This window comes from Bos indicus, chromosome 3, assembly GCF_029378745.1.
Source record: "Bos indicus isolate NIAB-ARS_2022 breed Sahiwal x Tharparkar chromosome 3, NIAB-ARS_B.indTharparkar_mat_pri_1.0, whole genome shotgun sequence".
In the NCBI taxonomy this organism is placed as follows: Eukaryota; Metazoa; Chordata; class Mammalia; order Artiodactyla; family Bovidae; genus Bos; species Bos indicus.
Genome location: NC_091762.1, coordinates 12,168,362 through 12,240,450, shown reverse-complemented (window position 1 = coordinate 12,240,450; position 72,089 = coordinate 12,168,362). Strand labels below are relative to the sequence as shown.

Here is a 72,089-nt window from a genome sequence, read left to right as displayed (position 1 = left end):
TAAAACATTGTGCTTTAATTTATATTTCATTTGCAAAGGAAGTTAATGTGTTCCAAATTCAGAAAAGATTCTTAAAAATCAAACAAAAGTATGGCTTTAGAATATGCTATTTTAAAAATTTGCCAACCCACAAAGTTGGAGGATGGGGAAGAAAAGAGATAAAGCACTTGGTGCTTCAAATTATTTTTTTTTGAGAGGAAATACTCTTTATTCCAAGAATTAGGTGAGGAGGAGGGAGAATTTTACCTAGAATTCAGGGTAGGTGAGCCTTTCAAGGATCTTCTGGAACTGAGCTTCCACTATGGCTTTATTGTAGAGTTTGAGATGCTATGAGTTTCCAATAATTTCAATATCCCAGAGTCAACACATATCCAATTTTAAAAATTTGGGCTTTGTAAGTGATTGTTAATCCTCCATTTTTCCTTTTCATCTGTTAATGCAAAAATCAAAAGCCATTTATAATTTCAGTCTGGAAAGATCCACGGAGAGAAGACATTTAAACTCAGGAGTTGGAGAAGACAAAGAGCAGCAGAATGAATGTGAATTATAGCAGAAGTGGGTCATAGAGGAGGCGGCCAAGGGGAGCATCTGGCAGGGGGGATGCAGTGCCCGAAGCAGTTCTTCTTTTCCATGCTCTACCTTTAAGACAGCTTCTAAGTGGTCCGCCTCTTGGCCTCCAGGTCTTCACCTCAATGGAGTCTCCACCAAGAACCATAGGTCTTCAAGCCAGCAGTGTCACCTCCTTTCTTTGGTCTGGTTCTCTGTTTTTGTTGCCTTTGTCTCTGGTTACCTTCCAGACTAGGATAAGTAATGTGACCAGAGTCATCAGGAGTGCAAAGAAGAAGAGGACTTTGACCAGGTAAGCAGGATCAGATAAGGTTGTGGTTAGTGTATGCTTGTCCCATAAGAAGGCTGGAAGCTGTGGGGAAGACATAGGTTTCTCAAAGACAGCTGAGATATGTGGTAGAAACAGACTGCCCACACGACCAAGAAAATATGGGGAGAATTGGTCTTGCCCTTTGTAAGAGCTTAGGAACGAGTGTCAAACGGTTGAACTTGTTGCTCACATGGGGCCATTTTCCTTCCGATGTAACTGAACAGGCAGATCAGTTTGCTCAGCAAGGTTGAACAACTGCTTTCAAAGCAAGCACAGACCTGACATGTAGTTCAGCTGGCAAGACTTCTGAGTGGTAGGCGGGGCTTCTGAGGCTTTGTGATGTCACTTGAGGATAAGGTGAGGGTCTGACTGAAGGTTCCTGTCCAGAACGCTTTGTTCTCTGGGCACCACCTCCCTTCATGTCTGGCCTCCAGAGTGAAATGGGAGCTCCCTAAGTGCCTGTGAAGTTGCCCCTTCAATCCTCTTTTATTTAAAAAGTTTTCATTTTGAAATTATTTTAGATACATAGGGATTTACGAAGATAATACAGAGAGGTTCCATGTGTCTTTCACCCAGTGTTCCCCAGGGTCCCCCAGTGGCTAATCTTGCGTAACTATTGTACAAAATCAAAACCAGTAAATGGACTTAGAAACCAATGTGTGCCTATAGTATATGTGTGCATATAGTATATGTATAGGCATTTTACCATGCAAGTAGATTCAACCCTGAAATCAAGATATAGAATGATTCTATCATCATGGAGATCCACTGGTGTTCATATTGTCAGTTGGAGATAAGTGTAGAAAAGTCACCTCCCTTTAAGTCCCTTTACCACCTCCATTTACAATATAATTTTATTAAATATTTCTTCTACATTCTTTGAAATTAACATTTAGATAGTGTTATACTTTTCACTTTAATTTTCAAACGTAATTTAGAAAACACAAGAGGAAAAGGAAATTATTATTTTTACCCAAATTACTCCTTTTGGATAATTGACTCAACTTGGGTAATTTATATTGTTTGGTCTTCAAGTTCATTTGTTCATTGATTCTTTTCCTCCTTCCCTTCCATTCTGCTGTTAAGCTTATCCATTGAGTTTTTAATTTTGGCGATTATATTTTCTAGTTCTAAAATCTCCATTTGGTTCTTCTTTATATCTTCAGTTATTTCACTGAGATTTTCTGTTTTAAAATTGTTTGTTGAGATATTTTTGTGATTCTTCAAAATCCTTGTCAGATTATTTCAATATCTGCATCATGTTGGTTTGGGCCTCTGCCAATTGTCTTTTAAAATTTAAGATGAGATTTTCTTGGTTCTTGGTATGATTTATGATCTTGGTTGCCTGCTGGACGTTTTTGGTGTAATGAGACTCCGGATTGTGTTTAAATCTTCTGTTTTAGCAGGATTCCTCTGACATCATGCTAGTTGTGGGTAAGGGGCATCACCTCATGACACCGGGCAGGAATGAATGTCCAGGTTCTCCACTCAGACCCGTTTGTTCACCCCAGGGGAGAGGGGAGAGGTCACTCCTTATTGCAGGGTGGATGTGGGATTTCACACTGGCCAGGCGGCCTCCTCTGACACCCTGGCAGAGAGTGGGAGGGGTGTCTTATTACTTCCTAAGGGGGAGCTCACTACCTCTGGGCAGGAATGAAAGCCCAGGCTCCCCACTCTGTTCTGATACTGCTCTGAGGAGGGATGGGGTGTGGGGAAGGGTACCTCATTATGGCCGGAGCCTAGGGTCTCCACCTCCCTGTAGGGTTGGAGATGGGACCATGATTTTTTTCCATGGTGTTTGGCTGGAGTAAGGCAGTGAGTGTCCAAAGGTTTTCTGTCTTGCTGAATTGCGTTTTTCCTTGTCCTTTGGCAAGCAGGCTTTGCTTGGGACTTCATTTTTACAGTGCCTGTTGACATTTCCAGGTTGTTTTCTAGCATCCAGTCCAGGATATATACGAGGCAAGAAAACCCAGGAACTCTTGTTATGTCAATCTTTGGGTTCCAAGAGCCCTCGCCAATCTGCCACCTTCTTCCCACCTTTCAGATCTTCCTATGTTGGTTTTATGTAAAGTGTCCAGGATTTCCAGCTGTGCTTAGCAGGAAGAATAGGGAGAACTGAATTTACTCCAAGTGCATCTACCCTATCCTGGTCTAGAACCTCTTGATGCTATACCAAGATTCAGGCAGGTGATGGTAGAATGGGTACCAAAGGATGTGGAGGGCAAAGACAAAGGCTGGAGTCCAACCCTGGCACCTTCCAGCGTGGGTGACCTTGGTTAGAGCACTTACTCTTTCTCACCCTCCATTTTCTCATTGGAAATGAAATTATAGTGATAATAACAAATTTACAGGTTTTTATGGGATTGCAATGAGCTGACAAATGCATAATAACTTTTCAAACCATAAAATTTCATACAGATGGAAGTTATTTTAAATATGAACTAGGAAGGAAGGGAAGTGAGGAAGGAGGTGTTTAGAGAATGTAAGGCAGTTAAAATTTTCTCAAGTTCATTATCTCAACTCCTATAAACTTTCAAAGATCTATATATGAATTATCCCCCTTCCCCCAAGATATCTATGTCGATCACTTGGAACATGTGAATGCTACTGTATATGGCAAAAGATGTGATTTAATTAAGGATACTGAGAGGAATTTATACTGGATTATCCAAGTGGAAAGACAGAGCAGAGAAAGAAGCAGACACAAGCCTAGGAACAAACCGAGAAAAGACAAGGGATGCATTCTCATCTAGGGCCTCTGGAGGGAGCACGGTATTGACAATACCTTGATTTCAGCCTTATAGCCTCCAGAACTGTGAGAGAATAAATTTCTGTTGTTTTAAGTTTGTGGTAATTTATTACAACAACTCCAGGAAACTAAGACAGGAACCTTACAGGTCATCTACTCCAATGCCTTCATCTAATAGGTGAGGAAAATGAGGCATGATAAAGGAAAGTGACCAAAGTCACACAGAATCTGCCTGCGGATGTAGGAGATGCAAGACAGTGGGTTGGATCCCTGGGTCAGAAAGATATCCTGGAGTAGAAAATAACACCCCACTCGTATTCTTGCCTGGAAAATTCCATAGACAGAGGAGCCTGGAGGCCAGTTTGAGCTCCTTTCAGTAACTCCAGAGGAAATAGTCCATGGGGCTGCAAAGAGTCGGACGGGATTGAGCAACTGAGCAACTATAAACAAGGTCACACAGTTATTGGCACAATAAGGACTGGAATTCTGGTTTCTCTTCTCCTAGTCCACCACAGCTAGTGGCTTGTGTCTTTTTTAAAAGAAGTTAATCTTCTTTATTGAGGTATAATTCACATACCATACAATTTACCCATTTAAAGTATATAGTTCATGGGTGTTCCCTGGTGGCCTAGTGGTTAGGATTCTGGGATTTCACTGCTCTGGCCTGGGTTCAACCCCTGGTTGGGGAACTGAGATACCACAAGTCGTGTGGCACAGCCAAAAAAAATAAACATATGGTTCAATTTTTTTTTTTTTTTGTAGATTCATGGGATTGTTCAAACATCATCACAATTTGATTTGAGAATATTTTCATCCCTCCTGAAAGAAATTCTGTATCCATTAGCATTCTTGCCCATGTCTGTTATCCTTCCTTGATTCAGGTATATTGGTCTTATCTCCCCAATCAGACTAGATTTCTCCGTCTCTTATCTTTTATACTCTTTTCTCCTTCTCTAGGCTGATGCTTTTTTGGGGTTGTGGTTTGATTGCTGACACTAACTCACTTCAGATGAGGTGCTGAGGAGTCTTTGGCGAAGCTCTGGACCTGGCAGTTTCTTTTATGTTCCCCGGTTATGTTGCTGACTTGTAGGAAATGACCGATCAATTCATCATTCTCTGAACCGACAGCCAAAGATAAGCAGGTTGAATTGTCCTTCATGTATTTTTGGAGAGGTAGGGCCCAGAAATGAGTCACAAAAGCCAGACAGTTTGAGCTCCTTCCAGGATTTCCAGGGGAAATTCCACTGTGTCACCCACTACAGTGTTGAGGAAGACTGGCCGGGCCACCATCTGATGACCTGAATGGTGACGTGTGGAAGCCTAAGGGGAAAAAAGAAGCAGAGTGTGGTATTGGGGAAACACTTTCTCCACATTCCTGATGTTTTCTCTCCTATGACAGAAGCCTTTTACTGACACTCCTGGCATCTCTCTACTCAGCTTTCATTCCGTTTCTCCAGGTGCAGGGAGCAGCCACCTGGATCTGCTCCTTTCCATACATTTCAGAGAGGCACACCCCCACAAGTCAGAAATCTACAGTTTTCCATGGATAATTATGATGGGGTGGTGAGTCATCTAATTTTTTTAATAAAGGAGTTTCCTGGAGGCCTGCTGGTTAGAACTCCATGTTTTCAATGCTGTTGCCCAGGTTCAGTCTCCCGTCAGGGAACTGAGATCTGAAAAGCCATGCAGCACAAGTAAAAAAAAAAAAAAAACAGCTTCATGTTAGGAAGCCCACGGTGGCTGCACATCTAAGCCATATCTTCCAGTATGGTCTTTATCCATTTTAAAGGTGAGCGTTGCCATCTGCCTCATTTTTCTGTCTCACTGATCCAGAACTTGGGTGGAGAAGAGAGACCCTTTTATGTATACAGGTGGGGAAAAGGGAGGTGTTATGCACTGACCACTTAGATCCTAACACATGTGTCTTCCATGAATTCTGGAGGTCCTGAGCTGTGATGGTGAATTTTCTGTGTCAGCTTGACTAGGCTAAGGGATGCCTGTATGTGTGTGTGCATCTCAGTGGCTCAGTCATGTTTAACTCTTGGAGGCCCCATGGACTGTAGCCCACCAGGCCTCTGTCCATGGAATTTTTCAGACAAGAATACTGGAACAAGTCGCCATTTTCTATTCCAAGGGATCTTCCCAACCCAGGGATGAAACCGTGTCCCCTGTGGCACTTGCAGTCGGCTGGAGGATTCTTTAGGATGCCTAAAACTGGAAGTCATTCAGTTGTGTCCGACTCTTTGTGACCCCATGGACTGGAATTTTCCAGGCTAGAATACTGGAGTGGGTAGCCTTTCCCTTCTCCAGGGGATCTTCCCAACTCAGGGATCAAACCCAGGTCTCTTGCATTGTGGGCAGATTTTTTATCAGCTGAGCCATCCTGGAAGCCCATGAACACTGAAGTGGGTAGCCTATCCCTTCTCCAGGGAATCTTCCCGACTCAGGAATCGAACTGGGGTCCCCTGCATTGCAGGCAGATTCTTTACCAACTGAGCTATCAGGGAAGCCTCTTAGGATGCCTAGATAAAAGTAAACAATTTTTCTGAGGAAGTCTGTGAGGGTGTTTCCAGAAAAGAGTAAGATTTGAATGGGTAGACTAAATAAAGAAGATTGCTGTCACCAATGCAGGTGGACGCATCCAAGCCACTGACGGTCTGGAAAGAACAAAAAGGTGAAGGGAGAGAGAATTTACTCAGTTTAAGTTGGGGCATCAATCTTCACCTGTCTGTGGTCATCAGTGCTTCTAGTTCTCAGGTTTTTGGACTTGGGCTGCATGAAACTGCCAGCTTCCCTGGATTAAACCCATCCAGCTTGCAGATGGCAGATCAACAGACTTCTTGGCTTCTGTCATCCAGTGAACCAATTCCTATAGCACATGCACTCACACACACACAGACACACACACTCCTGCTGGTTCTGTTTCTCTGGACACCCCTGACTACTATATGAATCTTTTCACCTAGATGACGGTAACAGAATCTCAAGAGCTTCCCAGCTTCCAGAGCCTCTCCTGCCCTGTTTACAGAGAGCATTTAGTTTAAATTTTTTATGCAGAGCATTTAGCTTAAATTTCTAATATGAAAGACAGGAAATTAAAGTTCACTGAGCCTCTGTTAAGACACTATCCTTGGTGCTTTGATGTGTTATTTTATTTAAAACAATAACTCTGAGAGACAGTAATAGCAATAATTTATTGTATTATTTCTTTACATAGCTTCTGGGCTAAGTGCTTTACCTGTATGAGCTGGCTTCATCCTCTCAGGCAACTGAAGCGCAAAGAGATTGTGTAATTTGCTCAAGGTCATGCAGAAATTAATTCCAGAACCAGGCATTTAAACAAAACAAAACAAAACAAAACAAAACCCCAACATAGTGTTTCTTTTTTAAAAATTCCAAGTCTCTTTCTATTGTAGTGCTGTTATTACATCTTTTAGAATCCTAGGGAAATTCTTACTTTATCTTGTATTGGTGCTAACTTGGGACTTGTAATATCCTCTGCTGATTACCTGCTCAATCAGCTCAGCCAGTATTTAAGGAGGGAAACTTGATCCCAACATGCCACCTTGCACTCCCATATTCTTTTCTACCTGTGAAGAATCCTTCTTTCCACCTGCAACACCTCCTATTCTGTTCTTTTTTTTTTTTTAGTTTTTTTTTTAATGTTTATTTTGGTTTATTTGGCTGCCCTGGGTCTTAGTTGTGGCGTGTGGATCCCCCCCGCTTCTGTTCTTTAAGCTCACTCCTTTCAGGCCTTTGTGCAGAAGTCTTCATTGTTGGGAGTTGCGAAGCCTTACCAACCATCTTGATCACCTTAAATCAATATTCTCCCGGTCCTTTAAGTTTGTTAATTTCTTTGTTCATCAGTTAATTTATTTTCTCATTCCCAAATATTTATTGAGCATCTGTTTTGCAAAAGAGGCTAAGCCAGAAGCTCTGGGAGAAACAATGATCAGTCAGAAGTGAAATTTTGGGGAGCTTACATGACTGCATGTCGGGGGGCTTGTCAGGCTGAAGCAGTGACAAAACAATGGTCCTTCACTGGTGTAGGCACACTTAAAGAAATAAAGGAGAAACACAAATATGAATTGAGTGATATATTAAAATTTTTTGTCATTATCTCACTTAATGTCCAGGACCCACAAGGTTCCTTCCTCTATCTGTGTTCTGGATACAACCCTTTAGGACTAGGGGTTCTTGCTTTCCCTCTCTCTCTCTCTCCTTCTCCTATGTTTGTAATGTCTTTCTGATAGCTCTATCTCTTCAACGTATACATTTAAATATTATTATCTGTAATAATATTTTGAGCAACTACTGTGTGCCAGAAGTGATGAGCTGTGAAATGTCTCTTCAAAGATATTCCATCCTAATCCTCAGGAACATGTTGATATGTTCTCATACATGGTAAAAGGGGGTTTTTGAAGATATGATTAAGTTAAAGATTTTGAAATGGAGAAATTATCCTGAATTATCTGAGCAGGCCAGATGTAGTCAGCAGTATCCTTTTAGGAGTCAGACAGAAAGGCAATGTGACAAGAGAGGCAGAGAGAGAAGCAGAGGCCGGGGGGAGAAAGAGACAGAGACAGAGATTGGAAGACGCTACTTTGCTGGCTTTGAATATGGAGGAAGGGGCCACAAACCAAAGAATACAGGCAGCCTCTAGAAGTTAGAAAAGGCAAAGGAATAGATTTTTTCCCTAGAACCTTCAAAAGTAAAACAGTCTTGCCAAACATTTTAAGACTGCTGATCTCCAGAAGTTAAGATACTAAATTTGGGTACTCCCCCCGCGACACCCTGCCTCACTGCAGTCTGCAATTTGTGTACTTTTAAGGCATGAAGTTTGTAGTAATTTGTTACAGCAGCAATAGGAAACTAATATACCAAGGTAAGTCTCTCTTATCTTAAAAAGAAAGAAAGGAAGGAAAAACCCATTCTGAAATGTTGTGTTCTCTCTCCTTTGCATCAGAATTTCTTGAAAAGTGCTTATCTCCACCTCCTTCCTCCCACACTTGCTTCTAACCCCACTTTGATCTGGTGTCCATCTCTATTACTGAATCATTTTTCTCCAGAGTCAATAACAATCTCTTCGTCCCAAATATATAAGCACTTTTGAAATTCTATCCTGATGTTTCAGAATTGACCAATTATTCTTTCATGAAACACTTTGCTCCACCTAGTTGTTGTTTTTTTAATTAAAAAATACTTATTTTTGGCTGTACTGGGTCTTTCTTGCTGCAAGAGAGCTTTTTCTAGTTGCAGTGCAAGGGGACTACTCTAATTGTGGCATTTGGACTTCTCATTGTGGTGGCTTCTTTTGTTGCAGAGCATGGGCTTTAGGATGCTGGGCTTCAGTAGTTGTGGTGCATGGGCTTAGTTGCTCTGCAGTATGTGGAATCAAACACAGTTGCTGTTGTTGGTCAGTCGCTCAGTAGTGTCTGATTCTTTGTGACCCCATGGACTGTAGCATGCTAGGCTTCCCTGTCCTTCACCATCTTAAACTCATGTCCATTGAGTCAGTGATACCATCCAACCATCTCATCCTCTGTCATCCCCTTCTCCTCTTGCTTTCAATCTTTCTCAGCATCAGGGTCTTTTCCAGTGAGTTAGTTCTTTATATCAGGTAGTCAAAGTATTGGAGCTTCTGCTTCAGCATCAGTCCTTCTAATGAATATTCAGGATTGATCTCCTTTAGGATTAACTGGTTTGATCTCCTTGCAGTCCAAGGACTCTCAAGAGTCTTCTCCAATACCACAGTTCAAAGGCATCATTTCTTCAGTGCTCAGCATATATTATTGTCCATTTCTCAAATCTGTATATGACTACTGGAAAAACTATAGCTTTGACTCTGTGGACCTTTGTAGGTAAAGTGATATCTCTGCTTTTCAGTATGCTGTCTAGGTTTGTAATAGCTTTTCTTCCAAGGAGCAAGCATCTTTTAATTTCATGGCTGCAGTCACCATCTACAGTGATTTTGGAGTTCAAGAAAATAAAGTCTGAATCGGGGTAGATCGGAGAGGGCAATGGCACTCCACTCCAGTGCTCTCGCTTGGAAAATCCCACGGACAGAGGAGCCTGAGTATGGAGGAAAGTGGAAAATGCTTCATTACTTTGCTCGGCATTTCTTCGCCCCCCTGTTACCGGTGGGTTTTGAGGATAAAGATATGCTTTTCATCTATGGTGCGTCAGACCTTCACTCAGACCAGCAGATGATGCTCACTGTGAGAGTCCACACTTGGAGTTCCCTGGAGCTCGTATGCTCTGAGTCGACTAACCCTTTCGTGATAAAAGCTGGGGAGTCTGTTCTCCTCTATACCAAGCCAGTGCCTGAGTTGTTAAAAGGATGTCCCGGATGTACACGACAAAGCTGTGTGGTTTCCTTTTACCTGTCAACTGACGGGGAACTCTTGAGCCCAATCAACTATCACTTCCTGTCCTCACTGAAGAATGCCAAGGGGCTCCACAAGGCAAATATCACTGCCACCATCTCGCAGCAAGGGGACACATTTGTTTTTGATCTGAAAACCTCAGCTGTCGCTCCCTTTGTTTGGTTGGATGTAGGAAGCATCCCAGGGAGATTCAGTGACAATGGTTTCCTCATGACTGAGAAGACACGGACTGTATTCTTTTACCCTTGGAAACCCACCAGCAAGAGTGAATTGGAGCAATCTTTTCATGTGACTTCACTGGCTGATACTTACTGAGGGAATCAGGTTGTATTTTCGAGAGCTGAAGGCAACTAGAATCAAGTTGAAGAAGCCAGGAAATGCATCTGCTTGCTGTCAGGTGTCTGGTTAGCCACTTGGTTCTCCCAGGGAAGGCTGTGTATATTCAGGTGATGTTCTCAACAAAGCGGTGCCTGGGTGCTGTTCCGTCTGCACCAGGGCTGTGTCTTTAGCTCTTCCTTTTGCACCTTTTGCACCACGTGAATCAGTTCTAACCCAACTGTCTCTCCTACCCCCAAAGGAGGTTCTGTCCACACGCAGTCCTTTAAGGGAATCACAGGAACATGACCAAGTAGCCCTTTAAGAGAATTACAGGCACACTCCCAGGTAGCCCTTAAGGGAATCACAGTAATGACCATTGTGGTATCTGTGGAATCAAATGTGGAAGATTGTGAGGGCATGTAGTCCCCTCAGGATAGCTTTGAGAAATACCAAATGATTGAAATGAAACTGCTTTGTCATTATTTCCAGAGGAAATAGAGATTCAGATGTTGCAACAGAAAGAGATGTCTGGGTGGTAGCCATATTGGTTGTTGATGCTGGAAAGTTTGGTGGGATTGATTATTGCCATTCGATTACTTTTTGAGTAGGAGTCTTTTTTCATTTGTGAGGGTTTTTTTTTTAATAAAATATTTGTTTTAACAATAATAATTTATTTTTTCAAAGGCAATTAGTGATACTTCTTTGGGAAAAAAAAAACTCACATTGGAGTGGACATCACCTTGATCATGTTGGAAACTTTTGGGTGCCCTGACATAAGTGGTCACCTGTATTAAGTATGGGCTTCAGATTTGGTTAAGTCCAGTGAACTTTCCAGTTCAAGGCTATGGTTTGATTTGCATGTGATGAGCCTGGCAGCAAAGTGGTATTGCCTTTAACTTGAGATTGAACCATTTTAAAAAACACTGATTAATTATAATTGCTATGAAATAATTTTGTTCTCATCATCCTGTTTATAAAATTACATTGGTAGTGAAGCAAGGGGCAAAATGTTAATAAGTAGTCAATTTGAGTAAAGGTGTATAGGAATATTTTTGTTCTGCTTTTGCAACTTTTCTGTAAGTTTGAAATATATAAAAATTTAAGATTAAAAAAAAAAAAAAGAAAATAAAGTCTGTCTCTGTTTCCATTGTTTCCCCATCTACCTGCCACGAAGTGATGGGACCAGATGCCATGATCTTAGTTTTTTGAGTGTTGAGTTTTAAGCCAGCTTTTTCACTCTTCTCTTTCACCTTCATCAAGAGGATCTTTAGTTCCTCTTCACTTCTTCATAAGGGTGGTGTCATTTCTATATTTGAGGTTATTGATACTTCTCCTGGCAATCTTGATTCCAGGTTGTGCTTCATCCAGCCTGGCATTTTGCATGATGTATTCTTCATATAAGTTAAATAAGCAGGGTGACAATATACAGCCTTGACATTCTCCAGTCCGTTGTTCCATGTCTGGTTCTAACTGTTGCTTCTTGACTTGCATACAGGTTTCTCAGGAGGCAGGTAAGGTGGTCTGGTATTTTCATCTCTTTAAGTAAGAATTTTCCACAGTTTGTTGTGATACACACAGTCAAAGGCTTTAGTGTAGTCAATGAAGCAGAAGTAGATGTTTTTGTGGAATTCTCTAGCTTTTTGTATGATCCAATGGATGTTGGCAATTTGCTCTCATTCCTCTGCCTTTTCTAAATCCTGCTTGAACATCTGGAAGCTCTCAGTCATGTACTGTTAAAGCCTAGCTTGGGTAATTTTGAGAATGACCTTTTCTTTTTTTATTTATTTTTTATTTTTTTAATTAATTAATTTTTTTTTGAGAATGACCTTTTCTAGCATGTGAAATGAGTGCAATTGTTCAGTAGTTTGAATATTCTTTGGCATTGCCCTTCTTTTGGATTGGAATGAAAACTGACCTTTTCCAGTCCTGTGGCCACTGCTGAGTTTTCCAAATTTGCTGACATATTGAGTGCAGCACTTTCACAGCATCATCTCCTAGCATTTGAAATAGCTCAGCTGGAATTCCATCACCTTCACTAGCTTTGTTCGAAATGATGCTTCCTAAGGCCCACTTGACTTCGCACTCCAGGATGTCTGGCTCTAGGTGAGTGATCACACCATCGTGGTTATCTTGGTCATGAAGATCTTTTTTGTATAGTTCTTCTATGTATTCTTGCCACTTTTTCTTAATATCTTCTGCTTCTGTTAGGTCGATACCATTTCTGTCCTTTATTGTGCCCATCTTTGCATGAAATGTTCCCTTGGTATGTCTAAGTTTCTTGAAGAGATTTCTAGTCTTTCCCATTGTATTGTTTTCCTCTATTTCTTTGCATTGATCACTTAGGAAGACTTTCTTTTCTCTCCTTGCTGTTCTTTGGAACTCTGCATTCAGATGGGTATATCTTCCCTTTTCTTCTTTGTCTTTCACTTTTCTTCTTTTCAAACTACAGACCAGGGATTAATTCCATGTCCCCAGCATTGGCAGGTGGATTCTTAACCACTGGACCACCAGGGAAGTCCAACTCCCCTTAGTTTTGGCAGTGTTAGTCGCTCAGTTGTGTCTGACTCTTTGTGACCCCATCAATTGCAGCCTGTCAGGCTACTCTGTCCATGGAATTCTCCAGGCAAGAAGACTGGGGTGAGTAGCCATTCTCTTCTCCAGGAGATCTTCCTGACCCAAGGATTAAACCAGTCTCCCACATTGCAGGCAAATTCATTACCATCTGAGCCACCATGAAAGCCCCAGTTTTGGTAGATGCCTACACAATCTTCTTCCTACTTTGGCTCCTCCTTAGTCTCTTTGCATCCAATTACCTTTGTGTATGCTTGGTATTTCCTCAGGGTCCACCCTCAGTTTTCTTATCTTCTGAAATCCTCTTTGAGTGTTCTTATCTATTCTCATAGTTTCAGTGACAACCTGCATGCCAGTGGTTCTCCAATTTGTGTTTTTACTCAGATCTCATTCCTTACACTCCTAAATGTAACTGCTCATTGTCTTGCTTAGTTGACTGTTCAACGGTAACACAAACATCTCAAACCCTCATATCCAAATTCATTTTAAACATCTTTCCTTTCAAGCCTACTTCTCCTCTATACTTAGTCTCTGAAATAAAATAAGAAATCTGGGAATCATGAGAGAATGCTTTTTCTCCCTGACTTTCTGCACTTATTATCAATATACTGTCAGTTCCACTTCAGAATCACATTTGCTCCTGTTTATAGTCACTGCTACTACCTTAGTTCAAACTTTTATTTCCTAGTCCTTATTCATTCTTTCCTGCATCACTGCAAGAGCTTCTTCTTTTTAAAAGTGAAGCATAGTTGATTTACAATGTTCTCACTTGTAGTACTCTTATTCCCTTATAACTTATCCTATTCCATGTTAACAGAGTAATAAATATAAATACGTCAGACCACTTTACTCCTCGAAATCCATCATTTGGATCCCTGTTACCTTTAAGATAAAGTCCAAATGTCACCAATGTGGTATATAAACTCTTCATTCATGTTGTCTTTCCCTGCCTGTGTAGGTGTGTGTGCCCAGTCATGTCAAACTCTTTGCAACTTTATGGACTGTAGCCCACCAGGCTCCTCTGTCCATAGGATTTCCCAGGCAAGAATATTGGAGTGGGTTGCCATTTCCTTCTCCAGGGAATCTTCCCAACCCAGGGATTGAACCTATGTCTCCTGCATCTCCTGCATTCACAGGCAGATTCTTTACCACTAGAGCCACCTGAGAAGTCCCTTCCCTGCCTGTCTACCTAGTTTATTTTTCAAGTATGCTTTGCCATGAATCTTATACTCCTTTATGAAAGACAACTCATCAACCCCAAGTACTAGGTAAGAAGGTGGTGGAGGGTAGCAGTTCTGGACTCAAACTTCCTGATTTGTGTCTTGGCTTCATCACTTATTGGCTTCCCAGATGACACAATGGTAAATAATCTGTCTGCCAATGCAGGAGGTGCAAGAGATGTAGGTTCAATCCCTGGGTTGGGAAGATCCCCTGGAGAAGGAAATGGCAACCCACTCCAGTATTCTTTCCTGGAAAGGGCAAGAGGAACCTGGCAGGCTGTCATCCATGAGGTTACATCATTTATTAAGTAAACTGTGATCTTGTTCAATATATTTACGTCACCTTTCCATGCCTCATCCATAGCTTATACTTTAATTACTTCATCTATCAAGGAGCCTACTATCTATTTCAAAGAGTTGTTGTGACAATTTAATGAGGTAATACTTGTTGAACTCTTAAGGTGGTGTCCAACAGTGCTTAGCACGGGTTTTCTTATGTTATTTCTTGGCCTCTGTACTTGGTGTGTATCCTGCATCGCTTCCCTCCCTTTTCCTGCTTGGTTAATTTCTACTTTAAGGCTAAACCAGTGTTATTTCTATTGGGAAGCTTTCCCTGATTTCTACCACCTCCAGGCCATAGATGCAAAACTCTATCATAGTTCTTAGTGCTGAAATTGGTTTTCTTCTTACTAGATTGTAATTTGAGAGCAGGAATTGTGTCTTTACTGTAGTATACCCAGAAACAAGCATATAAATACTGCTCCACATATATTTGTTGGATAAATGGGTGAGTGTGATATTCTGGATAAATTCATATTTTAGTTAATCCAGGAACTTGGTGCTTCAGGCAAAATGCTGCCCCCATTTTAAAAGAGAGAGTAGACAATTCAGGGAGTGGGACAGTAAGAGGATCTTTTGTCTGGAACCGACTTCCTAAAAAACGAGATCATATTTCATGTCAGGGTTCTGAAAGCCAAGGGGCATTTTCCCATAGGTAGCGGCACAACTTTTTCTTTCTGCTCCATTGCAGAGGCATGGACAGGAAGGGAAAGGGGAGAGGGAAGGAATGGCTTGTGCTCTTGAGAACTCTAGGGTCCGAGCATAGGTATAAGCTTATTTTGGGAATTTGTTTATCCTTCATCCTGTTGCCAGTAGCCTGAAGGGCCCTGGTAGGACACACTGAAAAGCTCTCTCAGCTCTTCTAGGTCAGTTAAAAATGTTTTGCATGAAGGAATGTTGCATCGAGACCATAGTGTAGTCATAGGAGAAACCATCGTTTCTTTCCACCACAGACAAATAGTGGGAAGGGAGCTCCTACTGGGCAGACTCAAACTTCTAAACAACTGGGAAGGGAATTCTGGGCATGTAAGGAATGGAGTCAAAAGTGTAGGGTAACACCCCACCCTTGACTGCCTCACAATTTCCTATTTTACAAACATTGCTGATGCTTATATAGCTGGTTGAGCGAATAAAACTAATTTATAAAAGTGCAGATTTTAATACAGCACTTTAGATGTTTCAGAGATGTTCCAGCAACACAACTTGATATACAAAGTAGGCGTAGAGCACAGCAGCTCTCAGGGAGGTAGAAGCAGCAGGGATGGAGGCATTGTAGCAGGACCCAGGCTCTTTATTTTCTATTTTTAAAACTTGTTATTTTGGCTGCACTGGGTCTTCATTGTGGTGTGTGGGCTTCTCATTGTGGTGGCTCCTCTTGTTGTGTAGCTTGAGCTCCACAGAGTGTGGGCTCAATGAGGGCTTAGTTGCTTTCTGGCATGTGGGATCCTAGTTCCCTGACCAGGGATAGAATCTGCATCCCCCACATTGGAAGGTGGCTTCTTAACCATGGGGCATGGAGAGGGAAATGGCATCCCACTCCAGTATTCTTGCCTGGAAAATTCCTTGGACAGAAGGCCTGGTGGGCTACAGTCCATGGGATCCCAAAGGGTAGGACATGACTGAGCACACATCATTTTTTTAACCACTGGATCACCAGAAAGTCCCATAACCCTAGGCTCTTTCAAACCACACAGACTCTTCCCCAAAGCCTGGGAATCCTTCGTTTATGTATTTAGTGCTTTCTGTGTGTGAGTGACGATGAGACAAAGATGAGCAAAACTGACACTGTCCCAGCCATTGTGGTGCCTGGGCTCATGGGGAGGATGTACTGTCGAGAGTCATTTAGAACATAATGTGGTAAATGTTATGATGAGGGAGGCAAGAGGAACTTTGGAGGTGATAGATCAGTCTGCTGCCTTAGGCTTGGCAGTGTTAGAATTTCTTCTTGGCAATGATGATAGTTACAGTGATACATTGATAGTAAAGGAGCTAATCACAGATAAAGGGAAGGGGGAAGAGAAGGTGTTGAAGTATGTGGCAAGTATTCTGGGCAAAGGAGATAGCTTTTTTGTTTCAGGATGTTAAGCAGGACTCATTTGGTACCCTGGAATTGTCAGTTTTGCCACAAAAGTAAAAGGTACCATCAAGAGGTGGCGAGTCAGTTCTGCTATATCCCCAGTACCCTATCCTCTACCTCCCCAGGAAATAAATAGAAGATGCTGTGGAGGTGGAAAGGGGAAAGGGATTGATGGAGTCATGAGTCCATCACCAGAGGATCAAGTGCTGTGCATTTTGTCCTCAGCTCCTTAGAGTGAGGGGTCTCTTAGAAATTGGTGGCTTGGCAAGGAGAGACTGCATCTCAGTCCTTGGTTGGATATCTGCTGATGGGCTTGCTGATCTGTTCTCTGTGATCACTGGAGTAAAGAATGAGGGTTGACTGGAAAAGAGCTGTCACTTGTACAATGTGGTTTAGTAGGATGTATGAATTTCCTGTAAGTCAAAAGAACAGTGTGAAAAGTCAGTAGAGTTTGAGCCATCTTGCTGGTCGTCCTCGCAAGAAGACCAGTAGCCAGGGAGCTTAGTTATACAGCCAAAGACAGGACCTGAGGCATTGTGGGAAGCAGTTAGATTGGAGCAGATTTCCTATCAGGGGATTGTGCAATGGGGAGAGCTCCCAGGAAACTAATCCATGTGCCCATAAGCATTAGCATTTGGGCATCTTCTAAATGGAAGGTATCCACTATCAGTCAGCTTTAGCCTGAGAGTCAAACAACAAACAGATGATTACTTACCATGACTTGCCCAGTTAGGGAAAAGGACATTCTGCCCTTCCTCCTAGGCCATCCTCAGTCCTTCCTCCAGGTTTCAACACAAGTTAGCAAAAGAGAGAGTTCTATTAAAGGACAGGATGTATCAGTTCCCCAAATGGCATCCCATGCTGAAGGTTGGCTGGTGCTGAGGGTAAGGAAGCTATGTAAACTTGATGTGAGACTAAAGCTTTAAAATGGACTCATTACACTAGGCTGGACTTCTAATAACTAAACAAACAGAAAGCTACAGAATCTTTCAGAGAGGAAAAGGGAAGAATTGACGGAGTATGGTGGAAGGCACTGCTTGAAGCCAACCCAGGACTGTGTTCAGCAGAATTCAGAGTGTTTATTACATTGTTTCCACACATAAAAAGGCCAGGCGATAAGAAGCAGCCTCCTGTGTTAAAAGTATTTGAAGGTGATTCGAACAAAGAGTGAGAGAAGACTGGTGGAGAAGGAAGAGACCAGACAATAAGAGCCTTAAGGTGTTGGCACTTAATTTTAGGGGCAAAGAGAAGTCATGACACATTTTAATGATCATGTTTGCAGTTTAGTTCAACAGGGGGTGGGGTGGGGACTGGAGAGAATTTAAGCAAGAGATCTTGATCTGTGAATGACAATAGGGATGGATAAAAGTCAGATGGGATGATATTTAAATGGAGAATTATCAGCAATTGCAGATAGAGCGGAAAACCCAACAAAACTTTTCTTTCCCCATTTCTCCTTCCAGCTGGCGCCCCAAATGCCGTCCCATTTCCAGTTCCTTTCTTTCACTGCATTCCACGATGCTCCACCAATGCTCAGCTCGGTCATTTGGTTTTCTGGTGCACTCCTCTTAGAAATTTCCAGTGGCCTGCAAACTACAGTCCTACGGGGACCGGAGGGCTGTGGGCACCAGTAGTTTGCATACAGCCCTGCCAGCAGCACGAATAAATGACCTGCCCAATACCCCAAAGCTGGTGTGTTACAAAGTGCATATTTCAAATCCAGCTTTAGGGATTTTTCAATAACACTTCATTGCTGCTTCCCGATGTTAAACAAGAGAAAGTTAAAACAAAAAAAAAGACAGCATTACCCAAAATACAGTGTCCGGAGCATAGCAACGGAAACAACCAGAGACCCCAGACAGTCTGTCAGGTCTTGGTCTAGGGGTACTAGTGTTCCAAGTCCGAGGTCAGTCCCAGAGAATGTGAAGTGCGCATGTGCTAAAGGTCCTAGGCTCGCCCCATCACAGGGGCGGAGGAAGCACAGTGCGCATGTGTTGAAGGTCTGAGGTCCGCCCCGGAAGAGGTGGGGAAGGGGCCTAAAAGCAGAGGTTTGGTGCCATCTGTTAGCCTAAACAGCCCACGTTCTGTTAGCGGAACCCATGCAATGCACGATCCCTTCATTACACCTAGGACCGCTGCCTTACGGCTCCTCCGTAAGCACTACATCTTTGGATTCCCCGAGGGCCAAAGAGAACACGGGACCGGAAGCGCTGACTCCTCCCGTCGTATTTCCAGGGGCAGAGGAAGATGGCGAAACCCATTGGCTAGTGGGGATCAGAAGAGGGCGGTTCACTCGGCCTGCGCGTGGGGCACTATGGGTATTGTAGTTCAGGGCTCCGCGGTCCAGCTTGCAGCGAGGAATCTTGGAAGCCAGTGGGTCCAAGCTGGCCAGGGAAGCGCCTTGCACGGGGGCATTAGGTGTGAAGTAGCTGCAGGGGTGTGTCTTCGTTCTGCTCTTTCTCTTTCGGGTGAGGCCTCACTCTGTCTCGCCTTCAGGGGCCTTCACTTCATCCCATACTTGAGGCTACTTTATAAGCCCCAGTCACCTACAGATTATCCCTTACGATTCCAAGCTGGTCTTGAGTTCCTCTTCTCGTCTATCTCCCGCACATCCAGGCCCTGGAATTCTTCTCTGTTCTTTCTCCCGTGAGTACCTTTTCTTGTTTCTGTCCTAGACAGAACCTCTCTTAACACTTTGCTCTTAACCCATGAGGCATGTCAACGGCTCCAATAAAAGGCTGTCACAGCAAATGTTTGTAGGCACGAGAAGATTTGAGCCTTCCCTTTCAGCAGCCTGGCAGCTCACTTCTTTTGTGTTTCTCTTATGATCATTGCAATTGCCTTTTTTTCTGATGCCATTTCTGTGTAGTCTTTGCCTAAGTCTGGCGGGCAGCCTTGGTTATAGACGGTTCCCCTTTGGTCCTATCATTTTGTCTCTGGCTGCCACATTTTGGTAATACGACAGAGGGCGCACACATGGGTTGACTTACAGGACAGAGGAGGGGGGGGGAAAGCTGAATAGAAACAAAAGAATAAATAGCAAACTAGGCTTTATAGAAGTCAGGAAGATATATGGTGAAAGAGGGGGAAGAGAGAGCAATCCTTTCATTCTCATACCTCCACAAACAATTTAGTGCTGAGTGTGAGCAGGGCTTAGTGGGCTCCGTGCTGGAAATGCACCACTAGAAACCACCTAGATACTGGGGGATCCAATCCAGGAGGGCACAGACACACAAGTAAACAACAGTGCAGGATGATATCAGTGTGTGCCCTACCTTCCTGTGTGTTTCTCTTTTCATTCTCCTCCCTCCATCAGTTCATTCCAAAGTACTTTCTCTTTTCACCTCTCCTTCTGTTCCATGCTCTTCTTTCCATTCTCAAACTCCCTTCTCCCCTTGTTCTGACCCAAGCTGTTTCTTTTGTATTTTGCTGTTTGCCACTTTGCCAGCAGAAAGTGTTGCAGGGAAAGTCATGCTCATAGGGGATTTAGTAGCACGGAATGCCTGACCTTCATCTTTGTGTGAGAAATATCTACTAATTGTCATCTCATTCCAGGGAAATCTCAGCATTTATACACACTACTTGTAGTAGAATCAGTTGCAGATCTTTGTGCCAGAATCATGGAATGTAATTCACAATTGATGTAATTCTTATGCTACCTGTTGAGTGATCGGTGGAACCTGAGGTTTGGAAGGTTAATCTCATGGAAATGGTAGTCAGGAACGACCCTTTATGTGTGATGAAAAGTAGAACCCTGCATGACTGGAGAAGATAAACCTTGGCCTTTTTTTTTTTTTTTTAAAAGCATACCTTAGTGGATTGACTAGAACAGGAATACTACCTTGGCTAGAACAGGAATATTACCTTTTTGAAAGATATTTTTGAACTGTTATTTAAGAAACCTACCCCCCCCCACCCCCCGCCTCCTCCAGTCTATTCTAAATTGTCTTATTGGAGGCAATAAGAGTCTTAGTGTAGGGAGGTAGTGGATAGATTTCCAAGTAATATCTAATAATCATGCTTACTTTGTTTAAGAATGTTTTGCAATGCCTTTGAGCAGTAGATTTACCTCTAAGATTTTCTACAACTAATCCTACTTCCTTTGTGTTTCTTGAGAATGGGACTCAGCATGAAGAAGTGAAATTTCATCTTCAGTTATACCTAAAGAAATTCATATCCAAGTCCCTCCATAATTTGAACCCCAGCCACCTCTCTAATCTCATCGCCTTACGCTTGTCCTTATGGTCCCTCTGCTGTAGCTACCCTGGCTTTCTTGCTGTGTCATAAACACCCTGTGCACTCTCCTGCCTGGAATACTCTGTTTCAGGTACTTTTGTTATGGGCTTTACTCAAATATTCATCTCATCAGGGAGACCTTCTCTGATCACCTTATAAGCCTTTATAAGAAAAATTAGAACCTTCATCACTCTATCCCTATGTTAAGTAGTATCACTTCTTTAAAATATTATGTATTTGTTTACTGTCTATTTCTCAAACTAGAAGATAAGCTCAGTGAGAGTATGGTTCTAATCTGTTTCCTTAGTCCCTGGAACATGGTGTATAGAAAGTGCTCATTTGTAAAATGAAAGGATTTTTAAAAAAGCATGAACAGAGCACTTAATGTGAAAGTCACTGTGTGTATAGTGAATAATGAAGGATTTACAGATAGAAATAAGATATAATCCTTAACATTGAACAATCTGTGGTGTAGAAAGACTATAGAATAATCTAAGGATCTTTCATTAAATTGTAGCTGAGCAAAAAAGTCTTAAGTCTGAAGAGCCAGGGTCAGCTGTGGTGTATTTGGTATGTAGAAGCATTTGTACTTTATATCATAGTTTTGAACTGGCCTCTGTGCTGCTCTATTATTTCTGTGACCAATTCCCACTGTGTCCTTGTGTAGGATGAACTTGACCAATCAGGGACCACATAAAAGGAGCTATTGCTTTATTTCTATCTGACCTCCTAGCTGCCTGTCTCACTTCTTTTCCAGGGCATCCAGTTCGTTTCCACCCGTGTGCCTGTCATCAACCACATATCTCACAATGTCTCCCACTTAAAACCCTTCAAGTGGCAACTCCTTAGTTGGCATTCCAAACATCCCCTTCTCCCCTGTCCCTACTCTGACTCCTTTTTACCTCAGCATCATTTTTTTCTTTTAAATTATTTATATTTGTTTGTTTATTTGGCTGCCTCAGGTCTTAGTTGTAGCATGCAGGATCTTTAGCTGTGGCACATGGGATCTATTTCCTTGACCAGGGGTTGAAGCTGGGCTCCCTGCATTGGGAGCACAGAATCTTAACCACTGGACCACCAGGGAAGTACCCTACCTCAATATCTTTATCTTCCTCAGTACTCTTCCTGAATGTATGACTCAGAAATGTGAAATTTGCAGTTCCCTATTTGATTTTTCTCTGTGTGTTCTCTTTGCCCAGAATGCCCTTTCCCTTAATTCTTACCTTACTATAGTCGCTGGTCTTCCACAGCTTAGAGGAACCAGCCATCTTCCAAGAAGCTTTAGCAACTCTCCTCTCCTATCCAGGATAGGCAAGTTTCCTTCCCTCCACTCCACTCCTTTCCTCAAAACAAAACACATTTCAGTATTGATCAATCTCTTTTATCTACTAGATTTTAGGTCCTTTGAAGGTGGTCATCTGGAGGGCTGTCTGCTTTTAAGAGTCCAGGCATTTGAATTCCATTTCTGTCTCTTGTTGGCTAAAACAACTGTCTTTGGGCCAGTCATATGACTCATTGAGCCCATTTCCTTTTCAGTAAAATCTAATTGTACTTGCTTTTGTATCCCCAGCCTCTGGTACCATGCTCAATGCACTCAACTTGGTTGTCTTGCTGTAGATTTCTTTACATTCTCTGCCCATCTCTTGTTTCTACAGGTTTGAGATGATGACTCTTGGCTATAAGGACAGTAGACCTGACCTGAGTGAATGATGAATGATTGTGTCTCTGTGTATCTGAGAGAGAGAAGGAGAGACAAAGAAGGAGAATATTAATGTGTGAGTAGGCTGTGTCCCACTCAATTTTGCTCTGTTAAAGAGTTAAAAGTGGATAGTGTATACCTACTTAAGGTCAGGTGGTGATAGTAGGAAAGAAGAATAGATTTGTAAGCAAAACAACACTGGAAAAGATTAAACTTTCAAACTACTTGCTTTTTATGCATTTCCAGTTTAAAACCCACAAAACAGACTAACTTTGAGTATGGTTAATTAAATTAACCTCTTAAACTTTAAGGTGGTTTTTGATTCATAGTATGGAAACCTGAACTGCCTCCTGAGAAATCTGTATGCAGGTCAAGAAGCAACAGTTAGAACTGGACATGAAACAACAGACTGGTTCCAAATCGGGAAAGGAGTATGTCAAGGCTGCATATTGTCACCCTGCTTATTTAACTTATATTCAGAGTACATCATGAGAAATGCTGGGCTGGATGAAGCACAAGTTGGAATCAAGATTGCCAGGAGAAATATCAATAACCTCAGATATGCAGATGACACCACCCTTATGGCAGAAAGTGAAGAACTAAAGAGCCTCTTGATGAAAATGAAAGAGGAGACTGAAAAAGTTGGCTTAAAGCTCAACATTCAGAAAACTAAGATCATGACATCTAGTCCCATCACTTCCTGGCAAAAAGATGGGGAAACAATGGAAACAGTGACAGACTATATTTTTGGGCTCCAAAATCACTGCAGATGGTGACTGCAGCCATGAAATTAAAATATGCTTACTCCTTGGAAGAAAAATTATGACCAACTTAGACAGTATATTCAAAAGCAGAGACATTACTTTGCCAACAAATGTCCATCAAGTCAAAGCTATGGTTTTTCCAATAGTCATGTATGGACAGGAGAGTTGGACTATAAAGAAAACTGAGCACCAAAGAATTGATGCTTTTGAACTGTGGTGTTGGAGAAGAGTCTTAAGAGTCCCTTGGACAGCAAGGAGATCCAGCCAGTCCATCCTAAAGGAAATCAGTCCTGAATATTCATTGGAAGGACTGATGCTGAAGCTGAAATTCCAATGCTTTGGCCACCTGATTTGAAGAACTCCTTGGAAAAGATCCTGATGCTGGGAAAGATTGAAGGCGGGAGGAGAAGGGGACGACAGAGGATGAGATGGTTGGATGGCATCATTGACTCAATGGGCATGAGTTTGAGTAAGCTCTGGGTGTTATTGATGGACAGGGAGACCTGGCGTGCTGCAGTCCATGGGGTTGCAGAGTCTGATACAACTGAGTGACTGAACTGAACTGAACTGATAGAAACGTATAGAGAAGGAAATAGCAACCCACTCCAGCATTCTTGCCTGGGAAACTCCGTGGACAAACGAGCCTGATGGGCTACAATCCATGCGGCCACAGAGTCAGACATGACTGAGTGACTGAGCATGGCAACTTTAACTTAGTCATTTACTTTTTCATTTACTTAGTCATTTACTTGTTTCAAAAAACCATGGGAGAGGCAATCGTTTTGGACAATCGCCACAATTTCCTGCTTCAACAGTGCTTGGATGGAACTTGGTGCTCGTCCCTTGCCTTGGCCAGCTGCTCAGAGTCAGCCCTCACTACCACCCACCCAGAGCCCTCGACCCACCCCAGGCCCCCACCTCCACCTCTCAGCCACCTTCCAGGATGACTGCATCTTCTTGCAGATGCTGCCTGGACTACTGCCAGGACTCGGAGGATGCCATCAACTACCCCACTGGAGCTGTTTGCCTGCTACATCTGTGTCATACTATTTTGACTGTGATGATGTGGCTTTGAAGAACTTTGCCAAGTATTTTCTTACCAATCTTGTGATGAAAGGGAACATGCCGAGAAGCTAATGAAGCTACAGAACCAGTAAAGTGGCCGAATCTTCCCTTAGGATGTTAAGGAATTAGACCTTGATGACTGGGAGAATGGGTGGAGTGCAATGGAATGTGTGCTACATTTGGAAAAAAGTGTGAATTAGTCACCACTGGAACTGCACAAACTGGCCACTGACAGAAATGACCCCCATTTGTGTGACTTCATTGGGACTCATTACCTGAATGAGCAGGAGAAATCCAACAAAGAACTGGGTGACCGTGTAACCAACCTGTGCAAGACGGGGATCCCCTGAGTCTGGCATGGCAGAGTATCTCTTTGACAAGCACATACTGGGACACCGTGATAATGAGAGCTAAGCCTTAGGCTGACTTCCCGTAGTCACAGGGATGACTTCCCTGGTCATCAAGGCAGTGCATCTGTGTTTGGGTCATAATACTTAAGTTCTTTCTTTAGTACCATTCCTTCAAATAAAGTAATTTGGTATGCCACCCTCCCCTCACATCCCCAAAGGAAAAAAAAATGTGAGAAAAAGATTTGTGAAGTCTGTGTGCCAAGTCGCTTCAGTCATGTCTGACTCTTTGTGAGGCAAGAGTACTCTGTCCAGGCAAGAGTACTGGAGTGGGTTGCCGTACCCTCTCCAGGGGACCTTCCCGACCCAGGGATTGAACCTATGTCTTTTATGTCTCCTGCATTGGCAAATGGATTCTTTACCACTAGCACTGCCTGGGAAGCCCTTCAGAAGTCTGTGCTTAATCACTCAGTGGTGTCCAACTCTTTGCGACTCCATGAGTATAGCCTGCCAGGCTCCTCTGTCCATGGAATTGTCCAGGCAGGAATATTGGAGTGGGTTGACATGCCCTCCTCCAGGGGTTCAGTCCAACCCAGGAATTGAACCCAGGTCTCCTGCATTGCAGATGGATTCTTTACCATCTGAGCCACCAGGGAAGCCCTCAGAAATCGAAAATGTGTCATTTGATGGATGCCCTGGTAGATCTGCTTTAGAAAATGAGTTAATAATATCTCATATTAAAGTCTGACTTCAACCAAGCTTTTAAAAAACTTGTGGTTGTAGAACTTCTAGAATCTGCTTACTATGTCCTTCAAAGCACGATGTGTGCTTTATTGTGCTTCTCTTAAAAAGAAATGGTTAATGAAAGCTGAAGGTTAACACTTAAAAGTAGACAGTGATAATGGATAATTGACAGTTGATCATGGAGAAGGAAATGGCAACCCACTCTAGTATTCTTGCCTAGGAAATCCCATGGATGGAGGAGTCTGGCAGGCTACAGTCCATAGCGTTGCAGAAGAGTCAGACACAACTTAGTGACTAAACAACAACAAATGTGTATGCCATGGATATTAGCACAGAACCTCTTTCAACAATGTCATAAAATCTAACATCTGTTGTAGGATATTGAGTTTCATGCTGCCTTTTGTTTACATTGAATTTTTATTTTGAACAATAGGCAACAAGTGACTCAGCAGTGATATTGATTCAAAGGCCATGAATCAATTCAATGATTTGCTGGTAAATCTTGAACAATCAGTTCTCAGAAAAACAAAGAGATCTGGTTTATAGTGTTTCCCAATTGCCTTGTATAGATTCTCCACTGTGGTCTATTCCAAGTGACCAAATGTGATGTCACTGAATGTGGAGTTGGAAAGGCACATGTACACCATTTCTGAGAGCCTGTATGAGCCAGCTCCAGGAGCAAACTCCCAGAGATAGTGAAAGACAGGGAAGCCTGGAGTGTTGCAGTCCATGGGTTGCAAAGAGTCAGACATGACGACTGAACAACAATAGTTAAATAGAAAGTGAGCCTTGAGTGTTTACCAGTGTTCCAACTGGTTAGTTTTTAGTGGGTATTTCCATGTTGTAATGACTTGTATTCTTAATAAACCTTGTATAACCTATAGGATTCAATAATTAAGATTCTCATGTATATCATATAAAGTTCCCTAGAGCTGTCCTAAGAAAGTAAATAAAAATCTTAGCAATATTTCATATTATCTCTAGAACAGACCCCGATTTACTCTCAGGGAATTCCCTGGTGACTCAGCTGGTAAAGAAACCTCTCCTGCAATGCAGGAGACCCCAGTTCAGTTCCTGGGTTAGGAAGATCCACTGAAGACCCACTCCAGTATTCTTGGGCTTCCCTGGTGATTCAGCTGGTAAAGAATCTGCCTATAATGCAGGAGACCCTGGTTCGATCCTTGGGTTTGGAAGATCCCCTGCAGAAGGGAACAGTTACCCTCTCCAGTATTCTGGCCTGGAGAATTACATGGGCTCTATAGTCCATGGGGTCTCAAAGTGTCAGACACGACTGAGCGACTTTCACTTTCCTTGTATCTTGGTGAGTTCTCTTTTTCTCCAAAACAATACTCCCCTAAACCCACCACCACTCCTACATTCAGGGATTAAATAGCAGGCCCCTCACATCTTTTTAGCAATATTCTCCAGAAATACAATAAGATTTGAAATGAGGCCTAAATTCCTCTGTATTTCTTTTACCCTCCCCCACCCCAAAGCACAGGAACTAAATTTTTGTACCCCTCCCCCCAACACATCCAATTCATATATTGAAGTCCCTTCACCCAATGGGACTTTGTTTTGAGATAGGACTTTTAAAGAGGTAATTTTGGTTAAGTGAGGTTGTAAGTGTTGGGTCTTAATTGAATATGACTGATGTTCTCTTTAGAAGAGGAAGTGACACCAGAGAGGGACACAGAGAAAAGGCTACTTAAGGACACAGCAAGAAGGCAGCCATCTGCAAGCCAGGATGAGAGGTCTCTCTAGAAACCAATCCTGCCAGCACCTTGATCTTGCTTGACTTCTAGACTCCAGAATAGTAAGAAAATAAATGTCATTTGTTTAAGCTACCCAATATGTGGTATTTTGTTATTGCAGCCCTAGCAGTCTAATACACAAATGAATCATTAGAATGACCTTGAACATCATGTAGTTCTTCTTGATAAATGCATTTGACCCTGGGATATGTGCAAAGATGTTTGTAAGCATAAATTTATGTATTACTCTTTTTATTTTTTTAAAATATAACTTTATTTATTTTAATTGGAGGTTAATTACTTTACAGTATTGTATTGGTTTTGCCATACATCAATGTGAATCTGCCACAGGTATACATGTGTTCCCCAACCTGAACCCCCCTCCCTCCTCCCTCCCTGTACCATCCCTCTGGGTCGTCTCAGTGCACCAGCCCCAAGCATCCAGTACCATGCATTGAACCTGGACTGGCGATTCGTTTCATATATGATATTATATGTGTTTCAGTGCCATTCTTCCAAATCATCCCACCCTCTCCCTCTCCCACAGAGTCCAAAAGACTGTTCTATACATCTGTGTCTCTTGCTGTCTGGCATACAGGGTTATCGTTACCATCTTTCTAAATTCCATATATATGCATTAGTATACTGTATTGGTGTTTTTCTTTCTGGCTTACTTCACTCTGTATAATAGGCTCCAGTTTCATCCACCTCGTTATAACTGATTCAAATGTATTCTTTTTAATGGCTGAGTAATACTCCATTGTGTATATGTATCACAGCTTTCTTATCCATTCATCTGCTGATGGACATCTAGGTTGCTTCCATGTCCTGGCTATTATAAACAGTGCTGAGATGAACATTGGGGTACACGTGTCTCTTTCTTCTTTTTTGCTTTTGGTTATTTCTTGTTTTACAGTTTTAGTCAATAAACAATTTTGAAATTAATGCTGTGACTCACTTTTGATGTATGGCAAAACCAATACAATATTGTAAAGTAAAAAAAAAAAAAAAATAATAAAAAAATTTAAAAAAATAATTAGACACATGTATACCTGTGGCGGATACATTTTGATATTTGGCAAAACTAATACAATTATGTAAAGTTTAAAAATAAAATTAGAAAAAAAAAGAAAAAAATAATTAGAAAAGAAGCTAACAATATCGTTAGTTAATAGTGTTTTATCCTTCTGCTTACTATCAATAATTTCAGATAATTTTAATTAATTTCTAACATATTAGTCTCCAAATTAATAATAGCACAAAAATAATCTTAGTAAATTATTTTGGTAATAATTCTTTTTGTCAGTAGAATCTGGTTAGCTAGCATGTATCTGTTACTTGCAGGGATTCTGTTGCATTATGTAGAAGAAACAATCATAGAATAGTTATTTAGAGCTAAAATGTGTTTCTGTGAAAGAAATAAATATAATTTTTCTATATTAAAAATATACTATTGTAATGCCCCAAAGCCTCTGAATATGTGGTTATGTTATATGTGAAATAAAGACTCCTTTCTGTTATTTCCAGTAATGTACTCCATCTTGGTCTAGACCCAAGACAGACCCATATTATATTAAATAAATGTTATAGTACTTCATATTAAAGTGAGAATTCAGTATGGGTTTTGGGTAAACCCTGACATAGTATGTATGAAATTGTTTTCATACATTTCTATGTTTAAGAAAACATAGAAATTGTTTTCTTAAAAGACATAATTATGCACTTCAAACATGAAACATTTATGGAATCATTGAAATAGCTAGTATAAACATGAAAATAAAAAAGGAAAATACCACAACCATTTAGGTTGTGTGGTTTTTTTTTTTTTCTTTTCATTTTTTAACTTTACAATATTGTATCAGTTTTGCCATACATCAACATGAATCTGCAACAGGTATACATGTGTTCCCCATCTTGAACCCTCCTCCCTCCCCCCTCCCTGTACCATCACTCTGGGTCGTCCCAGTGCACCAGCCCCAAGCATCCAGTATTGTGCATTGAACCTGGACTGGAGACTCGTTTCGTATATGATATTATACATGTTTCAATGCCATTCTCCCAAATCATTCCACCCTCTCCCTCTCCCACAGAGTCCAAAAGACTATTCTGTACATCAGTGTCTCTTTTGCTGTCTCATATAGAGGGTTATTGTTACCATCTTTCTAAATTCCATATATATGCGTTAGTATACTGTATTGGTGTTTTTCTTTCTGGCTTACTTCACTCTGTATAATAGGCTCCAGTTTCATCCATCTCATTAGAACTGATTCAAATGTATTCTCTTTAATGGCTGAGTAATATTCCATTGTGTATATGTACCACAGCTTTCTTATCCATTCATCTGCTGATGGACATCTAGGTTGCTTCCATGTCCTGGCTATTATAAACAGTGCTGCGATGAACATTGGGGTACACGTGTCTCTTTCAATTCTGGTTTCCTTGGTGTGTATGCCCAGCAGTGGGATTGCTGGATCATAAGGCAGTTCTATTTCCAGTTTTTTAAGGAAGCTCCACACTGTTCTCCATAGTGGCTGTACTAGTTTGCATTCCCACCAACAGTGTAAGAGGGTTCCCTTTTCTCCACACCCTCTCCAGCATTTATTGCTTGTAGACTTTTGGATCACAGCCATTCTGACTGGCATGAAATGGTACCTCATAGTGGTTTTGATTTGCATTTCTCTAATAATGAGTGATGTTGAGCATCTTTTCATGTGTTTGTTAGCCATCTGTATGTCTTGTTTGGAGAAATGTCTATTTAGTTCTTTGGCCCATTTCTTGATTGGGTCATTTATTTTTCTGGAATTGAGCTGTAGGAGTTGCTTGTATATTTTTGAGATTAGTTGTTTGTCAGTTGCTTCATTTGCTATTATTTTCTCCCATTCTGAAGGCTGTCTTTTCACCTTGCTTATAGTTTCCTTTGTTGTGCAGAAGCTTTTAAGTTTAATTAGGTGCCATTTGTTTATTTTTGTTTTAATATCCAATATTCTGGGAGGTGGGTCATAGAGGATCCTGCTGTGATGTATGTCGGAGAGTGTTTTGCCTATGTTCTCCTCTAGGAGTTTCATAGTTTCTGGTCTTACGTTTAGATCTTTAATCCATTTTGAGTTTATTTTTGTGTATGGTGTTAGAAAGTGATCTAGTTTCATTCTTTTGCAAGTGGTTGACCAGTTTTCCCAGCACCACTTGTTAAAGAGATTGTCTTTAATCCATTGTATATTCTTGCCTCCTTTGTCGAAGATAAGGTGTCCATATGTATGTGGATTTATCTCTGGGCTTTCTACTTTGTTCCATTGATCTATATTTCTGTCTTTGTGCCAGTACCATACTGTCTTGATGACTGTGGCTTTGTAGTAGAGCCTGAAGTCAGGCAGGTTGATTCCTCCAGTTCCATTCTTCTTTATCAAGATTGCTTTGGCTATTTGAGGTTTTTTGTATTTCCATACAAATTGTGAAATTATTTGTTGTAGCTCTGTGAAAAATACCGTTGGTAGCTTGATAGGGATTGCATTGAACCTATTGATTGCTTTGGGTAGTATACTCATTTTCACTATATTGATTCTTCCAATCCATGAACATGGTATATTTCTCCATCTATTAGTGTCCTCTTAGATTTCTTTCACCAGTATTTTATAGTTTTCTGTATATAGGTCTTAAGTTTCTTTAGGTAGATATATTCCTAAAGTATTTTATTCTTTTCATTGCAATGGTGAATGGAATTGTTTCTTTAATTTCTCTTTCTATTTTCTCATTATTAGTGTATAGGAATGCAAGGGATTTCTGTGTGTTGATTTTATATCCTGCAACTTTACTATATTCATTGATTAGTTCTAGTAATTTTCTGGTGGAGTCTTTAGGGTTTTCTATGTAGAGGATCATGTCATCTGCAAACAGTGAGAGTTTTACTTCTTCTTTTCCAGTTTGGATTCCTTTTATTTATTTTTCTGCTCTGATTGCTGTGGCCAAAACTTCCAAAACTATGTTGAATAGTAATGGTGAAAGTGGGCACCCTTGTCTTGTTCCTGACTTTAGAGGAAATGCTTTCAATTTTTCACCATTGAGGATCATGTTTGCTGTGGATTTGTCATATATAGCTTTTATTATGTTGAGGTATGTTCCTTCTATTCCTGCTTTCTGGAGAGTTTTTATCATAAATGGATGTTGAATTTGTCAAAGGCTTTCTCTGCATCTATTGAGATAATCATATGGTTTTTATCTTTCAATTTGTTAATGTGGTGTATTACATTGATTGATTTGTGGATAGTGAAGAATCCTTGCATCCCTGGGATAAAGCCCACTTGGTCATGGTGTATGATCTTTTTAATGTGTTGTTGGATTCTGATTGCTAGAATTTTGTTAAGGATTTTTGCATCTATGTTCATCTGTGATATTGGCCTGTAGTTTTCTTTTTTTTGTGGCATCTTTGTCAGGTTTTGGTATTAGGGTGATGGTGGCCTCATAGAATGAATTTGGAAGTTTACCTTTCTCTGCAATTTTTTGAAACAGTTTGAGTAGGATAGGTGTTAGCTCTTCTCTAAATTTTTGGTAGAATTCAGCTGTGAAGCCGTCTGGACCTGGGCTTTTGTTTGCTGGAAGATTTCTGATTACAGTTTTAATTTCCGTGCTTGTGATGGGTCTGTTAAGATTTTCTATTTCTTCCTGGTTCAGTTTTGGAAGGTTGTACTTTTCTCAGAATTTGTCCATTTCTTCCACATTGTCCAATTTATTGGCATATAATTGCTGATAGTAGTCTCTTATGATCCTTTGTATTTCTGTGTTGTCTGTTGTGATCTCTCCATTTTCATTTCTAATTTTATTGATTTGATTTTCTCCCTTTGTTTCTTGATGAGACTGGCTGATGGTTTGTTGATTTTATTTATCCTTTCAAAGAACCGGCTTTTGGCTTTGTTGATTTTTGCTATGGTATCTTTTATTTCTTTTGCATTTATTTCTGCCCTAATTTTTAAGATTTCTTTCCTTCTACTAACCCTGGGGTCCTTCATTTCTTCCTTTTCTAGTTGCTTTAGGTGTTCACTTCAGTTCAGTCGCTCAGTTGTGTCCGATTCTTTGTGACCCCATGAATCGCAGCACGCTAGGCCTCCCTGTCCATCAACAACTCCTGGAGATCACCCAGACTCACGTCCATCGACTCAGTGATGCCATCCAGCCATCTCATCCTCTGTCATCCCCTTCTCCTCCTGCTCCCAATCCCTCCCAGCATCAGAGTCTTTTCCAATGAGTCAACTCTTCGCATAAGGTGGCCAAAGTACTGGAGTTTCAGCTTTAGCATCATTCCTTCCAAAGAAATCCCAGGGCTGATCTCCTTCAGAATGGACTGGTTGGATCTCCTTGCAGTCCAAAGGACTCTTAAGAGTCTTCTCCAACACCACAGTTCAAAAGCATCAATTCTTTGGCACTCAGCCTTCTTCACAGTCCAACTCTCACATCCATACATGGCCACAGGAAAAACCATAGCCTTGACTACATGGACCTTTGTTGGCAAAGTAATGTCTCTGCTTTTGAATATGCTATCTAGGTTGGTCATAACTTTCCTTCCAAGGAGTAAACGTCTTTTAATTTGATGGCTGCAGTCACCATCTACAGTGATTTTGGAACCCCCCAAAATAAAGTCTGACACTGTTTCCACTGTTTCCCCATCTATTTCCCATGAAGTGATGGGACCAGATGCCATGATCTTTGTTTTCTGAATGTTGAGCTTTAAGCCAACTTTTTCACTCTCCACTTTCACTTTCATCAAGAGCCTTTTGAGTTTCTCTTCACCTTCTGCCATAAGGCTGGTGTCATCTGCATATCTGAGGTTATTGATATTTCTCCTGGCAATCTTGATTCCAGCTTGTGCTTCTTCCAGACCAGCGTTTCTCATGATGTACTCTGCATATAAGTTAAATAAGCAGGGTGACAGTATACAGCCTTGACATACTCCTTTTCCTATTTGGAACCAGTCTGTCGTTCCATGTCCAGTTCTAACTGTTGCTTCCTCACCTGCATACAAATTTCTCAAGAGGCAGATTAGGTGGTCTGATATTCCCATCTCTTTCAGAATTTTCCACAGTTTATTGTGATCCACACAGTCAAAGGCTTTGGCATAGTCAATTAAGCAGAAATAGATGTTTTTTTAGAACTCTCTTGCTTTTTCTATGATCCAGCGGATGTTGGCAATTTGATCTCTGGTTCCTCTGCCTTTTCTAAAACCAGCTTGAACATCAGGAAGTTCACGGTTCACATATTGCTGAAGCCTGGCTTGGAGAATTTTGAGCATTACTTTACTAGCGTGTGAGATGAGTGCAATTGTGTGGTAGGTTGAGCATTCTTTGGCATTGCCTTTCTTAGGGATTGGAATGAAAACTGACCTTTTCCAGTCCTGTGGCCACTGCTGAGTTTTCCAAATTTGCTGGCATATTGAGTGCAGCACTTTCACAGCATCATCTTTCAGGATTTGGAATAGCTCAACTGGAATTCCATCACCTCCACTAGCTTTGTTCGCAGTGATGCTTTCTAAGGCCCACTTGACTTCACATTCCAGGATGTCTGACTGTAGGTGAGTGATCATACCATCGTGACTATCTGGGTCGTGAAGATCTTTTTTGTACAGTTCTTCTGTGTATTCTTGCCACCTCTTCTTAATATCTTCTGCTTCTGTTAGGTCCATATAATTTCTGTCCTTTATCGAGCTCATCTTTGCATGAAATGTTCCCTTGGTATCTCTGATTTTCTCCAAGAGATCTCTAGTCTTTCCCCTTCTGTTGTTTTCCTCTGTTTCTTTGCATTCATTTTTGAAGAAGGCTTTCTTATCTCTCCTTGCTATTCTTTGAAACTCTGCATTCTGATGCTTATATCTTTCCTTTTCTCCTTTGCTTTTCGCTTCTCTTCTTTTCACAGCTATTTGTAAGGCCTCCCCAAACAGCCATTTTGCTTTTTTGCATTTCTTTTCCATGGGGATGATCTTGATCCCTGTCTCCTGTACAATTTCACGAACCTCATTCCATAGTTCATCAGGCACTCTATCTATCAGATCTAGGCTTTAGGTATAGAGTTAGGTTATTTATTTGACGTTTTTCTTGTTTGTTGAGGTATGCCTGTATTGCTATGAACTTTCCCCTTAGCACTGCTTTTATAGTGTCCCACAGGTTTTGGGTTGTTGTTTTTTCATTTTCATTCGTTTCTATGTATATTTTGATTTATTCTGTGATTTGTTGGTTATTCAGCAGTGTGTTGTTCAGCCTACATATTTTGGAATTTTTAATAGTTTTTCTCCTGTAATTGAGATCTCATCTTACTGCATTGTGGTCAGAAAAGATGCTTGTAATGATTTCAGTTTTTTTGAATTTACCAAGGCTAGATTTATGGCCCAGGATATGATCTATCCTGGAGAAGGTTCTGTGTGTGCTTGAGAAAAAGGTGAAATTCATTGTTTTGGGATGAAATGTCCTTAAATATCAATTAGGTCTAACTGGTCTACTGTATCGTTTAAAGTTTGTGTTTCCTCGTTAATTTTCTGTTTAGTTGATCTATCCATAGGTGTGAGTCGTGTATTAAAGTCTCCCACTATTATTGTGTTATTGTTAATTTCCCCTTTCATACTTGTTAGCATTTGTCTTAGATATTGCAGTGCTCCTATGTTGGGTGCATATATATTTATGATTGTTATATCTTCTTCTTGGGTTGATCCTTTGATCATTATGTAGTGTCCTTCTTTGTCTCTTTTCACAGCCTTTGTTTTAAAGTCTATTTTATATGATATGAGTATTGCTACTCCTGCTTTCTTTTGGTCTCTGTTTGCATGGAAAATCTTTTTCCAGCCCTTCATTTTCAGTCTGTATGTGTCCCCTGTTTTGAGGTGGGTCTTTTGTAGACAACATATATAGGGGTCTTGTTTTTGTATCCATTCAGCCAGTCTTTGTCTTTTGGTTGGGGCATTCAATCCATTTACATTTAAGCTAATTATTGATAAGTATGAACCCGTTGCCATTTGCTTTATTGTTTTGGGTTCGAGTTTATACACCCTTTTTGTGTTTCCTGTCTAGAGAATATCCTTTAGCATTTGTTGGAGAGCTGGTTTGGTGATGCTGAATTCTCTCAGCTTTTGCTTGTCTGAAGAGCTTTTGATTTCTCCTTCATATTTGAATGAGATCCTTGCTGGGTACAGTAATCTGGGCTGTAGGTTATTTTCTTTCATCACTTTAAGTATGTCTTGCCATTCCCTCCTGGCTTGAAGAGTTTCTATTGAAAGATCAGCTGTTATGCTTATGGGAATCCCCTTGTGTGTTATTTGTTGTTTTTCCCTTGCTGCTTTTAATATTTGTTCTTTGTGTTTGATCTTTGTTAATTTGATTGATATGTGTCTTGGGGTGTTTCGCCTTGGGTTTATCCTGTTTGGGACTCTCTGGGTTTCTTGGACTTGGGTGATTATTTCCTTCCCTATTTTAGGGAAGTTTTCAACTATTATCTCCTCAAGTATTTTCTCATGGTCTTTCTTTTTGTCTTCTTTTTCTGGGACTCCTATGATTCGAATGTTGGAGAATTTAACACTGTCCTGGAGGCCTCTGAGATTATCCTCATTTCTTTTAATTTGTTTTTCTTTTTTCCTCTCTGATTTATTTATTTCTACCATTCTATCTTCTACCTCATTAATCCTATCTTCTGCCTCCGTTATTCTACTATTTGTTTCCTCCAGAGTGTTTTCGATCTCATTTATTGCATTATTCATTATATATTGACCCTTTTTTATTTCTTCTAGGTCCTTGTTAAACCTTTATTGCATCTTCTCAGTCCTGGTCTCCAGGCTATTTACCTGTGATTCCATTTGGATTTCAAGATTTTGGATCATTTTCACTATCATTATTCAGAATTCTTTATCAGGTAGATTCCCTATCTCTTCCTCTTTTGTTTGGTTTGGTGGGCATTTATCGTGTTCCTTTACTTGCTGGGTATTCCTCTGTCTCTTCATCTTGTTTATATTGCTGAGTTTGGGGTGTCCTTTCTGTATTCTGGCAGTTTGTGGAGTTTTCTTTATTGTGGAGATTCCTTGCTTTGGGTGGGGTTGTACAGCTGGCTTTTCAAGGTTTCTTGATTAGGGAAGCTTGTGTCCGTGTTCTGGTGGGTGGAGCTGGATTTCTTCTTTCTGGAGTGCAATGAAGTGTCCAGTAATGAGTTATGAGATGTCAATGGTTTTGGAGTAACTTTGGGCAGCCTGTATCTTGGAGCTCAGGGCTGTGTTCCTGTGTTGCTGGAGAATTTGCATGGTACGTCTTGCTCTGGAACTTGTTGGCCCTTGGGTGGTGCTTGGTTTCAGTGTAGGTATGGAGGCATTTGATGATCTCCTGTCGATTAATGTTCCCTGGAGTCAGGAGTTCTCTGGTGTTCTCAGGGTTTGGACTTAAGCCTCCTGCTTCTGGTTTTCAGTCCTATTTTTACAGTAGTCTCAAGACTTCTCCTTCTATACAGCACCATTGATAAAACATCTAGGTTAAAGATGAAAAATTTCTCCACAGTGAGGGACACCCAGAGAGGTTCACAGAGTTACATGGAGAAGAGAAGAGGGAGGAGGGAGTTAGAGGTGACCCGAATGAGATAAGGTGGAATCAATAGAGGAGAGAGCAAGGTAGCCAGTAATCACTTCCTTGTGTGCACTCCACGCCTGGACCGCTCAGAGATGTTCACAGAGTTATACAGAGAAGAGAAGAGGGAGGAAGGAGACAGAAGTGGCCAGGAGGATAAAAGGGGGAAAATCAAAAGAAGAGAGACAGATCCATCCAGTCATCAGTTCCCTAAGTGTTCTCCACCGTCTGAAACACACAGAAATTCACAGAGTTGGATAGAGAAGAGAGGGGGTAGGGAGGAGACACAGGTGACCTGGTAGAGAAAAAGCAGAGTCCAAAGAGGGAGAGAGCAGTCAAGCCAGTAATCTCCCTCCCAAGTAAAAATGGGTACTGAAGATTGGGTTCTTAAAGGTACAAAATTGATAACAAATACCCAAAAGCACAGATTAAAAATCTAGAGTAGAGTTTTGAATTTCAAAAATACAATATTAAAGAAAAGAGGAAAAAAAGTCACAAAAATTATAATATATATATATATATATATGTATGTAGTTGGCTTTTAAAAAATAGGGTCTTTTTTTTTGCAAAGTAATAGTAGGTTATAAAAGTGAAAATTAAAGGAGTAATAGAGAACTTAAAAATTAAAAAAATTTAAAAAAATGATCGTGAAAGTATTAGAAATATATCTAGGACTTTCTCTGGTGTTGTTGTGGGTATTGTGGCGTCAGTTCATTTTCGGATAGTTCCTTGGTCCAGCTTATATTTCTCAAGATCTATAGGCCCCTTCCTATGTAGTCGGTAGTAACCACAGGGTTTTGATCTTTTGCACCTGTCTCTTCCAAGGCGGTTCCCTCTGTTTTAGCTTCTTTTGTTTGCTGGTCTCTTCAGTGTCTGATTTCCGCCCTGACACAAAGGGGGCGGTGGTGGACACATTTTTTAGGCTCACTTGTTCAGTTGCGCTGTGGGGAGGGAGGGATGCTGCAAACAAATAACACTGGCGTGTGCTCGTAGTGCCTCAGCCACACTGGGCCTGCCCCGCTCACGGCGCGTGTACCCTCCCTACCCACACTGCTCAGGCTCTAGGTTGCTCCACTGCTTCTCTAGGTTGCTCTGAGGCCGGCCCTGGGCTGCATGCATCTCCCAGGTCTAAGCCGCTCAGGTTCAGGTACTCGGGTAGTCCTCAGAGGTGCAGACTCAGTTGGGCCTGCGTTTTGTGCCCTTCCCAGGTCTGAGCAGCTCAGGTGATGGGGTGTTTGGTGAGCGTGGTCACTGTGACTTATCGCCTCCCCCGTTCCTGCCACTCAGTTTTCTGGGTGTACAACCGGCGCACTTTCTCAGGTGGATGTTGACTGACCAGAACCCCAAGAAATCTTAGTTAGCAAAGAAGCCTGCTTACAGTTTTGTAGATAATGTCTCTCTGGGGCTGCAATCGCACCCTTCCAGCTCTGGCTGCCTGTTACCGGAGGGGGATGGTCTGCAGCTGGCTATCTCTGTTCAGTCCTTTGTTCTGTGCGCAGGCCTGGCGGTGTCTTAGATTAGGGCTGGCTTTTTGCATGGTAGTTATCCCACAGTCTGGTTTGCTAGCCAAAGTTAGTTCGCTCAGATTGCGCTCGGGGCATTCAGGCCAGATTCTTTAAGCAATGCAGCCCGCACCTCCCTTCCCAGTCCCCTCTTGCTAGTGGCAGGAGCAGGCGTCTGTGCTGCTTCTCCGCTGGGGGAGTTACCATTGGGCTTGTAATCTGTGGGGTTTAATTATTTATTTATTTTTCCTCCCTGTTATGTTGCCCTCTGTGCTTCCAAGGCTCACCACAGACTCGGCAGTGAGAGTGCTTCCTGGTGTTTGGAAACTTCTCTCTTTTTAAGACTCCCTTCCTGGGACAGAGCTCCGTCCCTACCTCTTTTGTCTCTTTTTTTGTCTTTTATATTTTTTCCTACCTCCTTTCAAAGACAATAGGCTGCTTTTCTGGGTGCCTGATGTCCTCTGCCGGCATTCAGAAGTTGTTTTGTGGAATTTACACAGCGTTTAAATGTTCTTGTGATGAATTTGTAGGGGAGAAAGTGGTCTCCCCATCCTATTCCTCTGCCATCTTAGGACCGCCCTCCTGTATTACTCTTTTTAACTTGATACACAGTTTACTGTCATTTAAAGGTGCTTGATAAGGTTGATGTTGGACAGTCTGTAGGTAATTGCAACTTGATCTTCCAGATGACATGTAACTATTTGATTCCAAAAAGTTCACTCACTTGGGGAATTACTATAATTAAAATAAAACGTTCTTGTATGTGTGTATATATATATATATATATATATATATATATATATATATATAAAGAAAGTTGACCAGACATCATTTTGGTTTTCTTACTTTGTTCTGAATTCTTCAGAAGAGAAATATTGCATTCTCCTAATAACCAATATTTGAGGCATGTTATTTTTTATTTTTTTCCTCAGGCTTATAGTTGTAGAATATTTCCAGGATATCCAAGTGTACTGAAACAGTATGAGAAAAGTCAATAAATGATGCACAGCATCCAAACTGGAAAAAATTAAGCAACAGGAAGATAGTGAACAATAAAGAAGTCTTCTCACCAACAAAAACATGTCAGTAATTTCCTAATTTATTTTTGTCCTGAAGAAACATTCTCAGGGGAATAGGTGTGAATATGCAGTGAGTTTGGGCTTCCCAGGACTTCCCTGGTGGCTCAGATGGTAAAGAATCCAACCGCAATTCGGGAGACCTGGGTTTGATCCCTGGGTAGAGAAGATTCCCTGGAGGAGGGCCTGACAACCTACTCTAGTATTCTGGCCTGGAGAATTCCATGGACAGAGGAGCCTGGTGGGCTACAGTCCATGGGGTTGCAAAGAGTTGGGAACGACTGAGCGACTTTCACTCACTTAACTTTGGGCTCTAGTGGTAAAGAACCCTCCTGCCAAAGCAGGAGATGTAAGAGATGGGAGTTTGAATCCCTGGGTCAGAAAGATCCCCCGGAGGAGGGCATGGCAACTCACTCCAGTATTGCCTGGAGAATCCCATGGACAGAAGAGTCTGACAAGCTACAGTCCATGGGGTCACAACTGAAGTGACTTAGCATGCACACATGCATGTGGTGAGTTTGAGACGAGCTTCAGTTGGCATGCTGTCCTTAGAGAATGTACTTGAGGAGAAATCCCATATATATGTAGGTGTGTGTGGGTGTATGTGCTCCCAGTGTGGCAGTGCTTCCTTCAGAGCTTTCATTTCATCCTGCACTAGAGTTCTCATTAGTGAAAAAGCCTATAAATGTACTGAGTTTGAGAAAATGTTTCACTACATCACACCCTCAGTGAGTACTGCAGAGACCTGCCTGTACTATAAAAACAGAAACAGTTTTCATTTGAGTCTCAGATCTCATTGTGTATCAGAGAACATCTCCCCGCACCCCTCCGCCCGCGCCCCCCCCCCCCCCCCCCCGCCCCCGCCGCCACCTTTCAGGGAGAAGACAACCTGGGAGAAATACTGAAAAAAGTACTGAAGAGAGAAAATACTTTCTTAGGCCATTGAGAAGGATAATTGCAAATTGTCTGCTGATGTCAGTTAGTTTACCAAAAAAAAAAAAAAACCAGGGTGGGGTCATTTTGAACCAGGACTCTAGGTTCTATTTGGGCTGAAGAAATTGGTCAGCTATGGAGATCCCTCAGTCAGTATCTCCTGTCCACATACCCTCACCACTGTTACTCAGCTTCCATTACTTGCCCCAACATCAGGCCTGTCACTTTTTCAGTTACACCCTCCTCTGTTTCTTTTGGCGATGCCCATAGCATGTGGGACCAGGGATCGATCCTCTGAAGTGGAAGCATGGAGTCTTAACCACTGGACCACCAGGAAAATCCCATGCTCTCCTTTCTGTGTTCTCATATCTGTGTGGACTATATTTGTGATTGCAGTACCATGACCTCCACTTGCTTCAACCTCTAGTTCTTTTACCCATCTCTTTATGCTCCAGTATTCTTGGGCTTCCTTTGTGGCTCAGCTGGTAAAGAATCTTCCTGCAATGTGGGAGACCTGGGTTCCATCCCTGGGTTGGGAAGAACCCCTGGGAAAGGGAAAGGATACCCACTCCAGTATTCTGACCTGGAGAATTCCATGGACTGTATAGTCCATGGGGTCGCAAAGAGTCGGACACGACTGAGAGACTTTAACTTTTGATCAGCTGGGCTTCTCTGGTGAGTCAGATGGTAGAGAATCCATCTGCAGTGCAGGAGACCTGGATTCCATCACTGGGTAGGGAGGATCCCTTGGAGAAGGGACTGGCTACCTGCTCCAGTATTCTTGCCTGGAGAATTCCATGGACAGAGGACCCTGGTGGGCTACAGTCCGTGCTATCACAAACAGTCGGACACAATTTAGCAACTAACACTTTTGATCAGCTTCTTTGTTCTCTTGTCTTGGATTCAGGAGCTAGAATTTAGATTCTTTATCACTATGTATAATGTTCCCCTCTATGCCTTTCATTTTCATTTAAAAATAAAAGGATTGGATTAAAGTTGAAGTCACCTCTCACTCTTTTGTAACTTGCTGACTCCCTCCTACTGGGAACTGCCTGAGGTTACATACTATCTTCCCAGGTGACTCATAAATCTAATTGAATAAAGGGTTCCTGGGAAAAGACACTCTACAGTAGAAGGGAAAGTAAGAACAATTTTACTACAAATGGGAGATGGTGCTTCTTGATTGTTGTTCAGTCTCTCAGTCATGTCTGACTTTTTGGGACCCCATGGACTGCAATATGGCAAGCTTCCCTGTCCTTCACCATCTCCCAGAGCTTGCTCAAACTTATGTACATTGAGTCGGTGATGCCATCTAACCATCTCATCCTGTGTTGCCCCCTTCTCCTGTCCTCAATCTTTCCTGGCATCAGGGTCTTTTTCCAGTGATTCAGGTCTTCACATCAAGTGGCCAAAGTATTGGAGTTTCAGCATCAGTCCTTCCAATGAATATTCAGGGTCGATTTCCTTTAGGATTGACTGGTTTGATCTCCTTGCTGTCCAAGGGACTCTCAAGACTCTTCTCCAGCACTACAGGTCAAAAGCATCAATTCTTTGGCACACAGCCTTCTTTATGGTCCAACTCTCATATCCATACATGACTACTGGAAAAACCATAGCCTTGACTAGATGGACCTTTGTTGACGAAGCACTGTCTCTACTTTTTAATATGCTGCCTAGGTTTGTCATAGCGTTTCTTCCAAAGAGCAAGCATCTTTTAATTTCATGGCTGTAGTCACCATCTGCAATGATTTTGGAGCCCAAGAAAAAAAATCTGTCATTGTTTCCATTGTTTCCCTATCTATTTTCGATGAAATGATGGGACCAGATGCCATGATCTTAGTTTTTTGAATGTTGAGTTTTAAGCCAGCTTTTTCACTCTCCTCTTGCACCTTCATTAAGAGGCTCTTTAGTTCTTCCTTGCTTTCTGCCATCTGCATAGCTGAGATAGCTGATATATCTGAGGTTACTGAAATTTATTCTGGAAATCTTGATTCTAGCTTGTGCTTCATCATTTTGCATGATGTACTCTACATATAAGTTAAATAATCACTAAACTTAAAATAATGAGGCTATGCTGGATCATGGAAAAAGCAAGAGGGTTCCAGAAAAACATATATTTATGCTTTATTGACTATGCCAAAGCCTTTGACTGTGTGGATCACAAGAAACTGTGGAAAATTCTGAAAGACATGGGAATACCAGACCACCTGACCTGCCTCTTGAGAAATCTGTATGCAGGTCAGGAAGCAACAGTTAGAACTGGACATGGAACAACAGACTGGTTCCAAATAGGAAAAGGAGTGCGTCAAGGCTGTATATTGTCACCCTGCTTATTTAACTTATATGCAGAGTACATCATGAGAAATGCTGGGCTGGAAGAAGCACAAGCTGGAATCAAGATTGCCAGGAGAAATATCAATAACCTCAGATATGCAGGTGATACCACTTATGGCAGAAAGTGAAGAGGAACTAAAAAGCCTCTTGATAAAAGTGAAAGTGGAGAGTGAAAAAAGTTGGCTTAATGCTCAACGTTCAGAAAACGAAGATCATGGCACCCGGTCCCATCACTTCATGGGAAATAGATGGGGAAACAGTGGAAATAGTGTCAGACTTTATTTTTCTGGGCTCCAAAATCACTGCAGATGGTGACTGCAGCCATGAAATTAAAAGACACTGACTCCTTGGAAGGAAAGTTATGACCAACCTAGATAGCATATTCAAAAGCAGAGACATTACTTTGCCAACAAAGGTCTATCTAGTCAAGGCTATGATTTTTCCTGAGGTCATGTATGGATGTGAGAGTTGGACTGTGAAGAAGGCTGAGCGCCGAAGAATTGATGCTTTTGAACTGTGGTGTTGGAGAAGACTCTTGAGAGTCCCTTGGACTGCAAGGAGATCCAACCAGTCCATTCTGAAGGAGATCAGTCTTGGGTGTTCTTTGGAAGGAATGATGCTAAAGCTGAAACTCCAGTACTTCGGCCACCTCATGCAAAGAGTTGACTCACTGGAAAAGACTCTGATGCTGGGAGGGATTGGGGGCAGGAGGAGAAGGGGACGACGGAGGATGAGATGGCTGGATGGCATCACTGAGTCGATGGACGTGAGTCTGAGTGAACTCCGGGAGTTGGTGCTGGACAGGGAGGCTTGGCATGCTACGATTCATGGGGTCACAAAAAGTCGGACACGACTGAGCGACTGAACTGAACTGAACTGATGCTGGATTATCCAGGTGGCCCAGTGTAATCACAGGAATGCTTAAGAGGAAGAGGAAGGCAGGAAACGGACAGGCGGCAGCACAAGGACACAGCCGCCACTGCAGGCTCCAGAGCTGGAAGGAGCGGCCGTGAGCCAAGGCACGAGACAGCCTCTAGATGCTGCAAAGGGAATCCACCCTCTAGCAGGAACACGACCCTGCTGACACCTTCCTGGAGTCTACCCAGTGAAACTCGTTTCAGACTTCTAACCTCTCAATCTATACGTTGATACAATGGGGTATTTTGAGCCACTCAATCTGTGCCTACCTTCAACACTGCCTGCCTCATTTTGTCTATTCCTGTAACTTATAGCCCCTTGAAAATCATGCACCCAACTCAAGCCTCATAGTTTGGTAGTGCATTAAAATAGACCTTCAACACCTTCACCTTTGTTGCTTTTCAGTCGCTCAGTGGTGTCCAGCTCTTTGCAACCTCTTGGACTGCAGCATGCCACACTTCCTGGTCCTTCACCGTCTCCTGGAGTTTGCTCAAACTCATGCCCATTGAGTTGGTGATACCATCCAACCATCTCATCCTCTGTCATCCCTTTCTACTCCTGCCTTCAATCTTTCCCAGCATCAGGGTCTTTTCTGATTAGTCGGCTGTTCACACCAGGTGACCAAAGGATCAGAGCTTCTGCTTCAGCATCAGTCCTTCCAATGAATATTCAGGGTTGATTTCCTTTAGGATGGACTGGTTTGATCTCCATGCTGTCCAAGGCACTCTCAAGAGTCTTCTCCAACACTACAGTTTGAAGGCCATCAATTCTACAGCCCTCAGCCTTTTTTATTGTCCCTCCCTCCTTGGGGACCCCCGGACTTCTTATCAACCTGCCTAGGAATTGACTGTCTCAATACCAAGTGAAACTGGTAGAACAGGGTTGCCCGAATTGTGAGACCGTACTACGAGTAAGCAAATCTGAGTAAGCTGAGAACAATGGCCTTGAAGCAGGATTCTTGCCTATAGTTAGGTTTTCTGTGCCCATCATTGCATGGTTTATGGGAGGGCCAACCAAGCCAAAAAATCAGGCCCATAATAGACAACAGCAGTCAAAGAAGGAAGAAATGCATTATTACATCAGGTCTGAGGGGGAAGTGAGGATTCACACAGTGCAATTAATCGCAAATTTACAAGTTAGAATGTGTCCAGAACAGCACTGTCTAATGAAAATGAAGAGGAAGCCACACATGGAATTGAACAGTTTCTAATAGTCATGTTTAAAAGGTAAAAAGAACCAGATACAATTAATTTTAACATATTTAACTCAATGTATCCAAAATATGAAACTTTCATTGTGCAATCAATATTTTAAAAATTGGAGGGAGATTTTTATCTTATTTTGTATATTTAAAATTTTGAAGTCTCATATGTATTTTATACTTACAACACATCTCAGTTCAACTGGTCATATTTCACATCCCAGTAGTCACCTGGAGATAATCTACCATATTGAATAGTGCAGATTTAGAGAAAGTTGGAGTTTTGCAGTGGGAAAAGGGGCAGTGTAAGTGGTTCAGGACTTTTCCTATAAAGGTCCATATAGTCAAAGCTAGGCTTTTTCAGTAGTCATGTACAGATGTGAGAGCTAGACAATAAAAAAGGCTGAGGGCTGTAGAATTGATGCCTTTGAACTGTGGTATTGGAGAAGACTCTTGAGAGTCCCTTGGACAGCATGGAGATCAAACCAGTCCATTCTAAAGGAAATCAACCCTGAATATTCACTGGAAGGATTGATGCTGAAGCAGAAGCTCTGATCCTTTGGTCACCTGGTGTGAACAGCCGACTAATCAGAAAAGACCCTGATGCTGGGAAAGATTGAAGGCAGGAGTAGAAAGGGATGACAGAGGATGAGATGGTTGGATGGTATCACCAACTCAATGGGCATGAGTTTGAGCAAACTCCAGGAGACGGTGAAGGACCAGGAAGTGTGGCATGCTGCAGTCCAAGAGGTTGCAAAGAGCTGGACACCACTGAGCGACTGAAAAGCAACAAAGGTGAAGGTGTTGAAGGTCTATTTTAATGCACTACCAAACTATGAGGCTTGAGTTGGGTGCATGATTTTCAAGGGGCTATAAGTTACAGGAATAGACAAAATGAGGCAGGCAGTGTTGAAGGTAGGCACAGATTGAGTGGCTCAAAATACCCCATTGTATCAACGTATAGATTGAGAGGTTAGAAGTCTGAAACGAGTTTCACTGGGTAGACTCCAGGAAGGTGTCAGCAGGGTCGTGTTCCTGCTAGAGGGTGGATTCCCTTTGCAGCATCTAGAGGCCGTCTCGTGCCTTGGCTCACGGCCTCTCCTTCCAGCTCTGGAGCCTGCAGTGGCGGCTGTGTCCTTGTGCTGCCGCCTGTCCGTTTCCTGCCTTCCTCTTCCTCTTAAGCATTCCTGTTATTACACTGGGCCACCTGGATAATCCAGCATAGCCTCATTATTTTAAGCTTAGTGATTATTTAACTTATATGTAGAGTACATCATGCAAAATGATGAAGCACTAGCTGGAATCAAGATTGCCAGAAGAAATTTCAATAACCTCAGATATATCAGCTATCTCAGCTATGCAGATGGCAGAAAACGAAGAGGAACTAGAGACCCTCTTGAAGAAGGTGCAAGATGAGAGGGAAAAAGCTGGCTTAAAACTCAACATTCAAAAAAGTAAGATCATGGCACTTGGTTCCATCACTTCATCAAAACTAGATGGGGAAACAATGGAAACAGTGACAGATTTTTTTTTTCTTGGACTCCAAAGTCACTGCAGATGGTGACTGCAGCTATGAAATTAAAAGATGATTGCTCCTTGGAATGAAAGCTATGACAAGTCTAGACAGCATATTAAAAAGCAGAGACATTACTTTGCCAACAAAGGTCCATCTAGTCAAAGCTATGGTTTTTCCAGTAGTCATGTATGGATATGAGAACTGGACCACAAAGAAGGCTGCGTGCCAAAGAATTGATGCTTTTGACCTGTAGTGCTGGAGAAGAGACTTGAGAGTCCCTTGGAAAGTGAGAGAGTCAATTCCTAGGCAGATTGATAAGAAATTCAGGGTACCCAGGGCGGATAAAGGGGTCTGGGGCTCTCGAAGTGGAGATTGAGGGTCTGGAATTCTCAAGGAGGAGAAAAGGACAAAGGTTTTTTTTTTTTTTTCCCTCTGCATTTCTTAGTCTCAGTCAATTACACAACTCAGTTTAAGTTCTGTACTAAGGATTATATACAACAACAATGTATCCAGCTGGAGGATAGTTTCTCCTGAAAACCTTCTGACTAATCCTGATATCTTAGAATGTATATTATGGGAGTGGCTCTGGAGGATTTTTTTATTGTTAAATTCTAATCTTGTTATCCTAAAATGTAAATTGTGGAAGTAGGTCTGGTAAAATTTTCAGAAACGAGACATTTTTTTGATTCATTGTAATCACTAATTAAAAGGTATATATATAGGTCTTTAGTTTCTTTAGGTAGATATATTCCTAAGTATTTTATTCTTTCCGTTGCAATGGTGAATGGAATTGTTTCCTTAATTTCTCTTTCAGTTTTCTCATTATTAGTGTATAGGAATGCAAGGGATTTCTGTGTGTTGATTTTATATCCTGCAACTTTACTATAATCATTGATTAGTTCTAGTAATTTTCTGGTGGAGTCTTTAGGGTTTTCTATGTAAAGGACCTAATGCATATATATGGAATTTAGAAAGATGGTAACAATAACCCTGTGTACGAGACAGCAAAAGAGACACTGATGTATAGATCAGTCTTATGGACTCTGTGGGAGAGGGAGAGGGTGGGGAGATTTGGGAGAATAGCATTGAAACATGTATAATATCATGTATGAAATGAGTCGCCAGTCCAGGTTCGATGCACGGTACTGGATGCTTGGGGCTGGTGCACTGGGACGACCCAGAGGGAGGGTAGGGGAGGGAGGAGGGAGGAGGGTTCAGGATGGGGAACGTGGGTATACCTGTGGCAGATTCATTTCGATATTTGGCAAAATTAATACAATATTGTAAAGCTAAAAAAAAAAAAAAAGGTATATAACTCCGTTGCTAACACTAGCAAGGGGGTACTCTTTCTGCCCCCTTCTGATGTCTATGTCAGAAGCTTTCTCTGTCCCTTTTATACTTTAACAAAACTCTATTGCACAAAAGCTCTGAGTGATCAAGCCTTATCTCTGACCACGGATTGAATTCTTCTCTTCTGGAGGCCAAGAATCCCGGCATCTTTTTATGGGTCAGCAGCAACCTTTCAAAAGCACAGTGATCAAACCAGTCAATCCTAAAGGAAATCAACCCTCAATGTTCATTGGAAGGACTGATGCTGAAGCTGAAGCTCCGATAATTTGGCCACTTGATGTGAAGAGCTGACTCACTGGAAAAAGACCCTGATGCTGGGAAAGATTGAAGGCAAGAGGAGAAAGGAGCAGCAGAGGATAAGATGATTAGATAGCATCATTAACTCAATGGATACGAGTTTGAGCAAGCTTTGGGAGATGGTGAAGGACAGGGAGGCCTGCCATTTGCAGTCCATGGGGTCCCAAAGAGTCAGACATGACTGAGAGACTGAACAACAACAATTCAAGAAGCACCATCTCACCATCTCCCATTTGTAGTAAAATTGATCTTGCTTTCCCTTCTACTGTAGAGTGTCTTTTCCCAGGAACCCTTTATTCAATTAGATTTATGAGTCACCTGGGAAGATAGTGTGTAACCTCAGGGAATTCTCAGTAGGAAGGAGTCAGCAAGGCTTAACCCCAGTTACAAAAGAGTGGGAGGTGACTTCAACTTTAACTAATCCAATGCTTTCATTTTCAAGTGAAAATGAAATGTATAGAGAGGAGCATTATACATAGTGATAAAGAATCTAAATTCTAGCTCATGAATCCAAGACAAGAGAACGAAGAAGCTGATCAAACATGTTAGTCACTTAGTTGTGTCCGATTGTCACCCCATAGACTGTAGCCCACCAGGCTCTTCTGTCCATGGAATTCTCCAGGCAAGAATACTGCAGTGGGTAGCCATTCCCTTCTCCAAGGGATTCTCCCTACCCAGGGGTGGAATCCAGGTCTCCTGCATTGCAGATAGATTCTTTACCATCTGATTCACCAGGGAAGCCCATCTGATCAAAAGAGTTTGGTGAAAGAACTGGAGGTTTAAGCAAGTGGCAGTCATGGTACTACAGTCACAAATATAGTCCATGCAGGTATGAGAACAAGTAAAGGAGAGCGTGGGACTTTCCTGGTGGTCTGGTGGTTAAGGCTCCATGCTTCCACTGTAGAGGATTGATCCCTCGTCCCACAAGCTATGGGCATGGCCAAAAGAAAGACAAGAAGGAAAGGAGAGTGTAACTCTGAAAAAGTGACAAGGCTGATGTTTTGGCCAAGTAGTGGAAGCTGAGTGAGTAACAGTGGTAAGGGTGTGTGGGGAGGAGGTACTGACAGAAGGATTTCCATGGTTGACCAATTTCTATAGCTCAAACAGAACCAACACGTAGAGTCCTGGGTCAAACTGCCCCCTACTCCTTTTTTTTTTTTTTGGTAAACTAGCTGACATCAGCAGAGAATTTGCAATTATCCTTCTCAGTGGCCTAAGAAAGTGTTTTCTCTCTTCAGTACCTTTTTTTTTAGTGTTTCTGCCAGGTTGCCTTCTCCCTGAAACATTGCCAAAAAAAAAAAAAAAAAAAAGTTGTTCTCTGATACACAATGAGATCTGAGATTCAGAAGAAAACTGTCTCTGTTTTTACAGTACAGGTCTCTCCTACTTACCAAGGTGGAATGTGGTGACACTTTTTCTCAAACTCAGTACATTTATAGGCTTTTTCACTAATGAGAATTCTAGTGCTGGATGAAATGAAAGCTCTGAAGGAAGCATTGCCATACTGGGTGTATGCTTGCATGCACACACACACACATACACACACTTGGATTTCTCTTCCAGTACATTCTCAAAGGACAGCATGCCAAATGAAGTTCTTCCCAAGCTCACCTCATGTATGCGTGCAGCCTGCATTGCTTCAATCGTGTCCGACTCTTTGTGACTCCGGGGACTGTAGCCTGTCAGGCTGCTCCGTCCATGGAATTCTCCAGGCAAGAATACTGGAGTGGGTTGCCATGCCCTCCTCCAGCGAATCTTTCTGATCCAGGAATGGAACCTACATCTCCTACATCTCCAGCTTTGGCAGGAGGGTTCTTTACCACTAGCCCCACCTGGGATGCCCAAACTCACTGCACATTCACACCCATCCCTCTGAGAATGTTTCTTCTGGACAAGGACATCTTAGGGGAAATTACTGACACTTTTTTCTTGTTGAGAAGCCTTCTTTATTGTCCACTATCTTCCTGTTGTTGAATTTTTTACAGTTTGGATGTTGTGCAGCATTTATTGATCTTTTTTGTACTATTTCAGTATGCTTTGGAACTAGACCTGAGAAAAAAATTAAAGAAAAACATGTCTCAAATATTGGTTATTCGGAAAATCCAGCTTTTCTCTTCTGAAGCATTCAGAACAAAGGAAGAAAACCACAATGATGTCTGGTTAACTTTCAATTATCCTGTTCACTTTCCACTGTTAATCTTCAGCTCTCATTAACCATTTTGGGCTTCCCTGCTGGCTCAGAGGTTAAAGCCTCTGCCTGCAATGTGGGAGACCCGGGTTTGATCCCTGGGTTGGGAAGATCCCCCGGAGAAGGAAACAGCAACCCAGTCCAGTATTCTTACCTGGAGAATCCCATGGAGAGAGGAGCCTGGTAGGCTACAGTCCATAGGGTCGCAAAGAGTCGAACAGTACTGAGCAACTTCACTTTCTTTTTAAGAGAAGCACAATAAAGCAAAAATCATGCTTTGAAGGATATAATAAGCAGATCTAGATGTTCTACAGCCATAAGTTTTCTAAAGGCTTGGCTGAAATGAGACTTTAATATGAGATGTTATTAACTCATTCTCTAAAGTAGATCTACCACAGCATCCATCAGATGACACCTTTTAGACTTTTGAGGGTTTCCCAGGTGGCACTAGTGGTAAAGAATCCACTTGCCAATGCAGGAGACATAAGAAGCTTTAGGTTAGATCCCTGGGTCGGGAAGATCCCCTGGAGAGGGTATGGCAGCCCACACCAGTACTCTTGCCTGGATAGAGGAGCCTGAACTGAACTAAACTGATTAGAAACTTTAATTTTATCTGCAACTTTAATTCCTCTTTGCCATGTAACCTAACATAATCACACATTCTTGGGATTAGGATATAGATATCTTCCAAGAACCATTGGCTAGGTCTGGAAACTATACCTAAATCCCTCAGATTTATGTAAGCACTTACCCTCATGATCATGCATTTCTTGTATTCAATAAGACATTATATTACAATGCATCTGTGTGGTTTTTCTCTCATATTGATCAAATACATGATGTCTTTCCAATACCCCCAGCTCTGTTACCAGCAAGGTGGCCCATAATTCAGTTCAGTTCTGATACTGATTACCTGGAGTTAGAGTCAGAGGGAATCACAGGTGGCTCAGTGGTAAATAAACTACTTGCCAATGCAGGTAATATGGATTCAATCCCTGGGTCAGGAAGATCCCTTGGTGAAGGAAATGGCAATATTCTTACCTGGAAATCCCATGGACAGACGAGCCTGGCAGGCTACAGTTCATGGGGCTGCAAAGAATTGGACACAACTAAGTGTGCACGCATGTGAAAGAGTAGACTGCCAGATATTTCTCTGGTGAAATGGGTTTATTTGAGATCAGCAGAGAATTTCAGTTTGGAGTCTGTAATTCATGAGCAGGTAGGGAAAGAAAATACTTTTATAGAGGGAACAGAAAGTTGGGAGAGTCAAAGTAAACAAAGAGTCAATGGCTTTTCATTGGCTGAGTCCTTGACAGGAAAGAAGAGGCATCTTTCCTCTTCCTGCTGGACTCTTGTTATCATTGTGGGGCTTGAGAGCTTCCCCTTCTGGTTTCCTGACTATATTTAATTGAAGCATCTGTTTGTTAATTTTTCATACTTAATTAAAGTTGTGAACCTAAATAAAGATGGGAGGTAATAATCAAGCAGAGAACATTTATTTGGGAACAAAGAATTGCAATTCAGAACACATAGATTCAGATAGCAACCCAACCAGTGTCCTGCTAAGGAATAAAAGCCAGAGGTTTTTGAAGGCAGAGAAGGACAGTTTGCCTTACAAGAGGTGGAGGCAAAAGTTAGTCTTCTCTAAACTTGATTGATTGCCAAGATTATCACTCAGATCAGATCAGATCAGTCGCTCAGTCGTGTCCAATTCTTTGTGACCCCATGAATCGCAGCACACCAGGCCTCCCTGTCCATCACCATCTCCCGGAGTTCACTTAGACTCACGTCTATCGAGTCAGTGATGCCATCCAGCCATCTCATCCTTTGTTGTCCCCTTCTCTTCTTCCCCCCAATCCCTCCCAGCATCAGAGTCTTTTCCAATGAGGCAACTCTTCGCATGAGGTGGCCAAAGACTGGAGTTTCAGCTTTAGCATCATTCCTTCCAAAGAAATCCCAGGGCTGATCTCCTTCAGAATGGACTGGTTGGATCTCCTTGCAGTCCAAGGGACTCTCAAGAGTCTTCTCCAACACCACAGTTCAAAAGCATCAATTCTTCGGCGCTCAGCCTTCTTCACAGTCCAACTCTCACAACCATACATGACCACTGGAAAAACCATAGCCTTGACTAGATGAACCTTTGTTTGCAAAGTAATGTCTCTGCTTTTGAATATGCTATCTAGGTTGGTCATAACTTTCCTTCCAAGGAGTCAGTGTCTTTTGATTTGATGGCTGCAATCACCATCTGCAGTGATTTTGGAGCCCAGAAAAATAAAGTCTGTCACTGTTTCCACTGTTTCCCCATCTATTTCCCATGAAGTGATGAGACCGGGTGCCATGATCTTCGTTTTCTGAATGTTGAGCATTAAGCCAACTTTTTCACTCTCCACTTTCACTTTTATCAAGAGGCTTTTGAGTTCCTCTTCACTTTCTGCCCTAAGGGTGGTGTCATCTGCATATCTGAGGTTATTGATATTTCTCCTGGAAATCTTGATTCCAGCTTGTGTTTCTTCGAGCCCAGCGTTTCTCATGATGTACTCTGCATATAAGTTAAATAAGCAGGGTGACAATATACAGCCTTGACATATTCCTTTTCCTATTTGGAACCAGTCTGTTGCTCCATGTCCAGTTCTAACTGTTGCTTCCTGACCTGCATACAAATTTCTCAAAAGGCAGATCAGGTGGTCTGGTATTCCCATCTCTTTCAGAATTTTCCACAGTTTATTGTGATCCACACAGTCAAAGGCTTTGGCATAGTCAATAAAGCAGAAATAGATGTTTTTTTGGAACTCTCTTGCTTTTTCCATGATCCAGGCGGTTGCTGGCAATTTGATCTTTGGTTCCTCTGCCTTTTCTAAAACCAGCTTGAACATCAGGAAGTTCACGGTTCACATATTGCTGAAGCCTGGCTCGGAGAATTTTGAGCATTACTTTACTAGCGTGTGAGATGAGTGCAATTGTGTGGTAGGTTGAGCATTCTTTGGCATTGCCTTTCTTTGGGATTGGAATGACAACTGACCTTTTGCAGTCCTGTGGCCACTGCTGAGTTTTCCAAATTTGCTGGCATATTGAGTGCAGCACTTTCACAGCATCATCTTTCAGGATTTGGAATAGCTCAACTGGAATTCGATCACCTCCGCTAGCTTTGTTCGTAGTGATGTTTTCTAAGGCCCACCTGACTTCACATTCCAGGATGTCTGGCTCTAGGTGAGTGATCACACCATCGTGATTATCTGGGTCATGAAGATCTTTTTTGTACAGTTCTTCTGTGTATTCTTGTCATCTCTTCTTAATATCTTCTGCTTCTGTTAGGTCCATACATTTCTGTCCTTTATTGAGCCCATCTTTGCATGAAATGTTCCTTTGGTATCTCTGATTTTCTTGAAGAGATCCCTAGTCTTTCCCATTCTATTGTTTTCCTCTATTTCTTTGCATTGATCACTGAGGAAGGCTTTCTTATTTCTTCTTGCTATTCTTTGGAACTCTGCATTCAGATGTTTATATCTTTCCTTTTCTCTTTTGCTTTTCACTTCTCTTCTTTTCACAGCTATTTGTAAGGCCTCTCCAGACAGCCATTTTGCTTTTTTTGCATTTCTTTTCCATGGGGATGGTCTTGATCCCTGTCTCCTGTACAATGTTACGAACCTCATTCCATAGTTCATCAGGCACTCTGTCTATCAGATCTAGTCCTTTAAATCTATTTCTCACTTCCACTGTATAATCATAAGGGATTTGATTTAGGTCATACCTGAATGGTCTAGTGGTTTTCCCTACTTTCTTCAATTTAAGTCTCAATTTGGCAATAAGGAGTTCATGGTCTGAGCCACAGTCAGCTCCTGGTCTTGTTTTTGCTGACTGTATAGAGGTTCTCCATCTTTGGCTGCAAAGAATGTAATCAATCTGATTTTGGTGTTGACCATCTGGTGATGTCCATGTATAGCGTCTTCTCTTGTGTTGTTGGAAGAGGGTGTTTGTTATGACCAGTGCATTTTCTTGGCAAAACTTTATTAGTCTTTGCCCTGCTTCATTCCGTATTCCAAGGCCAAATTTGCCTGTTACTCCAGGTGTTTCTTGACTTCCTACTTTTGCATTCCAGTCCCCCATAATGAAAAGGACATCTTTCTTGGGTGTTAGTTCTAAAAAGTCTTGTAGGTCTTCATAGAACCGTTCAACTTCAGCTTCTTCAGTGTTACTGGTTGGGGTATAGACTTGGATTAGTGTGATATTGAATGGTTTGCCTTGGAAAGGAACAGAGATCATTCTGTCGTTTTTGAGATTGCATCTAAGTACTGCATTTCGGACTCTTTTGTTGACCATGATGGCCACTCCATTTCTTCTGAGGGGTTCCTGCCCGCAGTAGTAGATATAATGGTCATCTGAGTTAAATTCACCCATTCCAGTCGATTTCAGTTCGCTGATTCCTAGAATGTTGACATTCACTCTTGCCATCTCTTGTTTGACCACTTGCAATTTGCCTTGATTCATGGACCTGACATTCCAGGTTCCTATGCAATATTGCTCTTTACATCATCGGACCTTGCTTCTATCACCAGTCACATCCATAGCTGGGTATTCTTTTTGCTTTGGCTCCATCCCTTCATTCTTTCTAGAGTTATTTCTCCACTGATCTCCAGTAGCATATTGGGCACCTATTTGTATGACAAGTTGCAGGTGTTCTTGCAGAGTCCTTGGAATATTTGTGGTTTGGCTCAGTTCAAAAGTTTATAGTTCCTCCTACCTGCTGAGAATGTGCATTACGTTCACCACCTTAATGACCTCCTGGCTACACTTTAAAGTCCCTTGACACAAGTGGCTCTATCTTATTTCACAATCCACAAAGTGAAAGCCTTTATTTTCAACCTTCAACTATTATTTATGACTGATCAAGGGAAAAAATCTAACATTTCATTCAATAATTTTATTCAACAAATATGTTATTGACTGCTTGAGACATTCTTTGTAATGTTCGGGATGCTAGGTGAACAAGAGGGAATTTAGCACATTTCATGACCTCACGTTGCTTGCTTACATTTTTAAGTTGAGTGGCAGACAATGAAGAGCTGAATAACTAAATATATAACATGGCATCAGGTAATTATACATATTATGAAGAAAAGTAAAGCAGTGTAGGGAGAAAAACCTACAGGGAGAAGGAGTGGCAGGAAGGAGATGGAGCTTCATGTAATGTGATGTTAATAATGCTATCTGGGTTGTTAAAGAAACAGCAGACCTCAAATGACCTCTCGTGACAGCAAACCAAGACTTAATTGCAGCTTCAACCTCTACCAGGAATGCTACTTTTAAATACAATCTGAAATTTCCTGATCAGTACTAGTATGAATAAAGACTAGCCAAGAATGTTGCTTACCACCAATTCTATATGGATTTAGTTGTAACCCTGTTAAGTCACTGACCAACAGTGCAGTGATTTAATTTCCTCTCAAAGGAAATTAATTTCCTTTGAGAGGAAATTAAGACAATAACAGGATGAGGTCCTCTGTGTTTTGGACAAGCAGCCTCCTTAGATAGATGTATATTGCAGAAAGAATTTTAATGAACCCAGATTCTTGCACTTACCAGTATGATGAAATAAAATCTGTGTTTTAAGACAGGGCAAGAAAATTCAAACATAAAATTCTCTCTCTGTGTGTTTGTGTCTTCTCCCTTCCTCTCTAAAGTGCACTGAGCATCTGCCTTACATGTTAATCAGAGCTCTTCCAAGATGAGAGTGCCTGCTCAACAGCAAAGATCATTTTTCCCCTCTCTGATGCTAGCGATGTAAGCACTTAAAAGAATAACATTATTTCCCAACTCTGTAGGGGGTTGAAGTGACTTACTGCTTGCTCTGTATGCACTTACCTGGACTGTATATATTATGTAAAATATCTGAATGTCATTTTGGTGCACAAAAATGTATATGACCATGCCTTTGACTTCTAACGGGTGAAACAGTTCCTCAGAACTTCTGAGCATCTGTCTTCCAGGCTATGATCCTCAGTTTGGCTCGAATAAGATTCCCTCTTTTCTTCTGAACCTGATGGTAAATTGAATTTTCATTGACACATACATAGAAAAATTATTAGAATTGTTAACTTTGGATAGCTTGTCTTTGTGCCTAGATTTTGTCTGTTACCAAGATGCCTGACACATATTCCCTAGTCAAAAATCATGTGTGTGTGTGTGTGCGCGCGTGTGCACTAAGTTGTGTCCCACTCTTTTGTAACCCTATGGACTGTAGCCCATCAGACTCCTCTGTCCATGGGATTTCCCAGGCAAGAATACTGGAGTGAGTTGCCATGTCCACTTCCGGGGTCTTCCTAACCCGGAAATCTAACTCATGTCTCCTCCATTGGCAGGCAGATTCTTTACCACTTGAGGCACCTGGGAAGCCTAGTCAAAAATCGTATATACATGTATATACTGTCTCCTCTCCTACCTTTTGGGAGCAATTTCTTCAGAGCCACTGAGATACTGTCTCCCTAGCTTTTGGTTATCATCCTCAGTAAGATCTTGAATAAAACTGAAACTCACAACTCTCATGTTGTGCATTTTTCTGTAAGCCAACATGAAGTAATCTGCATAAAAAAACTACTGACTTTCCCTCCCTGCAAAAGAGAATGACCTGATCTGAGCAGTTTTTTTTTTTTTTTTTGCCAATAATTTCCTTATCCTCTCTTTTTTCTGTCTGTAGAAACCTTCCATTTTGTACAACTCCTTGGAGTACCTTTCTGTTTTCTAGATGGGATGCTGCATGATTCATGAACCATTGAATAAAGTCGATTAAATTTCATTTTTACTCTACTGCATTCTGTTTTCTAACAGGGGGATGAGGATTCCAGGCAGTGAGAAACACTGTGCAAAACATCCTGAAGTGAGAATTTGATTGGTGGTTTTGTGGAACAATGAAGAGGCCCAAGTGTGACTGTTGCCAAGTGAGTGAGGAGAAAAGAGGCAGGAAGTTGAGCAAGGGTGGTCCAGTGGCTAAGACTTTGTGCTTCCAATGTAGGGGGCCCAGGTTTGATCCCTATTCAGGGAATTGATCTCACATGCTACAACTAGGATCTGATGCAGCCAAACAAGTTAAAAAAAAAAATTTTTTTTTAACCCAATGCACAAACTAAGGGGGGGGGGGAAGAGAAGAATTTGAGCCAGAGAAATATGACAGGGGATCAGATCCTTCAGGCCCTTGTAGGGTTCAGGCTCTGGATTCTACTCTGAGTGAAATCAGAGCCATTGGACAGTTCTGAGCAGATAAGCACTGTGACTTAACATTCTTTAAAAGGCCCTTTCTGGCTAAATTAAGAAGTATAGGTTGCAAAATTGAGGCAGAGAGAGACCAGTGAAGAGACTACTGCAACAGTCCCAATGTAAAAAAGAAATGTGATATGGAGCAGTTGTAGTGGTGGTGATGAGAAGTGGTAGGATGCTGGATATATATTTAAAGGTTAAATTGATGGATTTCCTGATGGGCTGGAAAAAAGAAAGATGTCAAATGGTGATTCCAAAGTTTTTTTTTTTTTTTTTTTAATAAGAACCAATGTGACATTGATTAAGATGAGAAAACTGGCATAGGATGAGTCTGAGGAGGGGCAAAAAGCAGGAACTTGGCTTGTGGGCATGTTAGGTATTTTTGTCTAGCTGATGATAATGAACCAAATACATGCAACATTTTGGTCAAACCAAAGAAACTTCACAACTCTGTGAGGAGATATTAATTGTCCCCACTTTTTAGATGAGGAAATTGGGATTCAAGGAAGTGAAGAACCTTGTCTAAGTTGACACAGCCGGAACAAGTTAGACTTGTTGAGACTGTAACTGAGCAGGACCCTATGGGGCCTTCCCAGGACAGGCCTTCCCCCACAGCCTCTGCTTTAGCTCTTCTCTGAAGTACCTAGATAACTTTATTTGATGCACATTTCTTGAATTGTTTTACAGATGTGACTCCCATACCCCAACAAATGGAAGATGTTAACCACTTGATGACCAGGAGCACACAGGCCCAGGCCTCCTAGTACTTCAGACTGATAATGTTAGCCCCTGTGACACCATCCTGTTACCTCACCTTCAGCCAGTCAGAGAATTGTGGTTGAGCTGATCACATACCCTGCAACCTCCCTCCGTCACCTGGGTTTTAAATATGCTTTACCAAAATGCTTAGGGGAGCTTGTGGCTTTTTAGTGGTTGAGCCACCCGTCTCCTTGCACGGGCCTGAAATAAACCTTTCTCTTCTCTAAACTCCAAAGTTTAGGTTTTTTTGGACTCACTGTACATTGGGCACATGAACTTGTGCTAATAAGACAAGGGTTTCCAGTGTGGTCTTCTAGGTTCTCTTAAGCATCATGGTTGCCTCAGCTCCTCACAGTTTGTAGCACAATAAAGCTAAACAACCAGACAACGGACACACTGCTAAGTCCTCCTGTGGCTCATGACCTGAATTAGACAATAACTTTTTTTACCTTGTCATAGCTTCTTATAGACTGTGTTTCTTCTGAATCTACTGCAGCTTTGTGGTTGGTAGCCAGGAATTTTAAAACACGGGCTTAATGCTCTTTTTAACATGGAATATGTGTCTCCATTTTTACAATTTACATGTATAATGCAAATCTGGTTTTTAATATTTATATGTAGCTTTGAAAAAAGCAAAAAGATGATTTTTTTCTATGTATTTTGCCCATATATCAATTTTGTTAATTTGTGCTTTGAATGGGAGTGTTGACTTCCTTTGTTATGATCATTTTAACTTCTCATAAGTTTAACCAGACATTGGAAAGCTTAAAATATCAGGTAGTTACCAAACAATTATATTAGGTGATAATTCTCCACTTTTCCTATAGTGAATAAACCACTAAGTTCTTTTATACTTTCTTTTCCTCTAAATATGAATGTTTGCTTCCAGACCATTAGCAACTTGTTAGAGAAACTATAAAGCAGCATAACCTAAAGTGAAAATGAAACCTTGCAATTCAAGATCAATCTCAAATTCATAACAGCAACATGAGACAGTGTGAAACTAGCATTCGATATTCTTTAAGTCATTTTTTTACTAAATTTTCTGGGGATATACCTTTTGGTCAATGAGGTGCACTTGTTTTTAAATACCAACTAGTAATTCCATTCAATTAATTTTCTTGTTTGGCCACGTCATGTGGCATGTGGGATCTTAGTTCCCTAACTAAGGTTTATAACACATGTCCCCCTACAGAGGAAGCACAGAATTACAACCACTGGACCCCTAGGGAAGTCCTTCATCTAATTTTTCAAATCAAAATTCCAGATGCTGTTTTGAATGCTGGGATATAGAGCAGTGAAAAAAAAATGGATAAAAAACATAACACCTTCATGGAGCTTAATTTCTAATTAGGAGAGATGTGTTCAGTGAAAACAATTATAGTGTTAAGAGTAGGCAAGGCTATCCAGGTTAGATGAGGGCTTGTCTGACTGTTGTTGGGATTCTATGGTGGAGAGTTAAAAAAAAATGGGGAGGAACAGGAGGGAGTTAAAATGAGAGTTCTGAGGGTGAGTTAGGATGTCAAGGTGGAGGGGAGTCAGTATCTACGGGTGGAGAAGAACTTCACTTAAGAGCCTTGTTTGGTGGGAAATGGAACTAAGGGTCTACTAGGTGATCATTAAATATTTATTGAAAAAAATTTACCCAATTCTCCATGTCCAGATAACTTATTTTATATAGATTTTTGTTTTATTAAAGGCTTAAATAGAATTGTCTATCAGTTCAGTTCAGTCGCTCAGTCGTGTCCGACTCTGTGACCCCAAGTACTGCAGCACATGCCAAGCTTCCCTGTCCATCACCAACACCTGGAGCTTTGCTCAAACTCATGTCCATTGAGTTGGTGATGCCATCCGACCATCTTATCCTCTGTCATCCCCTTCTCCTCCTGCCTTCAATCTTTTCCAGCATCAGGGTCTTTTCCAATGAGTCAGTTCTTCACATCAGGTGTCCAAAGTATTGGAGTTTCAGCTTCAGCATCAGTCCTTCCAATGAATATTCAGGACTGATGTCCTTTAGGATTGACTGGTTTGGTCTCCTTGCAGTCCAAGGGACTCTCAAGAGTCTTCTCCAACACCACAGTTCAAAAGCATCAATTCTTTGGTGCTCACTTTCTTTATAGTCCAACTCTCACATCTATATATGCTGCTGCTGCTGCTGCTAAGTCACTTCAGTCATGTCCGACTCTGTGCGACCCCATAGATGGCAGCCCACCAGGCTCTGCCATCCCTGGGATTCTCCAGGCAAGAACACTATAGTGGGTTGCCATTTCCTTCTCCAGTGCATGAAAGTCAAAAGTCAAAGTGAGGTTGCTCAGTCGTGTCCGACTCTTAGCAACCCCATGGACTGCAGCCTACCAGTCTCCTCCATCCATGGGATTTTCCAGCCAAGAGTACTGGAGTGGGGTGCCATTGCCTTCTCAACATCTATATATGACTACTGGAAAAACCATTGCTTTTACTATACAGACCTTTGTTGGCAAAGTAATGTCCCTGCTTTTTAATATGCTGTCTAGATTGGTCATAACTTTTCTTCCAAGGAGTAAGCGTCTTTTCATTTCATAGCTGCGTCAACATCTGCAGTGATTTTGGAGCCCAGAAAAATAAAGTCTGTTACTGTTTCCCCATCTACTTGCCACGAAATAATGGGACAGGATGCCATGATCTTAATTTTTTGAATGTTGAGTTTTAAGCCACACTCTCCTCTTTCACTTTCATCAAGAGGCTCTTTAGTTCTTTGCTTTCTGCCATAAGTGTGGTGTCATCTGCACATCTGAGGTTATTGATATTTCTCCTGGCAATCTTGGTTCCAGTTTGTGTTTCATCCAGCCCAGCATTTCACATGATGTACTCATCATGTGATAAATAACCAGGTTAAATAAATTAAATAAGAATTGTCTATCAAAGGCTGCTAAAAGATTGAATCCAAAATATTGATGGCTAGTTATATCATAGTAAGGGAGCTGTTTAGAGACACCAAATATAGAGTGGGGGTAAATACACTCTTTTTTGAATGGTGAAAAGTAGATTTGGGGTTCTCCCAGTGATCAGAAGAACACAAGATTTTCAGATAAGATCAGGCACGTTCAGGGTGGTATGGCCATAGACAGAAGAACACAAGATTTTCAGAATATAATCTTTCTCCTCTGATGGAGCTAGCAAAAGATGCATTGGGGAAGTCATGGCACAGAAGGCATTGGTGTCATGTCAGCTGTTCATCACAAGTGAAGTAAGGAGTTCAAAACAGAATAAAAATCTTGCAAAAATTTGTATGTTACAAAGTGTTAAATAAGCATTTAAATGGACAAATATGAAAGTGGTAAAATTAGGAAAAAATAGTGCAAACTATCACTAATACTAGACATCCCAAAAATGATACTTGAAGTTCTACTAATAAAATTGAAGAACAGAAAACTCTACATTAAAAAAATTCTCCCAAAGCTAATTACACACAGACAAGATTATAGCCATAATCTATACAATCATAAAATTTTAGAGTTGGAGGAATGCAGAGGTTCACTGGTTATCATATTCAAAATGACCAGCCACATAAAAGGGAAATGAATAGATTTCAGATTCATTATAGCTGACTTTCTGAAAATGCTTGATTTTATGCTGCTGCAGCTGAAACAGTACCAGGAATCATTAGGAGTACCACAGCTTGAAAGCCAAATAATAAACATAGTTTTATTCTTGGGCAAACGCTGCTTAAACAGATCAGGGAATGGCAGAACCAGGGAGACAAGGGAAGCAGGATCTGCATGTAAGATTACAACTTTTCAGTCTCTGAAGAGGGATACTAAGAAAAATTGGGACTCAAGTGATTAAAGTTTAAGACCAAGGAGAATCCCAGCCAAGCTTCAGATATTTTTTTAAAAAGGTTTTTATTTTGTTTTAGGGTATGTCTGCTCAGTTGCTCAGTTGTGTCTGACTCTGCAGCCCCATGGACTGTAGCCCACAAGCTCCTCTGCCCATGGAATTTTCTAGGCAAGGATATTGGAGTGGGGTGTCATTTCCTACTCAGGTATTAGGATATAGCCGATTAACAATGTTGTGATAGTTTCAGGTGAACAGGGAAGGGGCTCAGCCATACATGTACATTTATCCGTTCTCCTCCACACTCCGCTACCATCCAGGTTGCCACAACATTGAGCAGAGTAAGCCTGGGGTATTTTTAAAATAATTTGAGAAAGAAAACGGACACTGAAGGAGGAAGTGTTACTTTAAATAGAAATGAGTTATTATATGGGTCAATATAGAGAGTCACAAGAGACTTTCTAGAATCCTCAGGGTTTTTTCTCAGGATGGTGGACGGGCTGATGTATTCCTTCCTTTAATAGCCCCATGGTGCAGCCATCCAACCTGCTTTTCTTGTGCTGAGGAGTTGTCTCTGATTACTATTATATATATATCAGATCAGATCAGATCAGATCAGTTGCTCAGTCGTGTCCGACTCATTGTGACCCCATGAATCACAGCATGCAAGGCCTCCCTGTCCATCACCAACTACCGGAGTTCACTCAGACTCATGTCCATCGAGTCAGTGATGCCATCCAGCCATCTCATCCTCTGTCGTCCCCTTCTCCTCCTGCCCCCAATCTCTCCCAGCATCAGAGTCTTTTCCAGTGAGTCAACTCTTGGCATGAGGTGGCCAAAGTACCGGAGTTTCAGCTTTAGCATCATTCCTTCCAAAGAACACCCAGGGCTGATCTCCTTCAAGATGGACTGGTTGGATCTTCTTGCAGTCCAAGGGATTCTCTAGAGTCTTCTCCAACACCACAGTTCAAAAGCATCAATTCTTTGGCACTCAGCTTTCTTCACAGTCCAACTCTCACATCCACATATGACTACTGGAAAAACCATAGCCTTGACTAGATGGACCTTTGTTGGCAAAGTAATGTCTCTGCTTTTGAATATGCTACTAGGTTGGTCATAAGTTTCCTTCCAAGGAGTAAGCGTCTTTTAATTTGATGGCTGCAGTCACCATCTGCAGTGATTTTGGAGTGCCAAAAATAAAGTCTGACACTGTTTCCACTATTTCCCCATCTATTTCCCATGAAGTGATGGGACCAGATGCCATGATCTTAGTTTACTGAATGTTGAGCTTTAAGCCAACTTTTTCACTCTCCTCTTTCACCTTCATCAAGAGGCTTTTTAGTTCCTCTTCACTTTCTGCCATAAGGGTGGTGTCATCTGCATATCTGAGGTTATTGATATTTCTCCTGGAAATCTTGATTCCAGCTTGTGCTTCTTCCAGCCCAGCGTTTCTCATGATGTACTCCACATAGAAGTTAAATGAGCAGGGTGAAAATATACAGCCTTGATGTACTCCTTTTCCTATTTGGAACCAGTCTGTTGTTCCATGTCCAGTTCTAACTGTTGCTTCCTGACCTGCATATAGGTTTCTCAAGAGGCAGATCAGGTGGTCTGGTATTCCCATCTCTTTCAGAATTTTCCACAGTTTATTGTGATCCACACAGTAAAAGGCTTTGGCATAGTCAATAAAGCAGAAATAGATGTTTTTCTGGAACTCTCTTGCTTTTTTGATGATCCAGCAGATATTGGCAATTTGGTCTCTGGTTTCTCTGCCTTTTCTAAAACCATCTTGAACATCTGGAAGTTCACGGTTCATGTATTGCTGAAGGTTGGCTTGGGGAATTTTGAGCATTACTTACTAGTGTGTGAGATGAGTGCAATTGTGTGGTAATTTGAGCATTCTTTGGCATTGCCTTTCTTTGGGATTGGAATGAAAACTGACCTTTTCCAGTCCTATGGCCACTGCTGAGTTTTCCAAATTTGCTGGCATATTGAGTGCAGCACTTTCACAGCATCATCTTTCAGGATTTGGAATAGCTCAACTGGAATTCCATCACCTGCACTAGCTTTGTTCATAATGATGCTTTCTAAGGCCCACTTGACTTCACATTCCAGGATATCTGGCTCTAGATGAGTGATCATACCAACATGATTATCTTGGTTGTGAAGATCTTTTTTGTACAGTTCTTCTATGTATTCTTGCCACCTATTCTTAATATCTTCTGCTTCTGTTAGGTCCATACATTTCTGTCCTTTATTGAGCCCATCTTTGCATGAAATGTTCCCTTGGCATCTCTAATTTTCTTGAAGAGATCTCTAGTCTCTCCCATTCTGTTGTTTTCCTCTATTTCTTTGCATTGATCACTGAGGAAGGCTTTCTTATCTCTTCTTGCTATTCTTTGGAACTCTGCATTCAGATGCTTATATCTTTCCTTTTCTCTTTTGCTTTTTGCTTCTCTTCTTTTCACAGCTATTTGTAAGGCCTCCCCAGACAGCCATTTTGCTTTTTTGCATTTCTTTTCCATGGGGATGGTCTTGATCCCTGTCTCCTGTACAGTGTCACAAACCTCCATCCATAGTTCATCAGGCACTCTATCCATCAGATCTAGGCCCTTAAATCTATTTCTCACTTCCACTGTATAATCATAAGGGATTTGACTGAGGTCATACCTGAATGGTCCAGTGGTTGTCCCTACTTTCTTCAATTTAACTCTGAATTTGGCAATAAGGAGTTCATGATCTTAGCCACAGTCAGCTCCCAGTTTTGTTTTTGCTGACTGTATAGAGCTTCTCCATCTTTGGCTGCAAAGAATATAATGAATCTGATTTCAGTTTTGACCATCTGGTGATGTCCATGTGTAGTCTTCTCTTGTGTTGTTGGAAGAAAGTGTTTGCTATGATACTAGTATATATGGTAGTTATATAACTACCATATATACTAGTATATCCCATGACTATTTTTCCCAGGAAGTCCGGCTACCCAAAGGGGTAAGATTAATGCAATTTCTCCTTTTCTTTCTACTCCAAAAGACAAGAACAGTGAGCCTTCTAGTTTTTTAATTTCATGAGTTTATTCTTATTCACTACAAGGACCTATGGGAAAGTTGCAAAGAATCCAGAATCTTACAAAGATCTTACAGTCATTACTTCTATACTTTTTAATTTTATTCTTTTATAACAAAGTATAGGTATGTGGCAAACTGGTAGCAATGGGACAATTAAGCAACAGGGACAAAGCCTAATTTATAGGACTGTTGTAAGGATCCATATGAAAAGTGCATGTAAAGAACTTAATATAATCCTGGCATGTAGAAACTGCCCCCCAAATACTAACAATTGTAGTTTATATATAATAAGATCTATCCATGGGATTTCCCAGGCAAGAATACTAGTGTGGGTTGCCATTTCCTTCTTTAGGGGATCTTCCCAACCCAGGGATCAAACCCACACCACCTGCATTGGCAAGCCAATTCTTTACCACTGACCCACCAGGAAAGCTCCATTACTCCATTATGGTCCCTTTTCTCGACACCTAGGCTTTTCTGCAGATGACTTTCAAACTTTTGCCTGCGATTCTCACTAAAAAAAAAAAGTTTTCCATCTTGTCCTAGTACATACAATTATTTCATAAGACAAGATTTACTTTTGCTATTTTTGATTCACTCTGATAGTTTCTGCTTTATATATATATATATATACACCCCAGTCTAGTCTATTTCATTAAAACAGAAATACTTGTAGTGACTCAACTAACTTCACAGGTTTTAATGAACTTTTCATTCTGGTTTTAGAGGAAATCTGGGAAGAGCAAACAAATATTTGCCTTCTGAATTCTTGGAGGCTGGATGAGAAGCATGTGATAGCAATTGACTCATCTGAGCAACTCCTTTCATATTACCACTGAAATTACCTAGTAGAATGGCCAAAATCTGGAACACTGATAATACCAGGTGCTGGCAAGTGTAGGGAACAGTAGATATCCTCGTTCATTGTCGGTGGGAATGCAAAATGGCATAGCCACTTGGGAGGACAGTTTGGCAGTTCCTTTCAAAATTAGACATACTCTTACCTTATGATCCAGCAGCTGTGCTCCTTGGAATTTACCCAAAGGAGTTAAAAACATATGCCCACACAAAACCCTGCACACCGATCATTATAGCAGCTTTATTTGTAATTGTCACAGCTTGAAAACAATAAAGATGTCCTTCAGTAGGTGAATGGATATGTAAACTGTGGTATATCCAGATGGTGGAATATTATATAGCGCTAAAAAGAAATGGGTTATCAAGCCATGAAAAGATTTGGCTGAAATGCACATTACTAAGTTAAGGAAGCCAATTTGAAAAGGTTACATGCTGTGTGATTCCAACGATGTGACATTCTAGAAAAGGCAAAATTAAGCAGACAGTCAAAAGATCAGTGATTACTAGAGGTTGGAAGTGGGGGGAGGGAGGAATAGGCAGAAGCACAGAAGAGTTTTAGAAAATACTCTGTACACTAACATAATGATGTATTCATGTCTCTATGCTATGCTAAGTCACTTAAGTCGTGTCCAACTTTGTGTGACCCCATAGACGGCAGCCCACCAGCCTCCCCTGTCCCTGGGATTCTCCAGGCAAGAACACTGGAGTGGGTTTCCTTTTCCTTCTCCAATGCATGAAAGTGAAAAGTGAAAGTGAAGTCACTCAGTCGTGTCCTTAGCGACCCCATGGACTGCAGCCTACCAGGCTCCTCCGTCCATGGGATCTCTATACCTTGTACAAATCCAGAGAATGTGTAACAACAGGAGTAATCCCCAAGGTAAACTATGGACCTTGAGGGATAAAGTTGTGTCAGTGTAGTTTCATCAGTTGTAAGAAATGTATCACTCTTATGGGGAATGTTGATAATGGCTATGCATATATGGGGGGTAGTAGGTTATGGGAAATTGCTGTACCTTTCTCTCAGTTTTGCTTTAAACCTAAAACCACTCTAAAAGAATAAAGTATTATAACACAAAAAGAAAAGTGTGTTAAGTTCACACATGGCAGTTTTGAAAGAGAAGACTTGAATTCACAAGACTAGTTTGGGAGCCTGCTAGGTAGACAGTGTTTGTGTGATGAGAGCCATAAAAAGGGCACATACACAAGGATCTACAGGAAAAGCAACTGCCCGTTAACTGGGATTGAGGGGGTGAGAGGTGGTGGGGAGAGGCATTTCTGAACTAAACATTAGAATTGGTGGATGATTGTAATTACCTGTAATGGGTCTGCCCATGTTGAAGAAGGGAGTGTGTTACTAGAAGAAATTGGATTAAGATTCAACTAAAAGATACCAAGTATCTACTATGTGCCAGAAATGTAAACACTTTATCTAATCTCCAACATAAACTCACATAAAATATTCACTTCATAAATGAGGAACCTGAGACTCAGAGATGTTAAATGACTTTCCCATAAAATGGAGAAGTTGGATTTTAACTTCTCTTTTTAGACTTTGTTAGTTCTCCATGTTTCTGTTTTTAAAAGTGATATGTACTGTGCTTAGTGGCCCAGTGGTGTCCGACTTTTGCGACCCCGCTGGACTGTAGCCTGTCAGGCTCATCTGTCAATGAGGATTCTCCAGGCAAGAATACTGGAGTGAGTTACCATGCCCTCCTCCAGGGAATCTTCCAAACCCAGGGATTGAACCCAGGTCTCCTGCATTGCAGGTGAATTCTTTACGAGTTGAGCTTCCAGGGAAGCCCAAAGGTGATATAGGGAAGCTAATCAGATTTTGCTGCCTAATTTCTCTTAGTGTCATCACACAAAGTAGGCTGAAAAGCACATTATTGAATGCAGGGATATCTGGCCTTACTTTGAATATACCAAACCACTTTGGTATATATAATATACCAAACCACTTTGAATATACCAAACACCAAAGCATAGCAGTGGATAAGACAAAGGAGTAAGACCCTTCGCCACTTCCCCCACCTCTGGTCAAGACTGAATTCTTGAGTAGTTAAGAACTTGACTCTGGGCTCAAGTCCCATCTGTGCCATCTCAAACTGCATAAGTTTTAGCAAGTTACTCTGCACTTCTAATGGCAAGGTGATTAAAAAGAGTAACTAATATATCAGGCTGTTGTGAGATTCAAAAGAGAAAAAAAATAAACTTAAAATGCTTACTGTAGTAATGGGGTGTAGAAACTGCTCAAGAAATATTTGCAATTAAAGCATTAGGAAGAGGCTACTTCACTTCCCTAAATTAGTTTCACTCATTGCCTTGAACCTTGGTTGACTTGTCACCTTCCCTAAAGCCTATACTGTGAATAAAACAGAAACTGACCAAAACGGGTATGGCCAGAGCAGTCATGGGAAAAGCACAAAAGGCTTTTTAAAAAATGCTCCTGGATAGTGCTCTGCTGCTGCTGCTAAGTCGCTTCAGTCGTGTCTGACTCTGTGCGACCCCATAGATGGCAGCCCACCAGGCTCCCCTGTCCCTGGGATTCTCCAGGCAAGAACACTGGAGTGGGTTGCCATTTCCTTCTCCAATGCATGGAAGTGAAAAGTGAAAGTGAAGTCGCTCAGTTGTCTCCGACTCTTAGCGACCCCATGGACTGCAGCCTACCAGGCTCCTCCATCCATGGGATTTTCCAGCCAAGAGTACTGGAGTGGGGTGCCATTGCCTTCTCCAGAGTAGTGCTCTGAATCCCTAGAATACTACAGGCACATTTACATTTGGAATGTGGGAGAATAACCGTCTCAGGAGCTGAAGTACAAGGTGGGGATGAAATGATGAATGGGAAAGAGGAAGGGAGAAGAAGTAGGAAAGGAAGGAGGAAGGAGATGATTCTGCTGTGTGTGGGTGAAGATGTACAGCAGCTAGGAAGAGAGAAGAGGGGGAAAGATGGGAGAGGTAGAGAGATGGGGTAGGGGAGAAGGAAATGAGAATAATGAAAGATTCAAGAGATATTGGCAACATATGTTAAAAGAAATAACACATGTCAGTTGTAGCTATGTATCTGTTACATCATGCTTACTTTTCAAAGGCATCTGCTTTGTGAATTGTGAGTCACCAAGGGATCATGGCATCTGGTCCCATCACTTCATGGGAAATAGATGGGGAAACAGTGGAAACAGTGTCAGACTTTATTTTTTGGGGCTCCAAAATCACTGCAAATGGTGATTGCAGCCATGAAATTAAAAGACACTTACTCCTTGGGAGGAAAGTTATGACCAACCTAGATAGCATATTTAAAAGCAGAGATATTACTTTGCCAACAAAGGTCCATCTAGTCAAGGCTATGGTTTTTCCAGTAGTCATATGTGGATGTGAGAGTTGGACTGTGAAGAAAGCTGAGTGCCAAAGAATTGATGCTTTTGAACTGTGGTGTTGGAGAAAACTCTTGAGAGTCCCTTGGACTGCAAGGAGGTCCAACCAGTCCATCCTAAAGATCAGTCCTGGGTGTTCCTTGGAAGGACTGATGCTAAAGCTGAAACTCCAATACTTTGGCCACCTCATGCGAAGAGTTGACTCATTGGAAAAGACCCTGATGCTGGGAGGGACTGGGGCAGGAGGAGAAGGGGATGACAGAGTATGTGATGGTTGGATGGGATCACCGACTTGATGGACATGAGTTTGCATAGACTCCGGGAGTTGGTGATGGACAGGGAGGCCTGGCATGCTGCAGTCCATGGGGTCGCAAAGAGTCGACACGACTGAGTGACTGAACTGAACTGAACTGAGGGACCATTAGAAAAGAGTAGGTTCTCCTTTGAAGTCGAAGTCGAGAACTGTGAGAAAGCAGCCATTAACTCATTATTGACCAGTGGATTGTTGCAGAAACTAGTGTCTGCCATTTATGGATATTTATATTTTCCAGCCAAAAATTAATTCTGTTATTTTACTTCCCTGAATTCGTTTCACTCATTGCTTTGAACCTTGGTTGACATGTCACTTTCCCTAAAGCACTTTGCAGGTTATTACATTCAATAGTTTCACCTGACATACCTGTAAAATCATCTAATTTTTGTGAGATGTTTTCTTCCATCCACTCTTCTATAGAAGCAAGGAGCATTTTCCAGCACCATTTCATTTTCACATTCCGTATAAGAATTTATCACTAAGGTTTTTCTTTTATTGTCTTTTTGTTGGCCTAATATTCATATTGGCTGAATCAGAACTATATTTTGAAGAACTATCACCCTCTGAGATGCTAGTATATATGTCTCTCGAATGATCAAAAAAAGTATCTGCATAATATTCACTGAAAAATTCTTCTTCACTCAAAATTTCACGATGCATCATTTTAAAAAATTTTGTGTTTATAATATGCACAAGATTGAGACAAAAGCTTAATGGAACAAAATGTGAATGATAATGACAACCACAAATTTCTTAATAAACCCTCAATTTTAAGCTCCAACAACTTCTTACGGTGATGTTAATTGCATCACTGTCTAAAAACGTATTTGTATGTCTCCAGTCAATAACGTTTGGGTAACAAAAGACATATTAATAGCTCTCTGGTCAATAGCATGTTTTAAGATATCTTCTGGTACTCTATGAGCTTTGTTCAATTTTACTGGTGGTTAATGACTTCTTAATGTGTCTAAGCTGTAAGCTTAGATATCTAGGCTAATTGAATCACAGACAATGAAAATTGAGGTCACAGGATTAGAATTTTGTCACAAAACCAAAGGACCTTATAATTGGTCCATGCTCACAAAAGTGTTCCCCAGTGGCTCAGACAGTAAAGAATCTGTCAGCAAGCCAGAGATCCAGGTTCAATCCCTAGGTCAGGAAGATCTCCTGGAAAAGGAAATGATTACCCACTTCAGTATTCTTGCCTGGAGAATCCCATAGATGCTTCTTCTTCATTGACTATGCTAAGTCCTTTGACTGTATGGATCAAAACAAACTGTGTAAAATTCTTAAAGAGATGGGAATACCAGACCACCTTACCTGCCTCCTGAGAAACCTGTATGCAGGTCAAGAAGCAACAGATAGAACAGGGCATGTAACAATGGACTGATTCCAATTGGGAAAGGAATACTTTAAGGCTGTCTGTATATTGTCACCCTACTTATTTAACTTTCATTCAGAGTACATCATGTGAAATGCTAGGCTGGATGAAGCACAAGCTGGAATCAAGATTGCCAGGAGAAATATCAATAACCTCAGATATGCAGATGACACTATCCTTATGGCAGAAATAGAAGAGGAACTAAAGAGCCTCTTGATGAAAGTGAAAGAGGAGAGTGAAAAAGCTGGCTTAAAACTCAACATTCAAAAAGCAAAGATCATAGCATCCAGTCCCATCACTTCATGGCAAATAGGGAAACAATGGAAACAGCAACAGACTTTATTTTGAGGGGCTCCAAAATCACTGTAGGTGGTGACTGCAGCCATGAAATTAAAAACTCCTTGGAAGAAAAGCTATGATCAACCTAGATAGCATATTAAAAAGAAGAGACATTACTTTGCTGACTAAGGTCCGCCTATTCAAAGCTTTGTTTTTTCCAATAGTCACGTATGGATGTGAGTGAAAGTTGCTCAGTTGTGTCTGACTCTTTGTGACCCCATGGACTATACAGTCCATGGAATTCTCCAGGCCAGAATACTGGAGTGGATAGACTTTCTCTTCTCCAGGGGATCTTCCCAACCCAGGGATTAAACCCAGATCTCCCTCATTGCAGGCAGATTCTTTACCAGCTGAGCCACAAGGGAAGCCCAATGGATGTGAGAGTTGGACCATAAAGAAGGCTGAGTGCCAAAGAATTGATGCTTTTGAACTGTGGTGTTGGAGAAGACTCTTGAGAGTCCCTTGGACTGCAAGGTCAAACCAGTCAATTCTAAAGGAACCCTGAATAGTCACGGGAAGGATGAATGCTGAAGTTGAAGTTCCAACACTTTGGCCACCTGATGTGAAGAACTGACTCATTGGAAAAGACCCTGATGCTGGGAAAGATTGAAAGCAGGAGAAGGAGGTAACAGAGGGCAAGATGGTTGGATTGTATCACTTACTCAATGGACATGAGTTTGAGCAAGCTCTGGGAGATGGTGAAGGACAAGGAAGCCTGGTGTGCTGCAGCCCATGGGGTCACAAAGAGTTGGACACGCCTGAGAGACTGAAAAACAAAATGCTCAAAATATCTTCAATATATTTCATATATTTGGCAGATGGCCAGCAAAGTCCAGTATGAACATCTTTATTGGCAGAGTTCATTAAAACAAAACAAAACAAAACCCCCAGACTATTCTTAATATA

General features: G+C 41.5%; 1 protein-coding gene and 1 long non-coding RNA gene across 3 annotated transcripts; one reads left to right on the top strand and one right to left on the bottom strand.

Annotated features, from left to right (window-relative positions):
• Positions 1-160: 160 nt before the first annotated feature.
• SMIM42 (small integral membrane protein 42) lies at positions 161-1,195 on the bottom strand. Its single transcript, XM_070780606.1, has one exon. It carries the CDS (start codon positions 932-934, stop codon positions 722-724), a length of 213 nt encoding a protein of 70 aa, XP_070636707.1. The 5' UTR covers positions 935-1,195; the 3' UTR covers positions 161-721.
• Positions 1,196-18,582: 17,387 nt separating this feature from the next.
• Positions 18,583-58,271, top strand: LOC139181146 (uncharacterized). 2 transcript variants are annotated; one of them, XR_011565240.1, is made up of 3 exons: positions 18,583-19,183; positions 56,859-56,968; positions 57,972-58,271. It is a non-coding gene; the product is annotated as an uncharacterized lncRNA (long non-coding RNA). The 2 variants fall into 2 exon arrangements; XR_011565242.1 differs by lacking the exon at positions 18,583-19,183 and adding an exon at positions 55,980-56,076.
• Positions 58,272-72,089: the final 13,818 nt, after the last annotated feature.

Excerpts from the sequence above, each read along its gene's own strand:
- SMIM42 (XM_070780606.1), bottom strand. The coding sequence starts at position 934 with ATGTCTTCCCCACAGCTTCCAGCCTTCTTATGGGACAAGCATACACTA.